Source organism: Quercus lobata, chromosome 1 (assembly GCF_001633185.2).
Source record: "Quercus lobata isolate SW786 chromosome 1, ValleyOak3.0 Primary Assembly, whole genome shotgun sequence".
NCBI classification, from domain to species: Eukaryota; Viridiplantae; Streptophyta; class Magnoliopsida; order Fagales; family Fagaceae; genus Quercus; species Quercus lobata.
The window spans coordinates 23818123-23875788 of record NC_044904.1 but is presented as its reverse complement, the minus strand read 5'-3'; the positions used below and the strand labels follow the sequence as shown (position 1 = coordinate 23875788).

Sequence of the window (57666 nt, the reverse complement as noted above, 5' to 3'; positions counted from 1 at the left end):
GGTAACAAAAATTCCAAGTTCCGAAAGTCCATGCACATTGGGTAAGTGGGAACAGGGAGAGAGGATCAAATATATAGAGTCCCCTTTGGCAAATAATGGTTCCAAAACATGTTCTTTCCTTTTCTTGTCACCTCATCCTACTCCCTACCACTCAACCCTCCCCACAAGAAGCCAAGTCCACTTTCAACGACCCTTTCTCTAATATATATTCCCAGATTTTCCAACTTTTATTATGCATTACTGTCCCTGTTATACACTTATACGTCGCTGAACCCATCAAAAGAAAGAGATGGTTGCTATTAATAATTTAATATTATCAACATCACCATCATCATCTTCGCTAACTACTTCAAATTCTTGATGAACGCTCGTTATGGAGACTTGGTCACCAATACACCACCACCCATCACAAGGTCTAATCTGAATATATATATATATATATATATATATATATATATTCAAATCCTATGCATGAATCATCCTGCTTAGTTTTTTGAACTATTCAACCTGATACAAATTCTAGATAGGATTTCTAAGCTTTCACCTTTTGTCAACCTTAATATATGCACATGTCGAAATCAATTTTGCCGCTCAGTTTCTTCTCAAACAGTATGTAAGGAACACCAACTTTGAGTGATTCTCTTACTTGGTTGAATTATTCATTCATTCTTTCATTCTCTTACTAGTTGAAAAGGTTATTTAAGTTTCTTTCAGGTGAAAACTTAAATTACTTTTAGGATTTATTTGTGTTGAGTTTCCATAGCTTGTTTATTGTTATTATAGGCAGAGCATTCAGATTCTACCAGAAATTCTAGTTTTTGGTACTAGTAAGAGAAATTTGGGAGCTTTGGTGTCCTATGCGTTAGCAGGATGTATCTTTCAAGAGTTTGTGGTTATGGATTATTTGTTGTTGCATGGCTGTGTTGTTCTTCACTGCTTATCGATGCTCAGAATCTGCTAACCAACCCGGAAGAAGGTGAGTTTGCTTTACTTTGCCGTTCTTTTTCATTTTATGATTCACAAGCTTCTTTTGCAATTAAGTTCTTGAGGGCATGCTTATTTTCTCCGAAATTTTACTCATATACTCCCTAAGTCATTTTACGATGGTTAAATGATTAAATTCACAATTTCTTAACAACTAAAACATTTGGGACAATTGGTAATTTATTATAGTATCAAAGTAGATGGTCCTGAGTTCAATCTCTTGTCTTTTCTCTACCTCTCATTTGGAAGTTAAAAATCTTATGTTCTCACTTATTAAGGAAAACTAGTCGCAGACCTGTGCATTGCGCGAGATAATTTTTTTTTAGGGTGATCTTATTAAATATATTTGGGGTAATAAGTAATAACACTCTCCCATTCTGTTTATATTAATAACAAAATATTTTAATTTTATTTAAGAATCTGTTTATAAATGTTTAACTATGGTTAGTAAAGACATTACTCATAATTTTAGAATTAAAATACAAATTTATAAAATACCAAAACATTTGAAATGACAAATCTCTCCATAACTCATTGGGAAAAGAAAAGGAAAAAAAAAAGAAAAAAGGAAAAGACATTACTTAATATTTTGAAATACACTTTAATTTAAAATTTTAAAATAAGAGAATTTAATTTTAAAATTAAGGTTAATTTTGGAACCTACCTTAAGCACATGCAAGTTATTACACAATATTTTAATATTAATTTAACAAAGTTTGGTCAAACAAATGTAAATGGTGAAAATATTTTTTTCCTTTCAAGTTTGAGGTAGAGTGTCATTTCTTCAAACCTCAAGAAAAGGGAATGTAATTACCTCTATATTATTATTGTTGTTGTTGTTGTTGTTGTTACTGTTATTAATAATTGATTTTTCATTTTCTTCTAAGTTAATAAAAACCTTACATATACCTTTTTATTTATTTATAGAATATACATTTTTTTAACCTTTACATATCTTTTTTTTAATGTTAATCTTTACATATACCTTAAGTAAACTCTATATATTCCACTTCTTTAGATGTGCAAAATCATTGACAACTATTTCATAATGATAGTAGCTAATTAGTTTTATCACTTTTTTTTTCATAATTTCATTTATAACTTTTTTTTACTATTATCATAATTTCATTATGTAATTTCTATTATTACATGAGAACATCTCCTTTTAGTTATGAATTAGAGTTTGATTAGTTTTAAGTTTAAATATATTGCTATGATTGTGTTTAATTATTGATTATTGATTCAATTTTTTAAGTGAATATAATAGTTGATTTTATTGCACTGTAAAGTTTTTAATGTTCTTCATATTGGTCATATTTATTTTTTATTTTTACTTCTCCTTACAACCTCTTTGTTTTCCAATTAATAGTTAATAATTGACATTTGATTTTTTTTTTCTTTACCATCTCTCTCTCTCTCTCTCTCTCTCTCTCTCTCCATAGGCAACCTATTGTTTTCCAAAACTTGATGATTATTTTATTGCATTAAACATGCATTGTAGTTTTTTTTTTTTTTTTTTCATTTAATTTTGCTACCCTTAAGTTAGTATATCCATAACTATTAGTTTCTTTATATTATATTTGGTTTGATATCCTCATTATTATTATTATTATTATTTTTTAATATAGTGTTTCCCAATTGGCATTTGTTTTGTATTATATTTTTTCTTTGATGTATTGGGTTTGAGAATGAGTGTGTCCCTAGTATTACTCCACTTTATGAGGACACTTTTATTTATTGAATTTAAGTAAAATTTTAAAATTTTAATTTTTTTAAATAAAAAAAAAGGAGAGAAATTAAAATATAAATAATTTAATGATATGGAAGATGTGGGGAGACGAATAGTGATATTAAGGTAGAAGGTAGTGGGGAGATGAAAAGATAAAGGTAAGGAAAAAGCTTGGACAAAGTGTAGATGAAAAAAAAATAAAAAAAGAGTACAATTTTTTAAGGATAATTTTATTGATTTAAATTTAAATAAAATATTCCATGTTTAATTATTATATATATATGTGTGTGTGTGTGTGTGTGTGTGTGTGTGTGTGTGTGTGTGTGTGACTGAATTTAACTGTTGAATAACATAAGATGAGAAGAAAAAAAAGTAAAAATAAAATATATAACAATAAATACCAATAAAGAGAACAATTGCACATAAAATATTTTTATTTTTTCTTATAACTCTAATTAAGATTGATGGTTTTTTTTTTAATATGTGTTTTAGTATTGTGTTTTTTTAATTTCCCATTAGAAAGTCTTTTATTTCCCTTTTATAATTTTCATTGAATTTTGGTTTGGATTAATATTGTGGGAACCGACCCAGAATAATAAGTTGGCTAGGCCCTGGGCCGGTCCGAGGACCAGTCTATCCGAGGAGACGTCGTGGCCCAGAATCCTTACTCAGGCCCACTGGAGCAAAGAGAACACGTCCGAGGAGTAATTCCTCCTCGGGCGTTCCAAAATCCAGGTCAAAGGTGCGTCCCAGCTACTGTAGTCCTCCCTCCAAGCACCTAAAAAGAAAGGAGACCCAAAATATCCCAGCAAAGGCTGCCACCACCACATTAAATGCACCACAGCTACTCTCTTGGCCGCATTAATGAAGAGAAGACCCCTGAACAGTGCTACCTTGGTCATTGCAACTCACAATGAACTGATAAGGGTGTCTGATGGGACAGGTGCTCAAGTAGGGGTTTGGATGATCAACAAGTGTAAGACCTAGATGATAGAAGGGGGTCTATATAATATGTAAAAGTCCCCCAAGAGAAGAGGACTAGAAACCAAAGAAAAAGAGAGAAGAGAACATTGTAGAGATTTTATTTGCATAAGTCTGTGCCCATTAATCAAGTGAGAGACCATATCATCTGAGAATGATCTCTTTTCACTGTTACCTCCTTTTGCCCTTGCTTCTATGTCTCCTGAGCCCATGCAACGAACCGTTTAAGCCAACTAGAATCAAGTTCTTTAGCCCACACTCTACAAAAATTCATTGTGTGGGACTTTTTGGGCCAAGACTTGACCACCCAGGATTGGGTCAACTAAAATCGTGTCTCTACAATTGGCGTCGTCTGTGGGAAGAACTAAAGTATCAGTAAGCACAACGGTCGAGCATGGCAGAACTAGGTCCACACCAATAGAATCCTCACCAGGCTAACCCTTAACAGACAGAACCCATTGAGTCACAGCGGCAAAATAGTCCTGCCAACCCAAGCAGCAGAAGGAATCGTGAGGGAAGCGTACATACTACCCAGAAGAGCCAAAGTCATACCAAGATAGGTAGTCACGTATCCCAAAAGCGAAACAGTCATCAGGCCATGCAGCGAGAGATAGATGACCTGAAGAGAAAGTTGCGACATGCGCAGCGAAAGCGATCTCCCTCCAGCTCAGGTGCGTCCTCTAATGAGGAGGACATGAGTTATCGACGGAGGTCGAGAACACCCCCAAGTGAAACCTTTTCTTACGAGAAAGAGTCTCGCCCTGTACGAAAGCATGAGAACCCATCCAGCAAGGGTTTGGGAAACGACGCTATGAATAGGGCACTAGACCAGATTTCAAGGTCACCATTCATGTACAGAATTGAAGGGGCTAAGTTGCCTCGACGCTTTAATCAACCAACGTTCGTCATCTACAACGGCCGAGCAGACCCGGTGGAGCACTTGAGTCAGTTTAACCAAAAAATGGCTATCTACTCGCAAAATGAAGCCCTGATGTGCAAAGTCTTCCCATCCAGCTTGGGACCAATGGCGATGAGATGGTTCAACAGCTTGAAGACAAATTCTATAGGCTCATATAAGCAGCTCACTCAGGCTTTCTGCTCCCACTTTATTACGAATAGCAGAGTCCCTCGACCCCTCAGTTCACTATTGTCCTTATCCATGCACGAGGGAGAGACCCTGAAGGCGTATTCGGATAGATATTGGAAGATGTATAATGAATTAGATGAGAACCATGATGATGTTGCTATCAGCACATTCAAAAGTGGTCTCCCCACCGAGCACGGCTTAAGGAAATCTCTCACTGGTAAACCAGTTGCCAACGTTCATCAGTTGATGGATAGGATTGACAAGTACAAAAGGGTGGAAGAAGATCAGCTACAAAGAAAGGGAAAGGAGAAGATCATTCCCCCCAAAGCGAATGATTTTAGGTCGGAACGATATAACCATAACCAGCCGAGGAGAGATTTTTCGAGACAGGCTGGACAAAGTAACATGCAAACGGTGAATGCCATGTTCAGAGAGCCAGTACAACAAGTGCTGGAGAAAGTGAGGAACGAACCCTTCTTCAAATGGCCGAGAAAGATGGCTGGAGACCCTTCAAAACGTAACCAGAACTTGTTCTGTCACTATCATCAAGACCATAGACATACCACCGAGGATTGCAGGAATCTATGGAATCACCTAGATCAGTTAGTCCGAGAAGGAAAGTTACGTCACCTCTTACACCCCTCGAGCGGTCATCCGGGTCAAGCAATGCAAGAGCCTCGAAAAGATGTATCCTTAAGACCCCCCACAGGGATGATCCATGTCATCCTCGCCGCTCCAGGAAGAACCGGGTCATTTCCTTCCAGGGTGCTGTCTGTGGCACGGCTCTCTGCTGAGGACGGGGGAAGAGAATTCAAAAGGCCTAAAAAGGGAAGCTCGTTAATATTAGGATTCTCAGACGAGGATAAGAGGGGAACTATCCAACCTCACGACAATGCCCTAGTAGTTACGCTAAGAATCGGAGGTTTTGATGTGAAAAGGGTGCTGGTAGACCTGAGTAGCGCAGTGGAGGTAATGTACCCTGATCTATACAAGGGGCTAAACCTGAGGCCGGAGGATTTGGCGGCTTATGACTCTCCCCTTATCAGCTTCGAAGGGAAGACTGTTACGCCAAAAGGGCAAATCAAACTACCCATACAGACTGGATCAGAGGTGGTAGAGGTGAACTTTATCGTGGTCGATGCCTACTCACCCTACACAGCGATAGTAGCCAGGCCATGGATCCATGCCCTAGAAACTGTATCCTCCACACTTCACCAAAAAGTAAAATACCCATCCAGAGGCCAAGTAGAAGAGATTCGTGGAGATCAGGCCATGGCCAGGCAGTGTATGGTGGCCGCCATCTCACATCGGTCCTAGGCCGAGTCCTCGACCTCTGGGAACTTATAGCAACCAGTCACCTCAGCAGGGCAAGACAATGAGCCAGCCGAGGAGATAAGGTGTGAAAGTTTAGAAAATTTTATCGTCAACAGCGACCTGGAGAGATTTTTCCAAGTCGGCTCCGAGTTGCCTCTTCAAGAAAAAGATGAACTGGTCGGATTCCTAAGAAGAAATGTCGATATGTTTGCATGGGACGCTTACGACGCCCCGGGGGTTGACCCTAGCCTTATTTGTCACCACTTGAATGTTAACCCATCTTCCATTCCAAAGAAACAACCACCCCGATGTCCCTCGCAGGAGCATGCCAGTGCCGTTAGAGACGAAGTGATGAAACTGAAAAAGGCAGGAGCTATTAAAGAAGTTTTTTACCCTGAATGGCTGGCAAATACAGTGGTGGTGAAGAAGAAAACGGGGAAGTGGAGAGTCTGTGTGGACTTCACGGACCTAAATAAGGCATGCCTGAAGGATCCATTCCCCTTACCGCGAATTGACCGATTGGTGGATGCAACCGTAGGCCACCCTCGAATGAGTTTCCTGGACGCCTTTCAGGGCTATCATCAGATACCCCTTGCATTAGAGGATCAGGAGAAGACGATGTTCATGACACCCATCGGAAACTATCACTATAAGGTGAAGCCATTCGGACTAAAGAACGCAGGGTCAACGTACCAAAGGATGATGACCAGAATGTTTGAACCGCAACTAGGCAAAGTTATTGAAGTCTACATAGATGATATGGTGGTAAAAAGTAAGATGGTGTCCGAGCACGTGAAAGACCTAGAGATCATTTTTGGCATCTTAAGGGAGCACAAGTTGCGGCTCAATGCTTCCAAGTGCTCATTCGGGGTTGGGTCTGGGAAATTCCTGGGCTATATGGTCACCCACAGAGGGATAGAGGTGAGCCCAGATCAAATCAAAGCGATTAATAGCCTACAGGCTCCTCGAAATCCGAAAGAAGTGCAGAAACTCACTGGCATGATCGCAACATTAAACCGGTTCATATCCCAATCTGCAGACCGATGTCGACCTTTCTACCTCTTGATAAATAAGTGGAAAGGGTTTGAGTGGTCAGAAGATTGTGTCCGGGCCTTCCAACAACTTAAGGAATAGTTGTCGCGACCACCCATTATGTCTAGCCCTGAGGCAGATGAGGTACTGTTTGCATACATAGCTGTAGCCCCCCATGCTGTAAGCTTGGTACTGATACGGGATGACAATGGGGTACAGTGACCAGTTTACTACGTAAGTAAATCATTACATGAGGCCGAAGTGCGATACTTACCATTGGAAAAAAGCAATTCTAGCGATAGTGCACGCCACACGGAAGCTCCCTCACTATTTTCAGGCACATACGGTCATCGTTCTAACTCAGCTTCCCCTTTGAGCAGTGCTTCGAAGCGTCGACTACACAGGAAGGATCGCCATGTGGAGTGCACTTTTGGGAGCCTTTGATATTAAATATATGCCCAAATCCTCTGTCAAGGGTCAAGTCCTCGCGGACTTAGTCGCAGAATTTGCTGAACCCTCTGCAGAAACAATAACCGAGAAGAAAGACATGGATGGAAAATTGGTTGGCACAATTTCAGTAGGGGAGACCTTGCGCTGGAAGGTCTACGTGGATGGCGTGGCCAACCAAAGAGGATCTGGAGTTGGGCTAGTTTTAATATCGCCCGACGGTATTGCCATTAAGAAATCACTGAGACTCGGATTCTCGGCTACGAACAACGAGGCCGAGTACGAAGCCTTACTTCAAGGGATGACGATGGTTCAAAAATTGGGTGAAAGGGTGATGGAAGCATTCTCGGACTCCAAATTGGTCGTTGGCCAAGTGATGGGTGAGTTAGAAGCTAGAGATGCTAGAATGCAAAAGTATCTCAGACGAGTCAAACGCCTGCAGTCGGGTTTTGAATCCTTCAATCTGACACACGTTTCTAGAAGTGCGAACACCCATGCAGATTCGCTGGCCACTCTTGCCACGTCCTCGGCGCATGATCTGCCGCGAATAATCCTTGTTGAGGGTCTAGTCCAAGCGAGTTCCATTAGAAGAGACCCAGCTAAGGTCCATCAGGTTAGAAAGAGTCCCAGCTGGATGGATCCTATAAAGAACTTCCTCAAAGACGACACACTACCAGAGGGAAAACTAGAGGCCGAGAAGATACGGAGGAATGCTCCTCGATTCTGGTTATTAGAGGACCACAAACTATATCGGCACTCCTATTCTGGGCCGTACCTACTATGTATACACCCAGAAGAATCCGAGTCCCTGCTTGAAGAATTACATGAAGGGATTTGTGGAAGTCACACCGGAGGGAGGTCGCTAGCGCACAGGGTGCTCACCCAAGGATACTGGTGGCCGAACATGCAAAGAAAGGCCCAAGAATATGCAAAGAAGTGTGATCAATGCCAGAGATTCGCCCCAAATATCCACCAACCCGGAAGAGTCCTTAACCCCATCTCTAGCCCTTGGCCGTTTGCTCAGTGGGGTCTTGATATTGTCGGTCCTTTCCCCAAAGCTGCAGGGAATAAGTGATACATAATAGTTGGAACCGATTACTTCACCAAATGGGTGGAAGCTAAACCTTTGGCTAACATCAGGGACGTGGATGCCCAGAAATTCATCTGGAAAAACATTATTACCCGCTTCGGAACTCCACACACACTCATCTCGGACAACAGTCTCCAATTTCATAGCAAGAACTTCAGGGAGTATTGCTGCGAGTTTGGGATCACTAACCGGTATTCCACTCCCACTTACCCCCAAGGAAATGGATAAGCCGAGGCCGTGAACAAGGTCATAGTGAGTGGACTGAAAAAAAGGTTGGATGAGGCAAAGGGGAGATGGGTGGAAGAGCTCCCACACGTCTTATGGACCTATCGGGCGACGCCGCGACGGTCAATGGGTGAAACCCCTTTTTCAATGACTTATGGAGCTGAGGCCGTGCTCCCAATCGAGAACAGCTTCCCCACACTGAAGTCTAACGCCTTTACCCCAAACAGCAATGACGAGTTATTGGGGAGAAGTCTAGACTTGGCCAAGGAAAGAAGGGAAAAAGCAATGATCCATATGGCCTATTATCATCAGAAGCTAAGACAAGGATATGATGCTAATGTAAAACTGCGACCTTTAGGTCCAGGAGATCTCGCGATGAGAAAGATTTTTGGCAGTGCCAAAAACCCCTCTTGGGGCAAGCTGGGGCCCAATTGGGAAGGACCGTATCGCATCACAGCTGTGGCCGGAATAAGTGCTTATTATCTAGAAGACTTGGATGAAAAAACTGTACCTCGCCCGTGGAATGTAAATAACCTAAGAAGATATTATTAATAATGAAAACGGCTCCGCCTGTGTTTTATTCCATGATCATCGTGTACCCACTGATCCATTTCCATCTATCCAAGTTTTAAACAGAACCTAAGTCCTGCATGGCTCCTCGGACCACAGACTTAGGGGAAATTAATAACTTAGGGCATCTATATAAGTTTTAAACAGAACCTAAATCCTGCATGGCTCCTCGGACCACAGACTTAGGGGAAATTAATAACTTACGGCATCTATATAAGTTTTAAACAGAACCTAAGTCCTGCATGGCTCCTCGGACCACAGACTTAGGGGAAATTAATAACTTACGACATCTATATAAGTTTTAAACAGAACCTAAGTCCTGCATGGCTCCTCGGACTACAGACTTAGGGGAAATTAATAACTTATGCATCTATATAAGTTTTAAACAGAACCTAAGTCCTGCATGGCTCCTCGGACCACAGACTTAGGGGAAATTAATAACTTACGGCATCTATATAAGTTTTAAACAGAACCTAAGTCCTGCATGGCTCCTCGGACCACAGATTTTAGGGGAAATTAACAACTTACGGCATCTATATAAGTTTTAAACAGAACCTAAGTCCTGCATGGCTCCTTGGACCACAGACTTAGGGGAAATTAATAACTTAGAACTCTTGAGCAATTTTAAGGTATGTGGGTAGTTTAATATAATTGCAGTTGTCATTCTAAATTCACCGCACGACTTTCCTTCTTACTCATTTACATTTGTTCATATTGTTGCAAACGTTAAGGAATTGCATTATTAAACATCAGAAGAAAGCGGAAAAAAGGACATTCTATATTAATAAGCCGAGGTCAATACAAAGAGAGGTCTTTACAAAAGAATTAAAAATAAGACAACTCTCGTTCTAAAAAAAGGGAAAAAAGAAAATACAATAGTTAAAAACCTAAAAGCTAAGCCCCAGCAGGAGGATCCTTTTTCTGCTCTGACTGAGGAGGAGGAACCTCGGAGATGGAGTCCTTGGCAGGATCCTTGGCTTTATCAAGCAAAGGGATGGCATCAGGCACAGCCAAGCCCTGCTCAGAAGCTACTGGAGTGCCATCAGGATTCTCTCGGATCTCCTGAGGGTAGAAGACCTTCTCAGGCAATCTCAGTGCCAAGTCTGCAGGAATTCCTGCAGCATCAAGGGCATAAGCCCATGAGATGCTGCAGTAATCCCTGCACACCTTCGGAATTTCCTCGGAGAGCCTGGCTTCAGTTTCTTGAGTCCCAAGCTGATAAGCAGCTTTCTTTTCAGCCTCTGCAACCTCCCGGATCAGCTGAGCCTCTTCTTTAGCCCGCCGTATCTCCTCCTCAGCTCTCTGCAGAGTGGCCTTGAGATCCAGTACCATTTGCTTTTCAGTGGCAAGACTGGTCTCGGTTACATACAACTGTTGGTGCTGATCCTCCGCTTGGGTTTCAGCATTCTTCAGGCCAACCTCAACACTCCGACGTTGTTTCTCCGACTCTTTGAACTTCTCCGCAAGTTCAAAGTTCTCTTGCTTGAGGGACCCCACAGTCTTCTCCACCTCTGTCCGAGACTGGGCCTCAGCTTCAGCCAAGCTGCGGTTACTGCGACAGAACTCCTAACCCACAAACACCTGCTGAGTGATCTGCCAACAAAACAAAAATTGTGTTAGAATGCAACAATGTCTGATGACTTAATGAAAGGGTAGAAGAATGACTTACCATCGCAAGGTCTCTTTTAAGGGATAGAAAGAACTCGGGCTGAGAGAATCGCCTGTAGGCCTCCATGTCCCGAGGAAGGAGCACTGGTTGCTCCAGAGCCTCAGCTATGTAACCTGCTCGGCCCCTATTGTATTCTCGGACTGAGGCAGTATTGGGGATAGCAACCCCGTCTAACTCCAGCTTCGGACTCCATGCGCGTAGATTAACGCGCACTTCAGCCCGGTTCTCCTCATCTCGGCTTTCCATGGAAGAGGACCTTCTACTCCTCTGCCCTCGAGTGGTTTTTTGCTGCTTGGACGGGCGGGGGGCCACTTCACCTTCCTTAGGAGTGTCAACTGGGCTTTTCTTTTTTAGGTCCGAGTTAACCTTGAGGCCAAGGTCGGAAGGAACCTGAGGGGCAACTAGAGGAAGGTCCTGGGCCTGCGACTGAGCAGGCACCTTCGAAGATTGACCTTTTCCTCGGTTGGACATCAATTCTCGTAAGATTTTTTCCTTGCCAGCCATGTTGTCTACTTCCTCGTCTGAAGAGTCGTCCGAGCAGGCTATAATAATCGGAGCGCCGACCACGGAGTTTCGATCCTGCTCTCCTTCAGGGTTCGAGAGCTCAATCAAGAGGGCTTTATCAACCTCCTCTTCAAAATAGAACTCGTCTATCTCCTCCTCAAGAGAAAGACGAGATGATTCGGTCTCTTCTTCAACTGGCGCAGCAACTTCAAGGTTGTCTGGTGGAGGTAATTGCGCGGCCGGTGGAGGATCCCGAACACCAGGTAGCATGACTGGCTTAAGATCTTCTCGGGCCAGAAACTTGGGCTTGGATACGTCAATACTAGCGACTACCAGCTCTAATGGCGTGGCCAATGGCTTGGAAAGAACGGGTTAGTGGTTGATAGCCCAAAACCAAATGACACGCGCGTAGTTGCCCTTCCTCGGCAACGTAGATTTCTGACCTTAGAAGATAGTTCAAGGCCGGAACATTCACGTGGCTCAGCTTGGGAGCAACCAGAGCTCTATCTGCAATACAGCCGAGAAGGAGATTAGAGTCAAACTATAAAATTTATGACTTAAACAAAAAAGAGAGTAAATCCAAAGAGCTAAGCCCCTTCCCTAAAGGATTGACCCTAAAGGTGCCGCACCTGGAATTCCTGCCCGAGTTGGACAATGAAAACCATCGCTCCATTCTCCTGAAGCAATGAGAAAGTCATCCTTCATAGTCTTATTGGATATGGGGAGACAGGAGATTAGCCTAACCACCTCGGATCGAGATTTAAGGTAATACCCTCCCTTCTCAACGTAGTGGCACTCGTACAGGTGAACCACATCATGCCAGGTTAGGCCCAGACCCATTCGCTCGTTCAAGACATCTATGCAGCCTAATACCCTGAACATGTTTGGAGCGTACTGGTGTGGTGTCAACCTATGGTGGAACAAGTAGTCCCGGGTAATCCTACGCATGGAAAGTGTCATTCTTCCTTGTATAAAGGCAATCATAGGAATGACCACTTCATCCACGTCTCTATCTAACAGTACTCCTTCTGGGGGACAGTACCGCAAAACCACCCCCTGCGGGATGTGGTATTTTGCCCTAAAGGCCTCCATGGCAGCCAGAGTGTCTACTAGGTCTTTGAATCTACCCATCTAAGCTGAATTGGAGGGACGGAAATAAAAACCGAGGAGAAAAGTGAAATCCGAGGAGAAATTTGAAGCGACGAAACGAACGGAACTTACGGGTATCTTCACAAATGACCGGTAAGACGCTTGAAAATCTGTTCTAGGAAGGACACTTTCGCGGAAACGATTATGGAAATTTGAAGAACGGAAGTGCTCGTAGATTTCTGGGCGTTGGAGTTCTCTGGAGTTCTTTGGACTTCTAATATACAGGTAAAAAAAAAAAAAAAAAAGATGAGCCTCTAGCGCTTTATATAGCAAGAGAGAAAGAGAGAGAACCATTCCCACTCAAGAATTCGAGGAAAAATGCTGGTCGTCAAATCCACGCCTCACCGTTGGATGGAAGGTACATAAAGCTACCTGGAGTAAATGGCCGCGCCTCGTAAATTGTAGCGTGTTAAAAGTAACTGCCCGCACGCGTGAACCAAGATCTCATTAATTCCATCCTTTGTAAATATCAAAATCCAGCTTTTCTCCTCAGAAGGAGATCAAAAACCGGAGTTTTGAGGGGCTATTGTGGGGACCGACCCAGAATAATAAGTTGGCTAGGCCCTGGGCCTGTCCGAGGACCAGTCTGTCCAAGGAGACGTCGTGGCCCAGAATCCTTACTCAGGCCCACTGAAGCAAAGAGAACACGTCCGAGGAGTAATTCCTCCTCGGATGTTCCAAAATCCAGGTCAAAGTTGCGTCTCAGCTACTGTAGTCTTCCCTCCAAGCACGTAAAAAGAAAGGAAACCCAAAATATACCAACAAAGGTTGCCACCACCACATTAAGTGCACCACAGCTACTCTCTTGGCCACATTAATGAAGAGAAGACCCCTGAACAGTGCTACCTTGGTCACTGCAACTCACAAAGAACTGATAAGGGTGTCTGATGGGACAGGTGCTCAAGTAGGGCTTTGGATGATCAACAAGTGTAAGGCCTAGATGATAGAAGGGGGTCTATATAATATGTAAAAGTCCCCCAAGAGAAGAGGACGGGAAACCAAAGAAAAAGAGAGAAGAGAACATTGTAGAGATTTTATTTGCATAAATCTGTGCCCATTAATCAAGTGAGAGACCATATCATCTGAGAATGATCTCTTTTCACTGTTACCTCCTTTTGCCCTTGCTTCTATGTCTCCTGAGCCCATGTAACGAACCGTTTAAGCCAACTGGAACCAAGTTCTTTAGCCCACACTCTATAAAAATTCATTGTGTGGGACTTTTTGGGCCAAGACTTGACCACCAAGGATCGGGTCAACTAAAATTGTGTCCCTACAAATACTTAGTTGTTTTTGGAAATAGGAATTTGAATATGCCTACCAATTTTTTGACTAATAAATTATTATAAAATCTATTTTTTATTTCTTTAGTTTTATTTTAATTTTGGTTAAGTTAACCTTGTAATTTTGTGATGATTTTTTATTATTATGGTAATTTCCTTATTCCATAAGAGATGAATTGTATATTAAGCAAATGTAATACACTACAACAAAGTTAGAAGAATATGGTTCACCTTAAAAAATATTAATGAAATACACAAAAAATATATATATATTAAAATGATATCCACCCCAAATGTTTTCCTATAATGACAAGCTTTATCTTTTAACCTCTAAGAAATGCAATGCAATGACCAAAGGATATGCCCCTTCAATATTTTGTCTCTAATCAAATAAACAAAGGCTCTTGTCCCCTTTAAGTACAGGTTTATATGGAATTCAATTGTTTTAGATTTCTTCTTTCCTCTGTAAGAAAGAACCATCAACCTTAACTAACCAAAAAAAAAAAAAAAACCATCAACATTAATTAGAGTTATAAGAAAGAACAAAAATAGGATAACATTTAACAATTAAAGAGAAAAAAACAATTTAAAAAACAAATCTAAATGTCATTAACCAATGTGGAGTTTTAATGAACTCTTGGTCTACCTAGAATATAATAGAGAAAATAAAAATGAGACTAATACTAATTCTAGGAAACATATATAGAGAAATAGAAATAAGGATGCTAATTAAAGAATATTGGCAATACCATCAATCCTGTTTAAAGCTTAATCATAGCTCCACTAATTTGCTGACTTTCAACTTTTGGCTAGTATATATTCAAGCATTCTCCAATGCCATAAAATTCCTTATTGTCTGGTTTTACTTGAATTCCAGCAAACTACCCAATCAAATTAAGGAGAAAATAAGAATAATGATTCTAGTGTAGAAAAAAAAAATCCCAAAGATTAGTAATTTGGCATAAATAGCAATGCCATAAAATTCCTTATTGTCTGGTTTTACTCGAATTCCAACAAACTACCCAATCAAATTAAGGAGAAAATAAGAATAATGATTCTAGTGTAGAAAAAAAAAATCACAAAGATTAGTAATTTGGCATAAATAGAAGAATGTATAAAAAAATTCATCGAAAAATTGAGAGAGAACCTTTTTTTGAATTCTGGCAAACTACCCGATTAAATTAAGTGAGAAAATGAGCATAATGATTCTAGTGTAGAAAAAAAAAATTAGAAAAAGAAAAAAGAAAGGATTCCCAAAGATTAGTAATTTGGCATAAATAGAAGAATGTATAAAAAAATTCATCGAAAAATTGAGAGAGAGAGAGAGAGAGAGAACCTCTTTTTTGTGAAAGAAAACCATGCATGGAATGGAATAGATAGTTACAAATTTCTAGTAAAAGAATATGAATAAGAAGAGACAAAATAAAGGAAGATGAAGAGAAAGAATAAGAAAATATTTATATAGAGGGTAATGAGGAGATGAAAAGAAGAAGAATAATATTTATGTAGAAAGTAGTGGGGAGATGAAAAGAAAAAGAATAATATTTATATAGAAGGTAGTGGGAAGATGAAAAGGTAAGGGTGAAGAAAGTGTAAAAAAAGTGTAAATATTAAAATAAAATAAAAAATAAATGTTAAAAACAATTATAGGAAAATTGGAAAGAAAATGATAATGAGGTGGACGATGATGTGGCTCAACTAGAGCGTAGCAACAATAAATGTTACGCTTCAGCTTTTAGATATATATAGATTCTAGGCTCACACGCTAGGAGGTTGTTAGAATAATGGTTAAATGATTAATTTCTCCATTTCCTAACATCTTAAGCTTATGGGAAATTCATTAATTTATCATTTTCTAGTAATTTCACATATCAGATATTCAATTCCCCCAAGTTGGGAGTGATTAGTGTTTCTTATAGTTGAACTATAATTGTTATTCAATTCATCAATTGTGTACGTTCAAAACTTGGGGCTGCACATAATGTTGATGCTTATTTTTAAAATTGACTTTGCTTTCCTTTAATGCAGAAATCCTAATACTAGAATTATAGAAACATAAGGACTAGAGAAGCTTATGAACTTTCTAAATTTAATGTTGAAGAGACAATGATTAACATTTGTATTAATTTGCAGTGAAGGCATTGCAGGCCATCAAGAGCAGTTTGATGGATCCCTATAATAATATTAGTAATTGGGATCAAGGAGACCCATGTACATCAAATTGGACAGGAGTTGTGTGCTCCAATAAAACATTAGGCGATGGATACCTACATGTTCAAAAATTGTATGATTTTATCTTTTCCTGCTTTTAATTCTATTTAGGAGCATCATTGATGTGAATAGTGTAGCATGTTTCCTTTCACATAGAAAACTTTTTCTTACTTTATTTCTTTTGTCCCCCTTGCATGATGAGATATATTATTCCACTTTTATATCTACTCGTATTAGTTGGTGCAGAGAACAAAATTCCTTGGTTCTGTAGTTCATTTAAGATTAAAGAAATTTATTAGAATTGGATCTATTAGCCACAATTTTCCAAATGATCACTAGCAGGTCTTAATGAATTTAAAATCTGTCTTCATGATCTTCTCATTCGTCCAGAATTAATAACTAATGATTTATTATACGACTTATTGCCCACAGACTCAATTGTTATCTCATGCCTGGCATTATGTTAGATTATACACTAGTAACAAGTTCACATGTAAGAGTGTCAAGCTTTGATAAAACCTGACTATTAAATGCATTGCATCTAGGCATTTCTAATGAAGATCTAGCTATGGTGCTTTAATAACTTTCTTTTGGGATTCTTCTCTGCAGGCACCTACTACAAATGAATTTGTCAGGAAGTTTGTCACCAGCGCTTGGCCAGTTATCAAATTTGACAATATTGTATGGCAAAGGATGTCTGAAGTCTTACTTTTTGTGCTACAAATATCTTTATTGGAATCATAGCTTTTGGATAACTCTTGCAAAATATTCTAAAATCCGATGGTTTTGCATTTGATTTATATATCCTACTGATATATTTTTCTCTATCTACTCTTTTGAAGGGATTTTATGTGGAACAACATAAGTGGAATTATACCAATGGAGATAGGCAATATAACATCTTTGGAACTCTTGTAAGTTGAGCAGCTTCTCTGCTGGTTGGATTAGATATTCAACAATGTTATAAGATAATTATATGCCTATACTATTAAGAAATGGAGATATGCCACTTGTTCATGCATATTTAAAGTCTTTGATCTCTAAATAATATAGGAGATAATCCTTATCAAATCTTGACTAATTTACTTTATAGCATTTTTCTGAATTCTTGGTATTTGAATATTGCAGTGCATTTGCTTTTTCTTTAACTCTGTGTAATATTCTGTGAATCCAGGCTTCTGAATGGAAACCAATTAACAGGTCCCTTACCTGAAGAGCTTGGTTACCTTCCAAATTTGAAAAGACTACAAATTGACCAAAACCAAATATCAGGATCAATACCTAAATCATTTGCAAACTTGAACGCAACACAGCACTTGTGAGTGTGTTTCTGTTCTGATGATATATTGTCTAAAATCTAATCTACTATGACTAACCCTTCTACTTCTTTTTGTGAGCAGTCATATGAACAACAATTCAATTAGTGGGCAAATCCCAAGTGAGCTATCTAGATTACCAAATCTTCTTCACTTGTAAGTCAGTATTTGGCCATGTTCTTATATTTCATATGAGTCATCTGTCTGTACAATCTGTGAGATCATTAACCACCTTCAATTCTGCATCTGCAGCCTTCTTGATAATAACAACTTATCAGGGAATCTTCCACCAGAGTTCTCCACAATGCCAAATTTACGAATACTGTATGATTTTTACTTTTCCTAGAGCATAAATTTATTTTCGTTTATCTCATAAATGTCTTTACATGTATTTATAAATTGCTTTTTATCTTGAACAAGGTTATAAAATCTAAATTTTCATTTTTCTATTAGTTAATTTTTTTTTTTCGAGTTTCTTAATGGTTTCATTTTATTTGTTTTGCAGTCAACTTGATAACAATAACTTCAATGGGGCTACAATTCCATCTTCTTATAGCAACATGTCTAAATTGCTGAAGTTGTAAGTTCATATTATTATCGTATCTCTGTAACTAGGTCCCAAAAGTAAAGGCAAGCAAGGTGCTAGCCTTGAAGTATAAGGCTGAAAGTTAATTTATTTATTTGGCTAAATAATACAAGAAGCTCTGTTTTCCTCTAAAATGCAAAACTAAAACGATGAGGAAAATTCTAGCAAAATTAAATGGTAGTATATTATAGATAGAATGGTATACATTTTGTTGTGAAAATACATGAAGTGTTCCATCATTGATTGAAAAGGAATACAAATGGGAAGTTACTCAACTTAGAAGTGTTAGTTGGCATGAAGGTATTTTATTGCATTTTTCTAAAACATCAAGGCCACTGGTAGACTGAACAAGCCAGGACTTCCTGATTAATTCTTTGCTGTTTGATATTCTACACCACTCTGTATTCTGCTCAACTTGTAAAGAAGCTAGATTGTCTTGATTAGATATCCCAAACCTTTCATGTTCTCCATACACTAGCGAGCTAGCAATCAAGTAGTATGCGCATTCACAAGTAACATGGTATTTCATGCAAGATTGATAATATTTGTGTTTGGTTGGATTTGCCAGGAGCCTTAGGAACTGCAGTTTGCAGGGACCGGTTCCTAATTTGAGCCAAATACCAAACCTTTATTATCTGTAAGTTGCTTTATTTTGTTTTCCTTTTTTAGTATATCTATGATGATCAAGTATGGCATATAATTCCAAAAAATAAATGCACCAAGCTGAATAAAATTTTCTCTTTATGTTATCAAAGACAACTCCACTAGTTACTTATACTTTATATAAACTTCAGAGACCTCAGTTTAAATCAGCTAAATGGAACCATACCCTCAGATAAGCTTTCGGGGAATATGACAACTATGTAAGATTCTCCATCTTCTGAATGACATGTATCTGATTTTTTTTTTTTTTAATTTAATTTCTAGGTATTACAAAATATTTACTGACGTGTCTTTCAGTTTTGAATTTTTTTTCTTTTTCTTTTTTGAGTAGATTTTGAGATAATTTATACCATTCTGAAATCTATTATTTGAATGATTTCAGCTTGTTATCCAACAACAGTCTTACTGGAACAATTCCCACCAGCTTTTCGGATCTCCCTCGTCTTCAAATATTGTGAGTAGTCTCCCTTTATTTTTCTTCTTGTGTTTATTTATATGATTCAATTTTATTGTAATTATTTCATATTTATTTTCTTCATATTTATTTAAACTAGTCATAGACCTGCGCGTTGCGCGTGATAATATTATTATTTTAGCTATTATTGGTTAATAGTTGGTTTTTCATTTTCTTTCAAGTTAATATATTGACTTTAAAAAAATTTACAATCTAATATATTAATTCAACGACAACAACAATAATAATAATAATAATGTTGAATAAAATAATATGAGAAGAAAAAAAGTAAAAATAAAAGATATAACAATAAACACCAAATTAATTATCTCTAAATAAATACCAAATTATTTAAATCATATTATGTAATATTATAATATTACATTCTTATATACTATCTTTAATTCTTTACAATGCAATAGGATAAAATTTAACAACCAAAGTAAAAAAAAAAAAAAAAAAAAAAAAAAAAAAAAAAAAAACCTTAAAACACAATTAAATCGCATCAACCTAAAGTAGAGTTCTAAAAAATACAAAAATTTCTCAACCTAAAGCAAAGATGCAAAATATATATATATATATATATATCACCAAAAATTGAGAGAGAAAGAGAGAGAAATAAATTTTTTCGTGAAGAAAAATTATGCATATAATGAAAAAGAGAATGCCAAATTTATACTAAAAGGATAACAATAAGAAGAAACAAAATAAAGGGAAAGATGAAGAGTGATATTAAGAGAGAGGGTAGTGGAGAGATGAAAATGTAAAGGGAAAAAGAAATGTTGAAGAAAGTGTAAATGTTAATAAAAGTGAGTACAATTTAATTTATTTAAATTTAAATAAAATATTATATGTTTAATTAAAAAAAGAAAATATAAATAATTTTATTATATCGAGGATGTAACTGGGTTTAAATATTGAATAAAGTAAGATGGAAAGATTAAAAAAGTAAAAATATAATATATATAACAATAAACACCAAATTACCAAAATCATATTATGTAATAGAATAATATATATTATATTCTTATATATTATCTTTTTTAATTTTTTATAATGCAATAGTATAATATTTAGCAATCAAAGAGAACAAAAAAAACTTAAAACACAACTAAATGGTACCAACCCAATGTAGAGTTATAACAAACACAAAAATTGATCAACTTAAGCAGAGATGCAGGAAAATAAAATAAAAAATACTCCAAAAATTATTGTGTGTGTGTGTGTGTGTGTGTGTGTGTGTGTGAGAGAGAGAGAGAGACAGAAACAACCATTTTGTGATGGAAAACTATGCAAAGAATGGAAGAGAGAATAACAAATTTATAGAAGATGGTGTGAATATGAAGAGACAAAATAAAAGAAGGTTAATGGAAAGATGAATAATGACATTAAGGTTGAGGGTAGCATGGGGAGATGAAAATGTAAGGGAGAGAAAGATGAAGAGACACCTTTCTGTGACATTAAAGGAAGGTGTGAATACGAATAGACAAAATAAAGGAAGATGAATGGAAAGACGAATAGTGATATTAAGGTTAAGAGTAGTGGGGAAATGAAAAGATAAGGAAGGGAAAGATGAAGAGATAAAATAAAGAAAGATGAAAAGTATATTAAGGTTGAGGGTAGTGGGGAGATGAAAAGGTAAAGGCATGAGAAAAGTTGGAGAAAATGCAATTATTAAAAAAAAGTAAATGTTAAAAAACAATTATAGGAAAATTGGAAAGAAAAAGGATAATGACGTGGATGTTGATGTGACTTAACGTGAGCATAGTAACATTAAACTCTACGCTTCAGCTTTTAGTAATATATAACACAAAACTAAATCGTACCAACCCAACGTAGAGTTATAACAAATACAAAAATTTATCAACTTAAGCAGAGATGCAGGAAAATAAAATAAAAAATACTCCAAAAATTATTTTGTGTGTGTGTGTGAGAGAGAGAGAGAGAGAGAGGCAGAAACAACCATTTTGTGATGGAAAACTATGCAAAGAATGGAAAAGATAATAACAAATTTATAGAAGATGGTGTGAATATGAAGAGACAAAATAAAAGAAGGTGAATGGAAAGATGAATAGTGACATTAAGGTTGAAGGTAGTGGGGAAATGAAAAGGTAAGGGAGGGAAAGATGAAGAGACACCTTTCTGTGACATTAAAGGAAGGTGTGAATATGAATAGACAAAATAAAGAAAGATGAATGGGAAGATGAATAGTGATATTAAGGTTAAGAATAGTGGGGAAATGAAAAGATAAGGAAGGGAAAGATGAAGAGACAAAATAAAGAAAGATGAAAAGTGTATTAAGGTTGAGGATAGTGGGGAGATGAAAAGGTAAAGGCATGAGAAAGGTTGGAGAAAATGCAATTATTAAAAAAAAGTAAATGTTAAAAAACAATTATAGGAAAATTGGAAAGAAAAAAGGATAATGACGTGGATGTTGATGTGGCTTAACGTGAGTACAATAACATCAAACTCTACGCTTCAACTTTTAGTAATATATAGATTTGAGCCAATGAGCTCTAGCTCAAATGTCACATCCTCTTTTTCTAAAAATGGGTGGAGGGTAAGGTTGTGGGATCAAAACCCACTACATGTGTGTATAACTTACTAATAATTTTTTTTTTTTTCCCTAAATTTGAGTTTCTGCTGATCTCAACCATGAGATTGTAAAGTAACCAGATAATATCATTCATTAAATTAAACTGTTAATGAAAGAAATTGGATTTATTTGATAAATTATTCCCCTTGGCAGGTCAATTGCAAACAATTCATTGAGTGGCTCTGTTCCATCCAGCATTTGGCAAAATAGGACTTTGAACGGAATGGAGAAACTTACAGTGTAAGACCTGAACGACAATGTTTTTGTTTTTTGATGAATGAATATGTCTTTCCATTCGACAGTATATATTTTTACAACATTTACAACCAGCAAGGAAACTGCTATTCCTAAGAAACACAGCCAATTGCTACACAACTAATAAGAATAAAAAGCCAGTACATGGAATCCTCCATGAACAACAGAGGACTCTATTCAAAGCAGTATGCTTGATATGTTCACACCAAAGAAACCTATACCTAATGTCGGCAACTACAGCTTGCAACAAATCTTTCCCAAATCTGTCTCTCCCATTCTTTTTCTGAGTATTTCAAAAAAGCCAAAGATAGATGGTAGCTACACAAGCTAGCTTACCATTGGTCTTTTGAAAACTTCTGCCTTTCTACTTCTTTAAAGCCCAATCCAACTCCTCATCCTAACCCCTACCTGCCTAAAAAACATCTACATCTGATTCAGGAAACCCAACATCTATCACTGCTACATCCTCCAGCACTTGCAATACAAATCAATGATTCATGCTTTCAAAATTTAACAGGAATATGATGGAAGTTATCCCAAATAAGAAAATTAGTTAACAAAGGACTAAATAACTGAATTCCTGTTTCACATCACCTCAGCATCAATGGCTTATTGATCACATGACACTTGCAACATTCTCAACACCTCATCCCTAGACTTGGCATTTTTGAATTTGCAAAAAAAAAAAAAAAATCACATTTTCAGCAGACATCAGTTCAACAGCACCAAAAGATTGCCATAGTTTCTAAAACCTAGAAGAAAGGAAGAGCTTTCTCCAAAAACTGTCCCACAAGAGAGTTTGTCCACTTCTTTGTTACCTCCTGAACCAGCACTAGTGGTGGCCTAAAAATATTTTTCCCATCCATCTTCTCCAGTAGAAAAAAGCTTTAAAAATCAGTATTAATAGGCTGGTGAAACAGATTCCTCCAGTCCAAACCTTTCTTCTCAGTGGGCTTCAGTACTCTTTCTAATCCCAATCAGTCTTACGCCCAATAACTTCTCACTGGTTTTCCACCTCAGCATCTAGAATAGAAGCACGTGATTAACCCTCCTCCAACTCAGCATTAACAAATCTAGAATTTTGGCCAACGAACACTCGGGTTCCATTCTTCTTGTGCTCAATCATTCCCCCCAAATCCTAACTGTTATTCTGTTTCCCTCCATCCCGAGCCAGTGAATACTTTTTGGGACTCAAAATCTGACACACTTGGCCAATCACATTCTGCTGAGAATCAAAAACTAATAGTTGAACTCTTGCTCAAGCTTTCAATCAGATTCTAATTTGGCTGTGCCAAGTACCTCCTTGCCTTAAGAACCACCATGTGTCATCAATCCGGGAATCATCCTCATCAAATCCAACCAACATGACCGACAGCATATTCTGTGATCGTCCATTTTTCATATGACCTGAATGACAATGTTTCTATTTCCCTTGGTTAAATGATGGGGGGTTGTGTGCATCAAACAAATATCTTGTTCTTGCATTGGTACAAAATAAAGTTAATTCCTTTTTTTTTGGTTACAGCATGGTCTTCTGTAAATTTAAAGGTGTAACCTCCTGGGTTGAATTTAATAAATTTTGGATTTTCTAAGATACGGCTTTTGGATTTTTTGTATTGCAGGCAGTTGCAGAATAATGGGCTATCAAATATTTCAGGCACTATTAATCTATCTCCAAATGTCACTGTCTGGTTCGCCTCTATACCTCCCCCCATTTTTGCTTCATAATTACTTTCATAGTAAAAGATTGTGGATGTGATCTTTTTAGTTTTAATTTGCTAGGCGTAACAGATATAGGACATTGATATGATCGTGTCACTTATTTTTATTTTTTTTCCTTTTTCAGGCTTCAAGGGAATCCCTTATGTTCGAACTCCAGCCTATCCCAGTTCTGTCGTTTTGAAAGTGATGAAAATAACAATCAAAGTTCAACAAATACGACTTCTGTTTGTCCAGCTCAAGAATGTCCACCCCCTTTTGAATATTTAAGTTCCCCTGCATCTCCTGTGGCTTGTCTCTGTGCTGCCCCCTTATTTGTTGGATATCGGTTGAAAAGTCCTGGATTCTCAGATTTTCGTCCATACATAAATACATTTGAGGAGTACCTGTCATCTAGTCTTGACTTGTTTCTTTATCAGCTGTACATTGATTCATTTTTCTGGGAAGAAGGACCTCGACTAGGAATGAACTTGAAGCTTTTTCCTGTATATGGAAATAGCAGCACTACTAAGTTCAATATGAGTGAGGTTAATCGAATCTTCGGGCTGTTCACATCATGGAACATTGATGATAGTGACATTTTTGGACCCTATGAACTTATCAGCTTCCCTCTACTGGGCTTCTATAGAGAAGGTTTGTCTTGAAACACTTTTCTAATATGTTTTGTGACAGAGCTTTATTGTAGTTGGAACTAATGCTTGTTTAGCTGCTGAAGATTGCACAACTTTTTTCTCCAATTTTTTTGACCTATTCCTTGAAATCTACTATACTTTAAAGACAATCTTTAATCTTGTGGCATTATTCTCTATTGTTTGAATTCATATTCTGAGAAATGTGTAGTATGTGTGTGTGGGTGGTACATTAAAGTGAAAATCACCATTTCTTTTGCTGCCAACTATGTTGAAGACAGGCCTTCTAGTGTAACATATACATTTGCACTACTGGATCTGTCACATAATTTAATAACTGCAATTCTCTGTTCAAGATGATTTGTAATTTTCTGGGCAATTAAGTTGTGTTCTATTCTTCTATATTTATCAAGAAGGGCACTTCAAATTCACACCCTATGTCACTAAAGACTTGACCCCAAGGATAGATGAACTACTCATTCACGTCTTCTCTTCTTTCATGTATTCATATATGAGAGAATAATGCTGGATAATTTTCATTTTCTTGTGCTCATAGTTTTCACTAATGTCACAGAGAATTCCAACTCAAGTTCTGGTTTAAGCAAAGGCGCATTGGTTGGCATAGTACTGGGGACCATTGCAGGTGCAGTTGCATTGTCTGCAGTTGTTACTCTACTGATACTGAGAGCGCATGTAAGGAAGTACCATGCAGTTTTGGGAAAACGTCGTTGTAAGTATCTTTTGTTTATGAAGTTAGGGTATTCAGGTAGATATGTCATGATTTTTAACTTTGCCTGTAATTGTTACCATTCTACATCCTGATTAGGCCTGTCAATTAGGCTAGGCTGATGCTTTTCCAATTACAAAGGCCTCAGCCTGGCTTGGTCAATGTCTTAGCCCTATCTTAGCTAATGCTGTAGGGCAAGCCTCAGCCAAGTTTGGACTGGGCTGTGAATGGAAACATTATTTAGAGATTAAAAATTTAAATGAAGAATTCCATGAGACTTGGTTGCAAACTGGCTCAAACCACCTCTAAGTTTGAAGAACAACCAGTCAGTAATTATGTTAACAATTTTTTTGGCTTGTAAGATGAAAAATGTGTGTGTATCTGTTAGCATAAGCAAAACATTCTGATAATCAATTATCATTTTATCAGTAATTTTAATATAAATGGGCACATCATCTTTATATGCAGCACCTGTCACTATGTTTTCATTTTTAACATTGTACCTGTATTTTAATATGCAGTCTCTAAGGCCTCCATAAAAATTGATGGTGTGAAGGATTTTACTTTTGAAGAAATGGTCGTGGGTACAAACAACTTTGACAGCTCCGCTCAGGTTGGTGAAGGAGGGTACGGAAAGGTTTATAAAGGAATTCTAGCCGATGGTACAGTTGTGGCCATAAAACGTGCACAACAGGGATCTTTACAGGGTGAAACAGAGTTCTTGACAGAGATAGAATTGTTGTCAAGGTTACATCATCGAAACCTTGTGTCTTTGACTGGATATTGTGATGAAGAAGGCGAGCAGGTACTTAATCTCATCTTGAAGAGATATATATATATATATATATATATTGATTATATAGATGCTTTTTTTAAATAATTGCAAACAATACAAGAAATCAAACTCAATCTAGATTTCTTCATTAATTAGGTATTATTTCTGATGCAGACCAAACTAAAACATGCAAAAATAAAATTGAAAGACAGGACAAATAAAGATAGGGAACCTAGGATTCAGTGGCTGGAGTTGTTACCACCAAACCATTGTGACAATTTCAATAGAATTAAGAAAAATGTTATGTCCACAACTTTTTCACAATAAATCTTATGTATTAGGTTATTACGGGTTGTTATTAGTGGGGTAGAAAAATAATTTTAGTAATAAGTTCAAATTAGAATCAATAATAACTAACCACCTATAATTTGTTGTTAAAATGTTGTAGACGTAGCAACTCTCTTTTCTAATAGGAGTACAAGACTTTGCTTATATAGACTATTAAACCCTAATCTTATGTATTAGGTTGTTACGGGTTGTTATTAGTGGAGTAAAAAAGTAATTTTAGTAGTAGGTTCAAATTAGAATCAATAATAACTAATCATCTATAATTTGTTGTTAAAATGTTGTGGACGTAGCATCTCTCCTTCTTAATAGGTGTACAAGACTTTGCTTATATAGACTATTAAACCCTAATCCTAACTAAAGTTTTAGACCGTAATTGATTTATTACAAAAATAACCTTGCTTCTAAAAAATAAAATACCCAGAGCTAAAATAAAATTACTAGTAACCAATAAAAATCATATTGACTACAAAATTAAAATTAAAAGTGCATCCCACATCAATTTGACTTTAAATATGCATACAATACTTAAAAATAAAATACCAAGAGCTAAAATAAAAATACTAGTAACCAATAAAAATCATATTGACTACAAAATTAAAATTAAAAGTGCATCCCACATCAATTTGACTTTAAAAAATGCATACAATACTTAAATATCTCCTTTCTCATGTGAGTATTGTTTTGCAGATGTTGGCATTTTTGAATTTGCAAAAAACAAAAATCACATGTTCAGCAGACATCACTTTAACAGCACCAAAAGATTGCCATAGTTTCTAAAACCTAGAAGAAAGGAGGAGCTTTCTCCAAAAACTGTCCCACAAGACAGTTTGTCCACTTCTTTATTACCTCTTGAACCACCACTAGTGGTGGCCTAAAAATATTTTTCCCATCTATCTTCTCCAGTAGAAAAAAGCTTTAAAAATCAGTATTAATAGGCTGGTTGACACAGATTCCTCCAGTCCAAACCTTTCTTCTTAGAGGGCTTCAGTACTCCTTATAATCCCAATCAGTCTTCGCCCAATAACTTCTCACTGGTTTTCCACCTCAGCATCTAGAACAGAAGCACGTGATTAACCCTCCTCCAACTCAGCATTAACAAATCTAGAATTTTGGCCAACGAACACTTGGGTTCCATTCTTCTTGTGCTCAATCATTCCCCCCAAATCCTAACTGTTATTCTGTTTCCCTCCATCCCGAGCCAGTGAATACTTTTTGGGACTCAAAATCTGACACACTTGGCCAATCACATTCTGCTGAGAATCAAGAACTAATAGTTGAACTCTTGCTCAAGCTTCCAATCAGATTCTAATTTGGCTGTGCCAAGTACCTCCTTGCCTTAAGAACCACCATGTGTCATCAATCCGGGAATCATCCTCATCAAATCCAACCAACATGACCGACAGCATATTCTGTGATCGTCCATTTTTCATATGACCTGAATGACAATGTTTCTATTTCCCTTGGTTAAATGATGGGGGGTTGTGTCCATCAAACAAATATCTTGTTCTTGCATTGGTACAAAATATGTTTTGGACCCTATGAACTTATCAGCTTCCCTCCACTGGGCTTCTATAGAGACGGTTTGTCTTGAAACACTTTTCTAATATGTTTTGCCACAGAGCTTTATTGTAGTTGGAACTAATGCTTGTTTAGCTTCTGACGATTGCACAACTTTTTTCTCCAATTTGTTTGACCTATTCCTTGAAATCTTCTATACTTTAAAGGCAATCTTTAATCTTGTGGCATTATTCTCTACTGTTTGAATTCATATTCTGAGAAATGTGTAGTATGTGTGTGTGGTTGGCAAATTAAAGTGAAAATCACCATTTCTTTTGCTGCCAACTATGTTGAAGACAGGCCTTCTAGTGTAACATATACATTTGCACTACTGGATCTGTCACATAAGATTATTTTTGATAACTGTTTTTGTTTTTGTTTTTGTTTTCTGTTTTCAAAAACTTTTTCTAAAGCTTGTTTTAAAAGGAAAAAAAAAAGTTTTGGTATATTTTCAAAGTCTAAAACACGTTTTTGGTTACTTGAGAAGAAAAAAATTATTTTCCAAAATTAAAAAATTTGTTTGGTAACTGTTTTTATCATAAAAGTTACGATCATCATCAACTGAACCATTTCTTTTCATCTATTATAATACAATAAGACCTAAAAAAAATGAAACTACTGTCAAAATTATCAAATCAAAAGCCATTATGAGTAAGAATTATATTTGGGCCTCCCCACCTTAACAACTTGGTACCTGAAGATTGAAGAAGAAGACGAAGCTTTTATAAGTTGTCTCGTTTTGATCCATGTGAATATCCTTCTGGCGTGCATTTCGTGAGAATCTCCTTGTCTTGATTGGCCCGTGACTTTGTTCTGGATCTTCTGTCTCAAGCTGCTTGGGAATATTGCCCATCATATGGGCCAATCAACTTGAACATTATATTCTAACTAGCTGCGAACCCGCGTGTTGCGGATGATAATTATTTTTATGGTGGTTTTATTAATTTTTTTTTTTTTACAATTTAAACTAACCTAATAATGAGTAATGTATTTCGTAATTATATTTTTATTTATTATAGGAACAATCATAAATGTAATATAGGAACAATCCAAAACACCAAAAAAATGTAAACTAAAAAAAATTAATAAAACTTAACAATGATTAATTGAACCAATATTAGGATAAAATTTTGTTTTTGATAATCTATAGGTTATTTTCTTTGTAGAAATTATAATTTTGACCACCCAAAACATATTATCAAATAAACAATTATTAACAAAATCTAAGAATTAAATTTCTATACATGCATTGTTATAAAATAATAATAATAAAAATAAAATTGCAAAAGTTAAAATTTTTCACCATTATTTTCATTTGGCTAACCTTTGCTTTTCTTTAAATAAATGGCATTATAGAGTACTTCTAATACACCTATTAAGAGTACTTTGTCTACCACAAAGGATTAGAAAATAAACAAAAATTAGTAAAGTCTCATAATTTAACATCTAAATTAAGCACTATAAAAAATCATACTATTTAACAGAATAAATATCAAATTATCCAAATCATGCTATGTAATAGAATAGTATTATATTTTTATATACTATATTTAATTCTTTAGAACGCAATAGGCTAACATTTAACAATCAAAGAGAATTTTTAAAAAAAAAAAACAACAACAACAACAATAATTTAAAAAACAAAAATAAATCACAATTTAAAATAAAAAAAAATAAAAAATAAAAAAAAACTAAATCACATTAACCCAAAATAAAGTTTTAAATAATATATAAAAAAAAATTATCAACCTAAAGTAGAGATGCAAGAAAAATAAAAATAAAAATAAAAATCCACCAAAAAATTTAGAAAGAGAGAGAGAGAGAGAGAGAGAGGGAACCTTTTTTTTTTTGTGAGGAAAAACTATGCATAGAATAGAAGAGATAGTGACAAATTTATAGTAAGAGCGTGTGAATAAGAAGAGACAAAAATAATGGAAGATGAAGGGAAAGAGGAAGAATGGTATTAATGTAGAGGGTAGTGGGGAGATGAAAAGATTGAAGAAGTAGTTGGGAGCTGAAATGGTAAGGGAGAGAGAAATGTTGAAAAAGTGTAAATATTAAAAAAAAAATTTAAAAACAATTATAAGAAAATTGAAAAAAAAAAAAAAAAAAAAAAAAAAAAAAAAAAAAAAAAAAACCCTAAAGCTTGAAGGGCTTCAACTTTTTGTTTTTTTTTTTTTTTTAAAAACTGAAAAGGCTCACACAAAACCCTAAAGCTGAACTAAAAAGACTTTGGGTTGGGTTTGATAGTAGAACTAAATAAATAAGAGGTGAGCTAGATTAATTATACAGATTTATTATAGGGTGATAGTGGAAGTAAATAAATAAGTAGTAGGCTGCATTTATAGGGCTGAAAATTGTAAAAACCATTTTAAAATTGTAGGACAAATTATATTTTAAAAAAGAAAAGGAAAAAAAGAATGACGTGGCTGCTGATGTGGCGCAACGTGAGAACAGCAGCATTAAACGCTACGCTTCAGCTTTTAGTAATATATAGATTAGCCTTTATTTTTATTTTTATTTTATTTTATACAAGATACAAAATCAACTCTAATTTAATCTAAGTATACGTGTGTGAAACTCACTCCTAAAGACTTGAATCTCGACCCTTGCCCCCCATACCCTAAGAGTACTTATAACATTTGCATCAATACCTGTATAATAGGAAAGTATCACATTTCAACCAATTAAGACCAAAATTTTCCAAAATTAGGCAATGCAAAGTTGTGTAAAAATACGTGGTTGTTATGGTAACTATGTAAATTTATAGTAACACTATTCATTTTGCATTTAGTTTTTTTTATTCTTTCTATATATGTCTTGATGATTAAGAAAAAGAGTGAGCAATGGTTATTGTGTATGACGAAAGAGAAACAATAAATAAAAAAAATCAAGAAAATTGATATTTTAATGAAATTAAGTGTAAAATAGATAATTTGATATGAAGTGTTTTGAAAAGTTAGTATGTAAAATAGAAAAAGTAGATTCTTATGCTAAAATAGACAAAAAATTTGGCAGGAACTGATGCAAAAATGCTCTTATATAACATTCATTTAATCAATATATATATATATATATATATATATATATATCTAAAAGCTTAATCGTACCATTTACTAACATTACATACGCTTTTGTTGAGCCACATCATCCTTTTTCTTTCTATTTATTTGTTCCTTCATTATTTTTAAAATATAAAATACTTAAAATATTCAATAGATAGTAAAAGTCTCATATCATGATAATATAAAAACAAAATGGCTTTATATATTCATCTTAAACAGTTTTAACTTTACATATACTTTATCATTACTCATTAATCTACTTTAATTAAAATGTTTATAATTGAAGATTTAAAAATATAAAAAATAAATTGCAAATTACACCCCTTAAGTTAGACGAATGTTTAGATTTTACACCCTGAAATTTCAGAATTTGGAATTTAATCCCTAAAGTTTGGGGGTATTTGAATTTCACACCCCCAAATTCTAAAACTTTAGGGTGTAAAATCCAAACACTCCCAAATTTTCGGAAATAAAATCCAAACACCCCTAAAATATAGGGGGTAAAATTTGAATTATGAAATGTTGAGTATAAAATCCAAACACCCCCAACCTTTAGGAGTGTAATTCGCAATTTACCCCCCAAAAAACTTAAAAATATTAGTAAACTTTAGGTTACTTAATATGGAAAAGTATTTTCCTATTTACTTTTTTCCTCTAATTATTTTGAACAATATAAAATATATGAATTATTTGAATATTCAATAGATAGTAAAAGTCTCATATCATGACAATGAGATTGACTTTACATATTCATCTTGTGTGCTTTCAACTTTACATATACTTTACTGTAAGGACTCGATTTGTAACGACCTAAAATGATATTGGATTCGTACGTAAAAAGGCCCAAACAATATCATTTGTAGAGCGTGGGTTTGAAATGCTAGGCCTTGGTCACCAGACGGTGGTTAGTCGTGGTGTTCATACAGAATTAAACCTTGTTCGCTCGAGGAGTCTTTCTCCTTGAGGCGGTTTGGGAGGCTCTGGTTCTTGGCCTTTTTTTCCCAGCCCCTTTTGGCGCATCAATCTTCACATTATATAGCCCTTCTTGGCTGATCCTGACCCTCCACCTGTTGATCAGGCAGGTGCCTATTCAAGTATCTGTCCCATCAGCCACCTCCCTTTACTTTTTGTTAGTTGCAATAACCGAAGTCACACTGTTCAGGCGTCTTTTCTCATTAATATGGTTAGGACGTTTGTGGACGCATTCAATGCGAAGGGGACGTATTTACCTTGAACCACCTCCACACCGTACCCCCACGTGGGTCCCATTCTACTCGCCTCTTCTCTTGGGGGCCTTTTGGAGACTACCTTTGATGGCATGTCACTCTTCCCTTCGAAGTCTTGGGATGCCGAGGACAGGGTCATCCTCGGCTGCGTCTCTAGACTATTTGGTCTTTTCCTACTCGTTCTCGGCAACTACCCTCCTCAGCACGGGTCTTGGGCCCTAGTGGAAAGTGGGCTGGATCATAAGTTCTCTGGCCCCACATTTACCATTTCATACATCTATTTTAATTTAAATGTTTTTGTGGGACCAGAGGATTTGTGACCCTGGCCCACTTTACATTAGGGCCCAAGGCCCGAGCCAAGGAGGAATATAGCCGAGGACCTACAGTGAAAGTCCAAATAGCCTTAAGACATGGCCGAGGATGACTCTATCCTCGGCATCCCCAAGGCACTCTTAAAATCCTCAGCATCCCCAAGGCACTCCTAAAAGAAAGGGTAAGAACGACACAAGAACAGTTTTGGGAAGAGCCGAACACATCCGCGTTGATAGATAAAGGAACTCTGGACAATATGGCGACAAAGGACAAAGGAAAGGCTGCCATTACTGCAATTAAATACTCTACGCCAGATAGAACAATACTTTTCAGCTTTTACAACCACCCCCAACCACTTTGGGTATGAGCTGATGGGACAAGTATCAGCCCTGGAAAGTTGAACCTACACGTGGACGTTGGAGGAGGGGTAAAGGCTAATATAAAAGAAGAAGTAAGCAATCCAGAAAAAGGGGCTGGGAAAAAAGGCCAAGAACCAGAGCCTCACAGGCCGTATCGAGGAGAAAAACTTCTCAAGCGAATATGGTTTAGTTCTGTATGAACACCATGATTGACCATCGTCCGATGACCAAGGCCTAATCTTTCAAGCCCACGCGCTAAAAATTATATTGTTTGGGCCCTTAGCGTGCGAACCCAACATCATTTTGGGGTCGTTACAAATTGAGTCCTTACAATTGGCGCCGTCTGTGGGAAAGGCTTGTGCGTTGGCACAGGTGGTGGGTCGAGAAAGTCCCTCCACCACTTCCAACGGCCCGTTGTTGTGCCCTAACATAAAGTTCCACTAGGGGCTGCGCTTCGAAGCACCAGTGGCACGGGCAGTTCTTGGGGCTTCCAACGTCATATCAACATCCCACACCTTGGCCGAGGGGCTGGTCCCCCCAAACTTAATGAAAATATCTAAGTTTTGGACAGAACCAAGGTATTGTATGGTCCTCGGACTCAAACCTATGGGGAAACCAACTACTTAATGAAAATATCTAAGTTTTGGACAAAACCAAGGTATTGTATGGTCCTCGGACTCAAATCTATGGGAAAGTTTGTCATTAGAAAATGGATTAAGTCTTAGATGGAATAGGAATCCTGTCCTGTTCTCGGATCCCCAACTCTAAGGAAACTAACGTAAACGAGTATTTAGGCCCGGTACAATCATACCTCGGTCCTTAGACCGGATGCCAAAAATGGTCAAGGCCAAGAATGTTGTTAGGAACGTGGTAAAGTACCCTAGTACATAGTGACCATCTCGGATAGTTCATTTTGAGTTACCCATCCTCGGATGATCGCCTCATACGCAATACAAAATGTTCAGCTGTTATCTCGGTTAGTCTTATATGTATAGCCTTTTTCAGGTCGGCATTATTGTGCCTGTTAGTCTCAGTAAGTTTAAAATAATAGCTTTTTGTTAACAAGGGGTTCAGTCCTAAGTATTGTTCAAAAAAAAAAAAAAATATATATATATATATATAGCACATCCATTCACAATATAGTTATTGCAGAAAAGAAAGAATGTTTAGACTAAGATAAAGTCATCTTTTATTAATATCAAGAAATAGTACGGCATACAATGAAGGGCTTAAGCAAGCCTATGTAGAGTTAGTGCAAGCGAAAGGTCCCGCGATCGTGTTTCTGTCTGAGACATGGTCGGATAGAGAACATATGGAATGGGTTCAGTGTCGTTTAAAGTTTGATGGGTGTTTTACAGTTCCTAGTTGTGGTAAAGGAGGAGGCTTGGCTATGTTATGGAGGGATGAAGATGTAGTATGGGTTGATAGTTTCTCAAATTACCACATTGACGGCATTGTGCATGGAGGCAAGGAGAATGCATGGCGCTTGACGGGATTCTATGGAGAACCTGATACATCTAGAAGAAATGAAGGATAGGCTATGTTACGTATGTTATGCTCGAAACCGAAACTACCATGGTGTGTTTTCGACGACTTTAACAAATTGTTGGAGGTGGGTGATAAGAGTGGAGGGGTGCCGCAGGCCCATAATCTCATGCAATCGTTTCGAGAGGTGCTTGACGAAGGTGGTTTTGCTGATCTTGGATACATAGGACCGGATTTCACTTGGCATGGCAGACGGAGGGAAGAGTTGGTTTGGGAGTGGTTGGACAGGGGCGTTGCTAACTACGAGTGGCTTGACCAGTTTCCCACAGGCAGAGTTGAACATCTTCACTGCTTCATGTTTGATCACAGACCTCTGTTACTCTCCCTTGACCCTAATGGGGAAAGCCATAGATGGAAGCGTAAACCATTTCAATTTGAAGCGATGTGGACAATAGACCCGAGATGCAAAGACACGGTTTCTAGAGCATGGGCAACCCAAGTGGATGGTACTCCGATGCATGTAGCGGCTGGAAAACTAAAGTGGTGCAAGAAAAAGCTGAAAAAGTGGAGTCGGCACCACTTTGGTAATGTGAAAAAAAAAAAAAAAGATAAAGGAAACAAAGGAATTACTGTGGCAAGCAGAAGCAAATTCGGTGAGAGATGGGAACTATCAGGAAGTGGCAACATTGAAGACAGAGCTTAATAAGTTATATGACAAAGAGGAACAGATGTGGCATCAAAGGTCTAGACTCCAATGGATCAAAAGTGGAGATAAGAACACAAAGTTCTTCCACGGTACAGCCACCCAAAGAAAGCGTAGAAATTTTATCAGAGGCCTTAGGGATAATGGTGGAGTTTGGCAGTCAGAGGAGGGAGTGTTTTCAAAGTTAATTGTTGACTATTATGCTGGCTTATTCACAACATCTAACCCATAGAATATAGAGAGCATTTTAGATGGTGTTTAGGAAGTGGTCACGTTGGAAATGAATGCAAAGCTTACTGCCCAGTACACAGGAGAAGAAGTAGAGGTTGCAATAAAGGAAATGGCGCCCTTAAAAGCCCCGGGACCGGATGGTATGCCTCCACTTTTTTACCAAACATATTGGTCTGATGTGGGTATGGACATTACTCAAGCTGTCTTATCTTGCCTTAATTCTGGATCTATTTTAAAGTCAATTAATCATACTTTTATTGCTTTGATCCCAAAACTTAAAAATCCAAAAAGAGTGTTTGAATTTAGACCTATAAGTTTATGCAATGTGATTTACAAAATTATCAGTAAAGTTATTGCCAATAGGTTAAAACCCCTACTGAACACTATCATTTCAAAAACACAAAGTGCTTTTATTGCCGACAGGTTGATTACTGATAATATCCTGATTGCTTTTGAATCATTACATCATATGAAGACCAGTTGTACCAGAAAAAAAAGGTTTCATGGCTCTAAAGCTTGACATGAGTAAGGCTTATGATAGGGTGGAATGGGTTTTCTTGGAGAAAATTCTGTTGAAGATGGGATTTCATAGACCTTGGGTGTCACTGATTATGGAGTAGGTCACTACTGTTTCCTATTCCATTTTGGTGAATGGGGAGCCACAAGGAATGATTTCACCAACTCGGGGAATTAGACAAGGGGACCCTTTGTCTCCTTATCTCTTTCTTTTTTGTGCAGAAGGTCTAAATTCCATACTCAGAAGGGCTGCTGATACTGGGGATATTCATGGTTTTTCAATCTGCAGAAGAGGTCCAAAGCTAACCCACCTCTTTTTTGCAGATGATTGCCTTTTATTTTGCAGGTCCACTTGGGAGGAATGTGAAAAAATAAAAGAACTCCTAGCCACCTATGAAGCAGCATTAGGCCAAGTGGTGAATAAGGAGAAGACTACTCTCTTCTTTAGTAAGAACACGGATGCAACTACCCAAGAATCAATTAAGGAGTCTCTTGGCCTACCGGCAATCCAGCATTATGAAAAGTATTTGGGACTTCCTTCTTTTGTGGGAAGGAACAAAAACGCTTGCTTCACCCAAATTAAAGAACGCATTTGGTCTAAAATGCAAGGATGGAAAGAAAAGTTGCTCTCACAAGCCAGTAAGGAGATCATGATAAAGGCAATTATCCAATCAATTCCGGTGTACTCAATGAGTGTCTTTAAGCTCCTGGTAAGCCTATGCAAAGATATTGAGGCAATGATCCGGAAGTTTTGGTGGGGGCAAGGGGAGACAAAGAAGATCCATTGGGTGAAATGGAGCACTTTGTGTTCATCCAAATCAATAGGAGGTATGGGCTTTCGTGATATCCAAAACTTCAATAAGGCTATGCTTGCTAAGCAGGTTTGGCGGTTGCACCATAAAAGGGAGACTTTATTATACAAGGTCCTAAGTGCTAAATATTTTTTGGATGGTAGCATCTTGGAGGCCCCTATCTCTTCGAAAGGGTCTTATGCGTGGAGAAGTATTTTACAATCGAGACACGTGATTCAAAAAGGGGCTGTTTGGAGGGTTGGTGATGGGCGCTCCATTAATATTTGGGAGCACAAATGGCTCCCTGAACCTGGAAGAGGCAAAATAATATCGCCAAGGATGGATGCAAGCTTAGAGAAAGTGTCGGATTTGTTTTATCCTAATACTATGGAGTGGAATACTGAGTTGCTGGAGAACATGTTCTATCCATGGGAAGTGGATGTAATTAGAAGAATATATGTAAGTCAGTGGAGCCAAGCGGACTGTCTTGTATGGCCGATGTCGCCTGAAGGTAGTTACTCGGTAAAAACAGCTTATCACATGCTTGTAAATGAAGTCATTAATTCATCTCCTTCTTCTTCTGGTGGAGCGGTTGAGAATGTGTGGAAACGGATTTGGAAGATTAGAACTCCCCAAAGAATCAAACACTTTATCTAGCGCGCAGCCAAGGATTCTTTACCTACAAAAGAAAATTTGGCACGTCGGCAAATCCCTGTGGACGAGACTTGTTCACTCTGTGAAGAGCAGTAGGAGACGACACTCCATGTGCTATGGTTATGTGACCATGCGAAGGCCGTTTGGAAATCCAGCTTCTGCTTTGCCAAACTGTATCAAAGGGCTTATAGATCTTTTTTGGATCTCCTTAAGGTAGTTTTGGAGCAAGGTTCGGTCATCAACGTGGCTGTCTTTGCCACTATGGCATGGAGTCTATGGCAACGATGGAATAGAATCCGTGTGCAACAATCTACATGGCCCTTACATGAGATTCACAAGAGAGCGAAAGACATGATGGTGGAATTCTTCGACGTCCATAAACAAGGCCCTAGCCTAGTCCCACGGGTTCCTCGACTTGGCTGGTCACCACCACCAGTGGGTGTTTACAAAGCGAATTTCAATGCAGCGATATTTGAGCAGTGTAACTTCGCTGGGATAGGTGTGGTGGTTAGGGACTGTACAGGTGCAATGATAGGAGCTTTATGCCAAAAGATCCCAATGCCTCAGTTAGTTGAGCATGTTGAGGCTCTAGCAGCGAGCAGAGCAGTGACACTAGCAAGGGATTTATGCTTATCCCAACTGATTTTTGAAGGAGACTGCCTCTGGGTAGTTACAGCCATAAACTCGACAGGAGCATGCCACACTTTGTTCGGTCACATTATTGATGAGATTCGTTGTCTGAGCTCTTTTCTAGAAAGTTGCTGTTTTGTACACACTTGTAGGGAGGGTAATAATTTAGCCCATGCCTTAGTTAAAAGAGTAGTTATAACTGCAGATATTGATGTCTGGGTAGAAGAGCTGTCTAATGATTTGGAAGATGTATTCCATTCTGAGCTAATTCAATAAAACTCACTTACCTTTTCCTCAAAAAAAAAGTATAGTCTCAATCACATTGGAATACATTCTTAATCATAAGTTCTCTATTTTCATTACTTTGGATTATTTTGAGTTTTTTGTGTGGGAAAAATAAGCATAGAATGAGAGAGTGACAAAATTATAGTAAGATAATAGGAATAAAAAGAGCCAAAAAAAAAGGATAAAGGGGCAAAATCTATATATATATATATATATATATCTAAAAGTTGAAATTTAGTATTTATTGTTGTTACACTCTTGTTTAGCCACCTCATCGCCATGTCATTGGCTGCATAATTAATCTTTTTCATATATATTTTTTACCTTTAATTTTTTTACAATATTAAATCTATAATATATTGGCTTTACAAATTCATCTTAGGTGATTTTAACTTTACATATTCATCTACTTTATTTTTGATGTTATAATCTATATAATAAATCAATGGAAAATCCAACAAAAGTATTTTCTATAAATATTTATATATATATATATATATATATTCATCTTGGGTGGTTTTAACTTTACATATTATTTTGCCTTTTTATCTTCCTTTATTTTGGCTCTTCTTGTTCCCATTATCTTACTATAAATTTGTCACTCTCTCCCATTCTATGCATATTTTTCCCATACAAAAAATATTATTTCTCTCTCTCTCTCTCTCAATTTTTTTTTTCATTTTTTGTTAGATTTTTTCTCCTTGTATCCCTACCTTAGATTGATGAATATTTGTTTTTTAGAATTCTACTTTTTAAAAGTTTTCTATAAAACATAAAAAATAAAAAAAATTACTGTCCATAGAAGGATCTCCTACTAGAGGTTCGTTCCCTTATTGTCCTATTATTAACTAATTCATACGTGTTCCTTGATGCAAGTATTTTTTTTTTTTTTTATCATTTTATTTACAACACTAAATACTTTCAATGAATGGTGTTTGATGTTGATCTAAATTGGGGGAAAATCATACTATAATATGTCATATTTTGTGTTGTTATCAAATTTTAGTTTATTTGGAAAACAACATATAATCTGGACAAGCGGATAAAGAACAGTTAGTGTAGTTAAAGACAATGGTTTTTGTGCAGTTTCTTTTCACTGTTTGTAAATATTATGTTTAATATATTAGTGGCAAATTGTTATGACTTTATTATATGATGTTCTTAGATACTTAAGTAATTGTTTTAAGCATTTACAAATATTTATATTGTTTTTCATCTTCTTTATTTCATTAGTGTGTCCTTTGAGATTTTTAAGAAAACAAATTCTATTTTGTGTTTAAATTATTGATTTATCTATTCATTTTTCATATGTTAGATTAGATTATGACAATATTAACACAATACTTCTTTTTTTTCTTAAACTTCTCTACTCTTTCCCCTTTGGAATTGTACTCTTGGTATTTTTTTAAGGAAAACGAGTTGCAATCTTTTATTTTTATTTTTTGAATTGTAGTTTTGTTGAGTTTTATTAATTTTTTAGATAAGTTTCTCAGTGTTTTTGATTGTATGGTAGAAAATTTCTGGTTTGAGAAAGTTTGTTTAAAACTAAAAGAAAAATTTTCTGATTTTATATAATTTTTAATAATACACAAAATTTTATTAAAAATTAATATTTTCACTAACTTACCTTTTGAATTCTTGGGAAAAATTGTATTGTTTTGATTAGGTACAACAAAAATAATATCTATACTATTATTTAAGGGGCTTCCTCTGTTTGGGATCCTCATTTTTTTTAGTTCAAAAATGCCCCTACACTCCTATGTTTAAGTAGAGACAAAACTAAAGGAGAATCTGGTAAAAATACAACTCTAACTTTCACTAAAACATTGCCTAAAAAATAGAGTCACTCTCCCGTTAATTTTCAAATTATTTTTGAAAGTTCAATAAGTGTAAAAAACACTATAAACGTTTAGACCCCAATTTCCAAATTATCAATTCAAGCTTATTATCAAACAATTAATATGCGGAATATGAACATAAGCATATAACAGAATAGATAACAATCTCAATCAAATAAAATCACATCCACAGCAGAAATTAAATGGCAAAGATTAAGGGAGAGAGAAGCAAATACAAGGACAACACAACGATGTGTTATCGAAAAGGAAACCAAAGCCCTCGGCGTAAAACCTCTCCGCCGCCCTCCAAGCGGTAAATAATCTATTAAAGAATGTAGTTGAGATACATGAACAGCAAAAGACCCTTCAAGTCTAATCTACCCAGTGTACCTAAACCCCTCCAAGCTCCTACTCCAATGAGGTTACGCCGAACCTATTTCTTCTTTAGCTTACCGGATCCCGCTATAGCCCATAGCATCAACCAATATGAATTGGTCCCTTTCTAACTACTTCCCAAAGCACCAAAAAGCCTTCTCACAGATGTGGGTGTGGTGAGAAAAGGATTTGGTCAAGAACCTCTCAAGGATGTAACAATAGAGAGGGTGAGAGTAGAGGAATTTGAAGAGTCACTATGTGAAAATTGGGGATGAGTCAATCTTGTTTTTCTCTAGGGTTTCTCTCTCAAAATTCTCTCTGAAAGCTCTTTATATTTCGTGGGTATAAGAGTCTATATATAGTGGGGTGAGAAAGGAATGCGAAGAGTCAGTTTTCCCAAACAGGGTGGTTTGGTGAGTTGGCATCGCGACTGGACTGAGTCGCAAGTTCAAGTTGTGAGCTAACGGCCTGGCCAGCCTGGGATTTTTGTCCTGTAGTACAATAGCTGGCATGACACTTCAACTTCTGGCATGCTTGGCACGTGTGCAACTTCTGGCGGCTTGCAAGCCGCCAGCCACCCACGAGATCCAGTCGCGAGTTCCTACTTCTTTGCACAATCTTGAGCATTTCTTCACACTCTCTCACACACTACCCTTACATGATTCCCACCTAAATACAGAGTTACTAATTACTAAAATACAAGCAAATTTGGCATGAAATAAAACCAACAAGATAGTTGATAAAATTTCAATCTTACAATTTTATTCACTTATAAATTAGATTTTCAAAATAAAAATTATATATAAAAAATAAAGAAATGTTTTTTTTTTACAATAAAATAGGACTATTAAACCAAAAATAAAAATAAAAATAACTCATCACACGCGTTCGCGCATGCGATGAGGCTAGTATATATTACATTTGTGATTGTCCTTATAATAAATTAAAATATGATTATAAATTACATTGCTATTTAATAAATTAGTCCAAAATGAAATAATAAATAAATTTAATGAGACCACTCTAAAAAAATTATCACTCGCAATGCATGGTTTCCATGACTAGTTATATGTAAAGTTAAAACTATCCAAGATGAATATGTATAGACAATAATTTTGTTTTGATTTTTCATTGATTTATTTTTAGTTATAACATCAAAATTAAAGTATATGAATATTGTAAGGTTGAATTTAATCAACCATCTTATTGGCTTTATTCCGTGCCAATTTGCTTGTAATTCAACACTTAGAAACCCTGTATTTAGGTGGGAATCATGTAAGGGTAGTGTGTGAGAGAGTGAAGAAATACTCAAAACTGTGCACTGAAGTAAGGACTCGCGACTGGATCTCGCGGGTGGCTCACGACTGGCAAGCCGCCAGAGGATGCACACGAGTGAAGCATGCAAAGAAACTGAATAGTCATGCCAGCTGTAGCACTACAAAACAAAAAGTCTAGACTGGTCATTCAGTTAGCTCGCGGCTTGGACTCGCAACTCAGTCAAGTCGTGAGGCCAAGTCGCCAATCCACTCTGTTTTGGAAAAACTGACTCTTCGCATTCCTTTCTCATTCTAGTATAAATACCCCTTATACCCACGAAATATAGGGAGTTTCTAGAGAGAATTTTGAGAGAGAAACCCTAGAGAAAAATAAGATTGACTCATCCACAATCTTTACATAATGACTTTTCAAATTTCTCAACTCTCACCCTCTCCATTGTTACATCCTTGAGAGGTTCATTAGCCAAATCATTTTTCTCACCATACCCATATTTGTGAGAAGGCTTTTTGGTGCTTGGGAAGCAGTTAGGAAGGGTCCAATTGATATTGGTTGATGCTATGGGCTATAGCGAAATCCGATAAGCTAAAAAAGACAAAGGTTTGGCGTAACCTCGTTGGAGCAAGAAACTTGGAGAGCTTAGGTACACTGGGTAGATTAGGCTTGGAGAGTCTTCTGCTGTTATTGTATCCCAACTTTATTCTTTAGTGGATTATTGACCGCTTGGAGGGCGGCGGAAAGGTTTTACACCGAGGACTTCAGTTTACTCTACGATAACACATCGCTGTGTTGTCTTTGTGTTTGCATCTCTCTTCCCTTAATCTTTGTCATTTAATTTCTGCTATGGTTGTGATTTTATTTGGTTTAGATTGTTTTATCAATTCAGTTTTAGCTTATGTTCATATTCCGCACATACATTGTTTGATAATAAACTTGAATTGGTAATTTGTAAATTGGGGGTCTAAACGTTCAAGGTGTTTTATACACCATTTGAACATTCAAATATATAAAGTTAAAATCTTCTAAAATGAATTTATAAAGGTAATATAAATATAAATATATATATATATATATATTTAATATTGTTTAAAAAATTAAAGGTAAAGAATAAATATGAAAAAGAATAATAATGTGACGGATGAGATAATTCAACATAAGCATATCAACAATAAGTGCTATTCTTCAGTTTTTATTTTTTATTTTTTTTTAAAAAAAAATATATATATATATATATATATCTGAAGAATAGCACTTATTGTTGATATGCTCATGTTGAATTATCTCATCTGTCACATCATTATTTTTTTTCATATTTATTCTTTACCTTTAATTTTTTAAACAATATTATATATATATATATATATAAAATATAAAATGGACAAAGTTTAGCTACAAAATTGGTTAGATAGAATAAACATTACTACATATTTTGAAAATCTAACCATTGAATTACATGTTCTTGACATTTTTAATACACATGTCAAATTTTATGTCAATCGGATATTATATACTATATGACCTATAAGCTTCTATTTTATGCATAATTTTAAATTACAAAAACTAGCAATTTAAACAATTTATTGATGGCATAGCCATTGATTTTTAATTTTTTAGAAATTTTGCAAGTATGAAGGATATATGAAGAAGATGTAAACCAATAGTAAAATTCTCAAAATTTACCTCCAATAAAAAGATATTGAATAAGATTATAGTTTAAGGCTACAATTAATTTTGTAGCTAAATTTTGTTCTATAAAATATAGATGGTTAGATTGGAATCACCCATCTATATATATCTAAAAGTTGAAGCGTAGCAATTATTATTGCTACACTCCCGTTAGGCCACATTAGCGACCACATCTTCCATTTTTTTTTCTCTTTTAAAACTTTTATTCTCCCTATACTTAAAATTTAAAAAAAAAAAAAAAAAACACCTCTTCTTCTCCCTATTAGTTCACATTTAATATTACACTTTCCCTAACCTTTCCACTTCCTCCAACCTATCCCCTCCCTTTTTGCCTCTTCATCTCCCCACTACTCTCCACTTTACTGTTACACTTCATCATTTTTGTTTTCCTATATTTTGATCTTCTTCTCCCCCATTTTATTTTTGTATAAAGTCAATATCATTTCTCTCATTCAATCCATATTTTTCCTAAAAAAAACTAAAACTGTGAGTGCTCTCTTTCTCTCTCTCTCTCTCTCTCGGTGGATTTTTGTTCTTTCTTATAACTCTAATTAAGGTTGATTGTATTTTTTTTTTTAATATATGTTTTATTCTCCCTATTCTTAAAAATAAAAAAATAAAAAACACCTCTTCTTCTCCCTATTAGTTCACATTTACTATTACACTTTCCCCAACCTTTCCACTTCCTCCAATCTTTCCCCTCCCTTTTTGCCTCTTCGTCTCCCCACTACTCTCCACTTTACTGTTACACTTCATTTTTTTTCCTATATTTTGACTCTTCTTCTCCCCCATTTTATTTTTGTATAAATTCAATATCATTTCTCTCATTTAATCCATATTTTTCCTACAAAAAAAAAAAAAAAAAAAAAAAACTAAAACTGTGATGTGCTCTCTCTCTCTCTCTCTCTCTCTCTCTCTCTCTCTCTCTCTCTCTCTCTCTCGATGGATTTTTGTTCTTTCTTATAACTTTGATTAAGATTGATAGTTTTTTTTTTTAATATATGTTTTGGTATTGTATTTTTTAAATTTCACGTCACAAAGTCTTCTCTCTCTCTCTCTCTCTCTTTTGTAGCTTTGGTTGAATTTTGATTTGGGTTAATACTTAGTTTTTTTGGAAATAGGAATTTGCATTTATATAAAAACAATCTACATGGCTATGAATTTGAATATGCCTACCAATTTTTTGAGTAATAAATTATTATAAAGTCTATTTTTTATTTCTTTGTTTTTATTTTAATTTTGGTTAAAATAACATTGTAATTTTGTGATGAGTTTTTATTATATTGAAAATCTCCTTATTCCTTAAAAGATGAGAAATTTGAATAATAAATTTTAAACTTATAAAGTTGCATATTAGGCAAATATAACACTACAACAAAAATTAGAAGAAGATGGTTCACCTTAAAAAAAATATTAATCAGTGATCTTTATGACTGTTTAGGCTTGCTAAATTTCACAATCAGTGACCATTGTGATACAAGGTGCAGACACAGTTTATGGGCTTGCCATTTGTCGTGGTGATATCTTAGAGAAAGATTGCAAGACTTGTATTGTTAATGCAACCAATGAAATTCGGTCACATTGTCCGAATAATAAAGGTGCAATAATATGGTACTATTACTACACATTGAAGTATCATAATTTGGATTTCTTTGGCCAAATCGACCATGACACATTGTTCTTCGCAAATACCCCAAAAAACATGAATACTAACCAATTGATTAGACAAAAGAAAGGAGAGTGGTTGCCCCAACTCGCAGGGCAAGCTTCTGTGAATGCACAAAAGTTTCCTACCAGAGACTCCGATGTTGGAGACAATTACAAACTCCACGGGTCAATTCAATGCCCTAGAGACCTTTCAAGCTTAGATTGTATGAAGTGCCTCAATACTTCAATTGGGTTTATTCCAAAATGTTGTGACTTGAGTAAAGGAGTGCAGATCTTTAGTGCGACTTGTGACCTAAGATTTCAAACTTTCTACCACAAAGTATAAATTTGGAAGTTGAAGTATCCTGACATCAATTCTACTATCAAAATGTAACGTGTAATTGGAATATACTTTAAGTTTGTGGGTGATGAACTTTTCTACTTTAAGAGTTGGTGATAAACTTTTGTCCTTTACAAGTTTTATCCAAACTAGTACACAATTGAATAAGATTTGTTGTAGTTCCTTAATTTTATTTTTCACTAAGCATACCTTGTGCCATGTATGGGGAAAAAATTAACATAATATAATACTCTTTAGGTTGCATCAATTAGTTCAAATAGTAAATCTCTTTATATATATATATATATATATATATATATCAAAACTTAAGCATAACACTTATTGTTAGTACGCTTCTGTTGAGCCATATCAGCGGCCACATCATCAACTTATTTTGTACCTCTTTTTTTATCTTTTAAACTTTATTTATTCTCCCTATTCTTTAAAAAAAAAAAAAAAAAACCCTCTTATTCTCTCTGTTAGTTCACATTTACTGTTACACTTCTTCCAACATTTCCCCTCCCTTTTTGCTTCTTTATCTCCCCACTACTCTCTACTTTACCATTACACTACCTTCATTATTTTTTCTTTCTTATATTTTTACTCTTTTTCTCCTCATTTTATTTTTGTATAAATTCGATATCATTTCTCCCATTCAATCCATATTTTCCCACGAGAAAACTATGAGCACTCTCTCTCTCTCTAGATTTTTGTACTTTCTTATAACTCTGATTAAGGTTGATGGTTTTTTTTTTTTAATATGTGTTATGGTATTGTGTTTTTTAAATTTCCCATCACAAAGTCCTCTCTTTCTTTTGTAGGTTTGGTTGAATTTTGGTTTGGGTTAATACTTAATTTTTTTGGAAATAGGAATTTGAGTTTATATAAAAACACAATCTACATGGTTATAAATTTAAATATTCATGCCATTTGTTTGAGTAATAAATTATTATGAAGTCTATCTTTTATTCCTTTGATTTCATTTTAATTTTGGTTAACATAAATTGTAATTTTGTGATATGATTTTATTATATTGATAATCTCCTTATTCTTTAAGAGATGAGAAATTTGAATAATAAATTTGAAACTTATAAAGTTTAGTTGTATATTAGGCAAATATAACACACTATAACAGAAGTTAGAAGAATATGATTCACCTTAAAAAAAAACATTAATCAAACATACAAAAAATAATATTATGATATATTTGTAGAGATAAAAAATACTTGTAGAAATTTTTTTTTTTTAAAGTAACTGTTACTTTTTATAAATTACTCTCTGTTACATAATATTTACATATTCTCACGCATCACGTGAATCTGCGACTAGTTATATAAACACAAAAAGTCAAGAAGTAATATAATAACCAAATGATGTGTGCGCTTATTGGAGCCGAAGAAATCTTTAAGTAACAAAAATTCCAAGTTCCAAAAGTCCATGCACATTGGGTAAGTGGGAACAGGGAGAGAGGATCAAATATATAGAGTCCCATTTGGCAAATAATGGTTCCAAAACATGTTCTTTCCTTTGCTTGTCACCTCTTCCTACTCCCTACCACAAGAAGCCAAGTCCACTTTCAACGACCCTTTCTCTAATATATATTCCCAGATTTTCCAACTTTTATTATGCATTACTGTCCCTGTTATACGTCACTGAACCCATCAAAAGAAAGAGTGGCTGCTATTAATATTATCAACATCATCATCATCATCTTCGCTAACTACTACAAATTCTTGATGAACGCTCGTTATGGAGACTTGGTCACCAATACACCACCACCCATCACAAGGTCTAATCTGAATATATATATATATATATATATATTCAAATGCAGTCTATGAACTATTCAACCTGATACAAATTCTAGATAGGATTTCTAAGCTTTCACCTTTTGTCAACCTTAATATATGCACATGTCGAAATCAATTTTGCCGCTCAGTTTCTTCTCAAACAGTATGTAACGAACACCAACTTTGAGCGATTCTCTTACTTGGTTGAATTATTCATTCATTCTTTCATTCTCTTACTAATTGAAAAGGTTATTTATGTTTCTTTCGGGTGAAAACTTAAATTACTTTTAGGATTTATTTGTGTTGAGTTTCCATAGCTTGTTTCTTGTAATTATAGGCAGAGCATTCAGATTCTACCAGAAATTCTAGTCTTTCGTACTAGTAAGAGAAATTTGGGAGCTTTGGTGTCCTATGCGTTAGCAAGATGTATCTTTCAAGAGTTTGTGGTTATGGATTATTTGTTGTTGCATGGCTGTGTTGTTCTTCACTGCTTATCGATGCTCAGAATCTGCTAACCAACCCGGAAGAAGGTGAGTTTGCTTTACTTTGCCGTTCTTTTTCATTTTATGATTCACAAGCTTCTTTTGCAATTGAGTTCTTGAGGGCATGCTTATTTTCTCTGAAATTTTACTCATATACTCTCTAAGTCATTTTACGATGGTTACATGTTTAAATTCACAATTTCTTAACGACTAAAGCATTAGAGACAATAGGTAATTTATTATAGTATCAAAGTAGATGGTCCTGAGTTCAATCTCTTGTCTTTTCTCTACCTCTCATTTGGAAGTTAAAAATCTTATGTTCAAACTTATTGAGGAAAATTCTAGGCCCACACGCTAGGGGGTTGTTAGAATAATGGTTAAATGATTAAATTCCCAATTTCCTAACATCTTAAGCTTTTGGGAAATTCATTAATTTATCATTTTCTAGTAATTTCACATATCAGATATTCAATTCCCCCAAGTTGGGAGTGATTAGTGTTTCTTATAGTTGAACTATAATAGTTATTCAATTCATCAATTGTGTATGTTCAAAACTTGGGGCTGCACATAATGTTGATGCTTTTTTTTAAAATTGACTTTGCTTTCCTTTAATGCAGAAATCCTAATACTAGAATTATAGAAACATAAGGACTAGAGAAGCTTATGAACTTTCTAAATTTAATGTTGAAGAGACAATGATTAACATTTGTATTAATTTGCAGTGAAGGCATTGCAGGCCATCAAGAGCAGTTTGACGGATCCCTATAATAATATTAGTAATTGGGATCAAGGAGACCCATGTACATCAAATTGGACAGGAGTTGTGTGCTCCAATAAAACAGTAGGCGATGGATACCTACATGTTCAAAAATTGTATGATTTTATCTTTTCCTGCTTTTAATTCTATTTAGGAGCATAATTGATGTGAATAGTGTAGCATGTTTCCTTTCACATAGAAAACTTTTTCTTACTTTATTTCTTTTGTCCCCCTTGCATGATGAGATATATTATTCCACTTTTATATCTACTCGTATTAGTTGGTGCAGAGAACAAAATTCCTTGGTTCTGTAGTTCATTTAAGATTAAAGAAATTTATTAGAATTGGATCTATTTGCCACAATTTTCCAAATGATCACTAGCAGGTCTTAATGAATTTAAAATCTGTCTTCATGATCTTCTCATTTGTCCAGAATTAATAACTAATGATTTATTATACAACTTATTGCCCACAGACTCAATTGTTATCTCATGCCTGGCATTATGTTAGATTATACACTAGTCACAAGTTCACATATAAGAGTGTCAAGCTTTGATAAAACCTGACTATTAAATGCATTGCATCTAGGCATTTCTAATGAAGATCTAGCTATGGTGCTTTAATAACTTTCTTTTGGGATTCTTCTCTGCAGGCACCTACTACAAATGAATTTGTCAGGAAGTTTGTCACCAGCGCTTGGCCAGTTATCAAATTTGACAATATTGTATGGCAAAGGATGTCTGAAGTCTTATTTTTTGTGCTACAAATATCTTTATTGGAATCATAGCTTTTAGATACCTCTTGCAAAATATTCTAAAATCCGATGGTTTTGCATTTGATTTATATATCCTACTGATATATTTTTCTCTATCTACTCTTTTGAAGGGATTTTATGTGGAACAACATAAGTGGAATTATACCAATGGAGATAGGCAATATAACATCTTTGGAACTCTTGTAAGTTAAGCAGCTTCTCTGCTGGTTGGATTAGATACTCAACAATGTTATAAGATAATTATATGCCTATACTCTTAAGAAATGGAGATATGCCACTTGTTCATGCATATTTAAAGTCTTTGATCTCTAAATAATATAGGAGATAATCCTTATCAAATCTTGACTAATTTACTTTATAGCATTTTTCTGAATTCTTGGTATTTGAATATTGCAGTGCATTTGCTTTTTCTTTAACTCTGTAATATTCTGTGAATCCAGGCTTCTGAATGGAAACCAATTAACAGGTCCCTTACCTGAAGAGCTTGGTTACCTCCCAAATTTGAAAAGACTACAAATTGACCAAAACCAAATATCAGGATCAATACCTAAATCATTTGCAAACTTGAACGCAACACAGCACTTGTGAGTGTGTTTCTGTTCTGATGATATATTGTCTAAAATCTAATCTACTATGACTAACCCTTCTACTTCTTTTTGTGAGCAGTCATATGAACAACAATTCAATTAGTGGGCAAATCCCAAGTGAGCTATCTAGATTACCAAATCTTCTTCACTTGTAAGTCAGTATTTGGCCATGTTCTTATATTTCATATGAGTCATCTGTCTGTACAATCAGTGAGAATATTAACCATCTTCAATTCTGCATCTGCAGCCTTCTTGATAATAACAACTTATCAGGGAATCTTCCACCAGAGTTCTCCACAATGCCAAATTTACGAATACTGTATGATTTTTACTTTTCCTAGAGCATAAATTTATTTTTGTTTATCTCATAAATGTCTTTACATGTATTTATAAATTGCTTTTTATCTTGAACAAGGTTATAAAATCTAAATTTTCATTTTTCTATTAGTTAAATTTTTTTTTTCGAGTTTCTTAATGGTTTCATTTTATTTGTTTTGCAGTCAACTTGATAACAATAACTTCAATGGGGCTACAATTCCATCTTCTTATAGCAACATGTCTAAATTGCTGAAGTTGTAAGTTCATATTATTATCGTATCTCTGTAACTAGGTCCCAAAAGTAAAGGCAAGCAAGGTGCTAGCCTTGAAGTATAAGGCTGAAAGTTTTTATTTATTTATTTGGCTAAATAATACAAGAAGCTCTGTTTTCCTCTAAAATGCAAAACTAAAACGATGAGGAAAATTCTAGCAAAATTAAATGTAAGTATATTATAGATAGAATGGTATACATTTTGTTGTGAAAATACATGAAGTGTTCCATCATTGATTGAAAAGGAATACAAATGGGAAGTTACTCAACTTAGAAGTGTTAGTTGGCATGAAGGTATTTTATTGCATTTTTCTAAAACATCAAGGCCACTGGTAGACTGAACAAGCCAGGACTTCCTGATTAATTCTTTGCTGTTTGATATTCTACACCACTCTGTATTCTGCTCAACTTGTAAAGAAGCTAGATTGTCTTGATTAGATATCCCAAACCTTTCATGTTCTCCATACACTAGCGAGCTAGCAATCAAGTAGTATGCGCATTCACAAGTAACATGGTATTTCATGCAAGATTGATAATATTTGTGTTTGGTTGGATTTGCCAGGAGCCTTAGGAACTGCAGTTTGCAGGGACCGGTTCCTAATTTGAGCCAAATACCAAACCTTTATTATCTGTAAGTTGCTTTATTTTGTTTTCCTTTTTTAGTTTATCTATGATGATCAAGTATGGCATATAATTCCAAAAAATAAATGCACCAAGCTGAATAAAATTTTCTCTTTATGTTATCAAAGACAACTCCACTAGTTACTTATACTTTATATTTTACTTTATATAAACTTCAGAGACCTCAGTTTAAATCAGCTAAATGGAACCATACCCTCAGATAAGCTTTCGGGGAATATGACAACTATGTAAGATTCTCCATCTTCTGAATGACATGTATCTGATTTTTTTTTTTTTAATTTAATTTCTAGGTATTACAAAATATTTACTGACGTGTCTTTCAGTTTTGAATTTTTTTTCTTTTTCTTTTTTGAGTAGATTTTGAGATAATTTATACCATTCTGAAATCTATTATTTGAATGATTTCAGCTTGTTATCCAACAACAGTCTTACTGGAACAATTCCCACCAGCTTTTCGGATCTCCCTCGTCTTCAAATATTGTGAGTAGTCTCCCTTTATTTTTCTTCTTGTGTTTATTTATATGGTTCAATTTTATTGTAATTATTTCATATTTATTTTCTTCATATTCATTTAAATTTGAACCAATGAGCTCTAGCTCAAATGACACATCCTCTTTTTCTAAAAATGGGTGGAGGGTAAGGTTGTTTGATCAAAACCCACTACATGTGTGTATAACTTACTAATAATTTTTTTTTTTTTTCTAAATTTGAGTTTCTGCTGATCTCAACCATGAGATTGTAAAGTAACTAGATAATATCATTCATTAAATTAAACTGTTAATGAAAGAAACTGGATTTTTTTGATAAATTATTCCCCTTGGCAGGTCAATTGCAAACAATTCATTGAGTGGCTCTGTTCCATCCAGCATTTGGCAAAATAGGACTTTGAACGGAACTGAGAAACTTACAGTGTAAGACCTGAACGACAATGTTTTTGTTTTTTGATGAATGAATAAATCTTTCCATTCGACAGTATATATTTTTACAACATTTACAACCTGCAAGGAAACTGCTATTCCTAAGAAACACAGCCAATTGCTACACAACTAACAAGAATAAAAAGCCAGTAGATGGAATCCTCCATGAACAACAGAGGACTCTATTCAAAGCAGTATGCTTGATATGTTCACACCAAAGAAACCTATATCTAATGTCGGCAGCTACAGCTTGCAACAAATCTTCCCCAAATCTGTCTCTCCCATTTTTTTTCTGAGTATTTCAAAAAAGCCAAAGATAGATGGTAGCTACACAAGCTAGTTTACCATTGGTCTTTTGAAAATTTCTACCTTTCTACTTCTTTAAAGCCCAATCCAACTCCTCATCCTAACCCCTACCTGCCTAAAAAACATCTACATCTGATTCAGGAAACCCAACATCTATCACTGCTACATTCTCCAGCTCTACTTGCACCCCTTGATCATCATACTTTTCCTCCTCTAGGTCATCTAGCAAGGAAAATTTGTTTGTAGCGTGAGCTTTCCATGAGATATCCACTCCATCTCCACACTTACTACTCATAATGTTTCCCTCTTCAATACTTTCCTTTTTCTATTTGAATCTTCAATTGATCCATCATCATCAGTGTTCTCTTTCCCTACTTGCCTCTGTGCCTCATTAGACTCCTTTGTTGCCATAACTCCATTGTCCTCTTGGGACATGTTCTCTCATTATTTTCGAATACCTTACAATTAATTACCACATTTCTATGGCTCCCAAGGGTATTCCACCTCAACATCAGTGAAACCACCAATAATTAAAGCAACACTGACCAACCTCACATACCCCATCGTCAATTCTTTATTGGTGATTGCATCCCAACAACACTTGCAATACAAATCAATGATTCATGCTTTCAAAATTTAACAGGAATATGATGGAAGTTTTCCCAAATAAGAAAATTAGTTAACGAAGGACTAAATAACTGAATTCCTGGTTCACATCACCTCAGCATCAATGGCTTATTGATCATATGACACTTGCAACATTCTCAACTCCTCATCCGGAGACTTGGCATTTTTGAATTTGCAAAAAACAAAAATCACATGTTCAGCAGACATCACTTTAACAGCACCAAAAGATTGCCATAGTTTCTAAAACCTAGAAGAAAGGAGGAGCTTTCTCCAAAAACTGTCCCACAAGACAGTTTGTCCACTTCTTTATTACCTCTTGAACCACCACTAGTGGTGGCCTAAAAATATTTTTCCCATCTATCTTCTCCAGTAGAAAAAAGCTTTAAAAATCAGTATTAATAGGCTGGTTGACACAGATTCCTCCAGTCCAAACCTTTCTTCTTAGAGGGCTTCAGTACTCCTTATAATCCCAATCAATCTTCGCCCAATAACTTCTCACTGGTTTTCCACCTCAGCATCTAGAACAGAAGCACGTGATTAACCCTCCTCCAACTCAGCATTAACAAATCTAGAATTTTGGCCAACGAACACTTGGGTTCCATTCTTCTTGTGCTCAATCATTCCCCCCAAATCCTAACTGTTATTCTGTTTCCCTCCATCCCGAGCCAGTGAATACTTTTTGGGACTCAAAATCTGACACACTTGGCCAATCACATTCTGCTGAGAATCAAGAACTAATAGTTGAACTCTTGCTCAAGCTTCCAATCAGATTCTAATTTGGCTGTGCCAAGTACCTCCTTGCCTTAAGAACCACCATGTGTCATCAATCCGGGAATCATCCTCATCAAATCCAACCAACATGACCGACAGCATATTCTGTGATCGTCCATTTTTCATATGACCTGAATGACAATGTTTCTATTTCCCTTGGTTAAATGATGGGGGGTTGTGTGCATCAAACAAATATCTTGTTCTTGCATTGGTACAAAATAAAGTTAATTCCTTTTTTTTTGGTTACAGCATGGTCTTCTGTAAATTTAAAGGTGTAACCTCCTGGGTTGAATTTAATAAATTTTGGATTTTCTAAGATACGGCTTTTGGATTTTTTGTATTGCAGGCAGTTGCAGAATAATGGGCTATCAAATATTTCAGGCACTATTAATCTATCTCCAAATGTCACTGTCTGGTTCGCCTCTATACCTCCCCCCATTTTTGCTTCATAATTACTTTCATAGTAAAAGATTGTGGATGTGATCTTTTTAGTTTTAATTTGCTAGGCGTAACAGATATAGGACATTGATATGATCGTGTCACTTATTTTTATTTTTTTTCCTTTTTCAGGCTTCAAGGGAATCCCTTATGTTCGAACTCCAGCCTATCCCAGTTCTGTCGTTTTGAAAGTGATGAAAATAACAATCAAAGTTCAACAAATACGACTTCTGTTTGTCCAGCTCAAGAATGTCCACCCCCTTTTGAATATTTAAGTTCCCCTGCATCTCCTGTGGCTTGTCTCTGTGCTGCCCCCTTATTTGTTGGATATCGGTTGAAAAGTCCTGGATTCTCAGATTTTCGTCCATACATAAATACATTTGAGGAGTACCTGTCATCTAGTCTTGACTTGTTTCTTTATCAGCTGTACATTGATTCATTTTTCTGGGAAGAAGGACCTCGACTAGGAATGAACTTGAAGCTTTTTCCTGTATATGGAAATAGCAGCACTACTAAGTTCAATATGAGTGAGGTTAATCGAATCTTCGGGCTGTTCACATCATGGAACATTGATGATAGTGACATTTTTGGACCCTATGAACTTATCAGCTTCCCTCTACTGGGCTTCTATAGAGAAGGTTTGTCTTGAAACACTTTTCTAATATGTTTTGTGACAGAGCTTTATTGTAGTTGGAACTAATGCTTGTTTAGCTGCTGAAGATTGCACAACTTTTTTCTCCAATTTTTTTGACCTATTCCTTGAAATCTACTATACTTTAAAGACAATCTTTAATCTTGTGGCATTATTCTCTATTGTTTGAATTCATATTCTGAGAAATGTGTAGTATGTGTGTGTGGGTGGTACATTAAAGTGAAAATCACCATTTCTTTTGCTGCCAACTATGTTGAAGACAGGCCTTCTAGTGTAACATATACATTTGCACTACTGGATCTGTCACATAATTTAATAACTGCAATTCTCTGTTCAAGATGATTTGTAATTTTCTGGGCAATTAAGTTGTGTTCTATTCTTCTATATTTATCAAGAAGGGCACTTCAAATTCACACCCTATGTCACTAAAGACTTGACCCCAAGGATAGATGAACTACTCATTCACGTCTTCTCTTCTTTCATGTATTCATATATGAGAGAATAATGCTGGATAATTTTCATTTTCTTGTGCTCATAGTTTTCACTAATGTCACAGAGAATTCCAACTCAAGTTCTGGTTTAAGCAAAGGCGCATTGGTTGGCATAGTACTGGGGACCATTGCAGGTGCAGTTGCATTGTCTGCAGTTGTTACTCTACTGATACTGAGAGCGCATGTAAGGAAGTACCATGCAGTTTTGGGAAAACGTCGTTGTAAGTATCTTTTGTTTATGAAGTTAGGGTATTCAGGTAGATATGTCATGATTTTTAACTTTGCCTGTAATTGTTACCATTCTACATCCTGATTAGGCCTGTCAATTAGGCTAGGCTGATGCTTTTCCAATTACAAAGGCCTCAGCCTGGCTTGGTCAATGTCTTAGCCCTATCTTAGCTAATGCTGTAGGGCAAGCCTCAGCCAAGTTTGGACTGGGCTGTGAATGGAAACATTATTTAGAGATTAAAAATTTAAATGAAGAATTCCATGAGACTTGGTTGCAAACTGGCTCAAACCACCTCTAAGTTTGAAGAACAACCAGTCAGTAATTATGTTAACAATTTTTTTGGCTTGTAAGATGAAAAATGTGTGTGTATCTGTTAGCATAAGCAAAACATTCTGATAATCAATTATCATTTTATCAGTAATTTTAATATAAATGGGCACATCATCTTTATATGCAGCACCTGTCACTATGTTTTCATTTTTAACATTGTACCTGTATTTTAATATGCAGTCTCTAAGGCCTCCATAAAAATTGATGGTGTGAAGGATTTTACTTTTGAAGAAATGGTCGTGGGTACAAACAACTTTGACAGCTCCGCTCAGGTTGGTGAAGGAGGGTACGGAAAGGTTTATAAAGGAATTCTAGCCGATGGTACAGTTGTGGCCATAAAACGTGCACAACAGGGATCTTTACAGGGTGAAACAGAGTTCTTGACAGAGATAGAATTGTTGTCAAGGTTACATCATCGAAACCTTGTGTCTTTGACTGGATATTGTGATGAAGAAGGCGAGCAGGTACTTAATCTCATCTTGAAGAGAATATATATATATATATATATATATTGATTATATAGATGCTTTTTTTAAATAATTGCAAACAATACAAGAAATCAAACTCAATCTAGATTTCTTCATTAATTAGGTATTATTTCTGATGCAGACCAAACTAAAACATGCAAAAATAAAATTGAAAGACAGGACAAATAAAGATAGGGAACCTAGGATTCAGTGGCTGGAGTTGTTACCACCAAACCATTGTGACAATTTCAATAGAATTAAGAAAAATGTTATGTCCACAACTTTTTCACAATAAATCTTATGTATTAGGTTATTACGGGTTGTTATTAGTGGGGTAGAAAAATAATTTTAGTAATAAGTTCAAATTAGAATCAATAATAACTAACCACCTATAATTTGTTGTTAAAATGTTGTAGACGTAGCAACTCTCTTTTCTAATAGGAGTACAAGACTTTGCTTATATAGACTATTAAACCCTAATCTTATGTATTAGGTTGTTACGGGTTGTTATTAGTGGAGTAAAAAAGTAATTTTAGTAGTAGGTTCAAATTAGAATCAATAATAACTAATCATCTATAATTTGTTGTTAAAATGTTGTGGACGTAGCATCTCTCCTTCTTAATAGGTGTACAAGACTTTGCTTATATAGACTATTAAACCCTAATCCTAACTAAAGTTTTAGACCGTAATTGATTTATTACAAAAATAACCTTGCTTCTAAAAAATAAAATACCCAGAGCTAAAATAAAATTACTAGTAACCAATAAAAATCATATTGACTACAAAATTAAAATTAAAAGTGCATCCCACATCAATTTGACTTTAAATATGCATACAATACTTAAAAATAAAATACCAAGAGCTAAAATAAAAATACTAGTAACCAATAAAAATCATATTGACTACAAAATTAAAATTAAAAGTGCATCCCACATCAATTTGACTTTAAAAAATGCATACAATACTTAAATATCTCCTTTCTCATGTGAGTATTGTTTTGCAGATGTTGGTCTATGAGTTTATGCCAAATGGTACTTTAAGGGATAACCTTTCTGGTACGCCTTATATTCATTCTTTAAGCTTGTGTTTTATTGATCTCACTATAGTTTTTTTCGTAGAGTATGAATGCAAGTGAAAATTGAAATATAAAATTTGTGACAGTAAACTTTCTCCCCACCCACCACCTTTCTGTCATTTTTTGAGTTAAGCAGAACCTATTTACTTCTCACATTCTACATATCATTCTAATGACTTATAGTGATTCATGTTTGCAATAATACAGCTAAGTCTAAAGAACCAATGAGTTTTGCCATGAGATTGAGAATTGCCCTAGAATCAGCTAAGGGCATCCTTTACCTACATACTGAAGCGAATCCTCCAATATTTCATCGGGATATCAAGGCCAGCAATATATTATTGGACTCTAGGTATATAGCAAAAGTTGCTGATTTTGGACTTTCGCGACTTGCACCTGTTCCAGATATTGAAGGGGTTGTGCCTG

At 35.6% G+C, this 57666-nt stretch overlaps 3 protein-coding genes across 5 annotated transcripts in view; all 3 read left to right on the top strand.

Moving 5' to 3' along the window:
* Nucleotides 1–846: 846 nt before the first annotated feature.
* Nucleotides 847–34396, top strand: LOC115951203 (probable LRR receptor-like serine/threonine-protein kinase At1g06840). The gene is made up of 18 exons (XM_031068393.1): nucleotides 847–976; nucleotides 16195–16345; nucleotides 16882–16953; nucleotides 17115–17186; nucleotides 17447–17590; nucleotides 17673–17744; nucleotides 17841–17912; nucleotides 18094–18168; nucleotides 18743–18811; nucleotides 18969–19037; nucleotides 19220–19291; nucleotides 22041–22127; nucleotides 23765–23833; nucleotides 23989–24494; nucleotides 25065–25220; nucleotides 25739–26022; nucleotides 33865–33892; nucleotides 34218–34396. The coding sequence occupies exons 1-18, from the start codon at nucleotides 871–873 to the stop codon at nucleotides 34394–34396; spliced, it is 2283 nt and encodes a 760-aa protein (XP_030924253.1). The 5' UTR covers nucleotides 847–870.
* A 12-nt stretch (nucleotides 34397–34408) lies between these two features.
* Nucleotides 34409–35047, top strand: LOC115951193. Its single transcript, XM_031068383.1, has one exon. The coding sequence runs from the start codon at nucleotides 34409–34411 to the stop codon at nucleotides 35045–35047; it is 639 nt and encodes a 212-aa protein (XP_030924243.1).
* Nucleotides 35048–46852: 11805 nt separating this feature from the next.
* Nucleotides 46853–57666, top strand: part of LOC115984111 (probable LRR receptor-like serine/threonine-protein kinase At1g06840) — a 12469-nt gene continuing 1655 nt past the window's right edge. The window contains exons 1-19 of one of the 3 annotated variants that reach the window (XM_031107032.1): nucleotides 46853–47104; nucleotides 47443–47635; nucleotides 48310–48460; nucleotides 48997–49068; nucleotides 49230–49301; nucleotides 49560–49703; nucleotides 49786–49857; nucleotides 49954–50025; nucleotides 50207–50281; nucleotides 50858–50926; nucleotides 51096–51164; nucleotides 51346–51417; nucleotides 51762–51848; nucleotides 53905–53973; nucleotides 54129–54634; nucleotides 55205–55360; nucleotides 55879–56162; nucleotides 57169–57220; nucleotides 57448–57666. The exon at nucleotides 57448–57666 is cut by the window's right edge and continues 32 nt beyond it. In XM_031107032.1, coding sequence (XP_030962892.1) covers nucleotides 47530–47635; nucleotides 48310–48460; nucleotides 48997–49068; nucleotides 49230–49301; nucleotides 49560–49703; nucleotides 49786–49857; nucleotides 49954–50025; nucleotides 50207–50281; nucleotides 50858–50926; nucleotides 51096–51164; nucleotides 51346–51417; nucleotides 51762–51848; nucleotides 53905–53973; nucleotides 54129–54634; nucleotides 55205–55360; nucleotides 55879–56162; nucleotides 57169–57220; nucleotides 57448–57666 — 2347 coding nt within the window. In that variant the 5' untranslated portion in view covers nucleotides 46853–47104; nucleotides 47443–47529. The other 2 variants (XM_031107024.1, XM_031107038.1) reach the window with 2 other exon arrangements.

Bases quoted from the DNA above. Each gene is read 5' to 3' on its own strand.
- LOC115951203 (XM_031068393.1), top strand. From the start codon at position 871: ATGTATCTTTCAAGAGTTTGTGGTTATGGATTATTTGTTGTTGCATGG. The intron at 24,495-25,064 runs GTTTGTCTTGAA...CTAATGTCACAG, and splicing joins ACTGGGCTTCTATAGAGAAG to AGAATTCCAACTCAAGTTCT. The intron at 25,221-25,738 runs GTAAGTATCTTT...TTTAATATGCAG, and splicing joins AGTTTTGGGAAAACGTCGTT to TCTCTAAGGCCTCCATAAAA.
- LOC115951193 (XM_031068383.1), top strand. From the start codon at position 34,409: ATGTTATGCTCGAAACCGAAACTACCATGGTGTGTTTTCGACGACTTT.